General features: G+C 44.6%; 1 protein-coding gene across 1 annotated transcript; it reads left to right on the forward strand.

Annotated features, from left to right (window-relative positions):
• The first annotated feature begins 31,301 nt into the window (after positions 1-31,301).
• BBS2 (Bardet-Biedl syndrome 2) lies at positions 31,302-60,613 on the forward strand. The gene is made up of 17 exons (XM_069549875.1): positions 31,302-31,619; positions 37,565-37,792; positions 39,254-39,379; positions 39,652-39,714; positions 40,520-40,597; positions 47,801-47,905; positions 47,989-48,075; positions 51,018-51,153; positions 51,397-51,536; positions 52,720-52,864; positions 52,956-53,127; positions 53,792-53,921; positions 55,225-55,356; positions 56,166-56,303; positions 57,147-57,259; positions 58,760-58,908; positions 60,141-60,613. Exons 1-17 carry the CDS (start codon positions 31,503-31,505, stop codon positions 60,245-60,247), a joined length of 2,166 nt encoding a protein of 721 aa, XP_069405976.1. The 5' UTR covers positions 31,302-31,502; the 3' UTR covers positions 60,248-60,613.
• The last annotated feature ends 335 nt before the right edge of the window (positions 60,614-60,948 follow it).

Genomic DNA, 60,948 nt, shown 5'->3' on the forward strand with positions numbered 1-60,948 from the left:
TCGGGGCTGCCAGACTTCATTTTTGCCAGTCTGACAGATGTGAAATGGCATTTCCTTGGCTGCTGGTTTGCAGTTCCCTAATGAGGCTGAGCATAATATCATAAGACTCGTGGCCCCTCAGGTCTCCTCTACGTGGTCCACTCTTCTTCCTCAAACGCTGCATTCCACAATCACTCGGTAAGGAGTGCTGAGCCATCTGCTTCGGGATCAGTCTACATATCATTTTCCCAAACACGTGGCAGGTCTGTGTCTTTCCACATTTCTGATTTTGTTTAATGATTCCCCCATTCAGGAGGCTCATGGTGACCTTGGTTGATGAGGAAGATGAACATCCTGATGTACCGCCAGGAAGGATAGACTCAAGTTGGGGAGGTGGGGGCGGGGTGGCTGACGCAGCTGTATCTGCAGGCTTCGAGTCTTCTGTAGGCCCACTGGGGACCCCTCGACAAAGCTCATATCAGGCTCCTGCACTTTATCCTCTTACTTTAGAAACCCTTCATTCCGGCTGAAATTGATTCCTAGCGAGGCATTTTGGGTTTGCTCTGTAATGGTCCTCGAGAAAAGGAGGAAGCAGAATTCCTGGAATGAAGGTCATTCTAGAATGCCAGAGCTGTAAGGGCAATTGTGTGGGCCAGACTTTGTCTCAGTCCCAACCCCATTTACAGATTGGGAGTCTGAGATCCCAAAGGGGAAATGCCCTAGCCACCATTTCATCCACAGTGCAGATCCGCTGGGCCAGATGATGAATTGAGGAGGGAAACTTCCCAGGGCCTTTGACATCTCTTAGGTGTCTGTGGAGTGAGGCCATTTGCAGAACCTCCTGCTTGGGGTAAGCAACTTCTGAAGGCCCCCCACAGTGCCTCCTGCCTCACCCAAGGGTGCAGAGAAGATTTATTGTGTCATTGGCAAGGTGAGGCACCAGGGAAGAAGCCGCTGGTGAGCATCACAGGCCAGCATGGTCAGATGGTGAAGTAAACTTCTCTCACTCTCCGTTTCTCCTGCTTTCCTTTCTCTCCATCTCTTCTCCTGATTTCCTTCCTTCTTTCTCTTCCTCCCTTCTCCTCCTCTTCTCTCACTCCCCGTTTGTCCTCTCACATCTCACCCTTTCTCTTGTTTCTTCTGTTTTTCTCTCTTAGTGCAAGAAGCCAGGAAGTCAGGGCAACTGAGTGTCTCTAAACTCACTCACTGGGATTGCTCACTCACAAGGTCACTTCCCAGCCCTGGGCCACAGGCTACTTGAAACAATGAGGGGGTGGTCATTGCTAGATGACCACTAGTGCCTCTCTCAGCTCTGTTCTAGGTGTGCATAAAGAGACAGTTTTTGATTGGCCCTGCCATGTGGCATGTGGAATCTTAGTCCCTGACCAGGGATCGAACCTGTGTCCCTTGCATTGGAAGCTCGGAGTGGTAACCACTGGACTGCCAGGGAAGTCCTGAGACAGCTTGTTTAGAAGATCTCTGTTTCTTAGATTTCTAGAGGGGAAGTCCCCTCTGCCAACACCCACCCCCCCAACCCCCCCCCCCCAAAGCAGTTTGTATCTACAGCTTTGGGATCAAAGTCACTTTTTGGAGAAATTTCAACAATTATTAATTGTCTGCAGGCACTTGTAGCTGTGCTTTCCCTCCAAAGATGTGGGAGGGAATTCAGCAGCCCAGGCCTTGCAGCCCCAGCGGCATGTTCTCCCAACAGAAGGCTCGCCAGACCAACATTTTCTGCAGTTTCAAAACCCTTCAGGTCTAGGGACTTCTGTTTGAACAGGCCCTTCAGGGAGAGGAACCAAGGCTCAACCCACAGAGCCCTCCCCCACCTAGCAGGGATTTCACTAACAACTCAGAACCATGGTATATACTAGGTATTAACTTTGTTGATTTCTCCAAGATAAATACATAGTTCTCTGAAAATAATCAGATCCTCTCCAATTAATGTCAGGGAGAGAAAACAAAGACCGCAGTTTGAAGGTTGTATAGAGGAGAGCAATTATCCACTGCAGTCATTTCCTGCACAGCAAAGGGGTTGATGATAGAGCCTGTCATCTCCCTCCACACCTGCGGGGCTACTAGTGTCTTGTGAAATTTGGGTCTGGGAAACCCAGCGTGAGAACCAGGAGGGTTGGCCTCGACAGCCCAGCTGGGCAGGAACACCTGGGTGTGCTAGAACGCTGGGCCAGATACAGGTCTGAGTGAGCCTCAGATGGACATCGATGTGTGCTGCCACTGCTCTGACTCCATCTCCGTCTTTCTCTGTCTGGTCTTGGGCAAGCCATTTAACCTCAGTTTCCCTGCCAATAAAATGGGGATAATCACCCACTCTTCTAAGGGTGCCTCTTAAGAATAATTGGCCAGTTTCTGCAGGACACTTTGAAGAAAACTGCTGTGAAGATGTTCCGCTTGCCTGGAATTTTCCATGGTGCCCATATCCAACAGATGGGGATGGCCATTGTTCTGATTTTGGCAGTTGCAGCTGTACCATTTTCCCCAGTTCGGTTGGAAGAGGGGGAGGGGCCGTGATCACAGCCTGGGCCTGCCTGGACTATTAAAGGCACAACTCTGCCTTTGATGTCTGCCTGCAATGCTTGTTAATTTTAATAGGAAGCCAACAGAGACGAGAAGGTTCTGCCTGGCAGAAGAAAAGAGGTCGAGACTGAAGAGGATTAGTGCCAGTTCAGTTTGGATCTTGTTTGGCTTTGAAGTCCTTGGCCCTGGTGCTGGAGTGACAGGACAACTCCTAGATGTCAGCAGGGTGGGAGGCAGGGGGCTGGGGAAGTTTAGACCTGAGGTCCTTCAGGTCCCAGCCTAGCCAAGAGCAGATGGCCCCTGTCCCAACTGGGGAGTCACCGGAGGATCTCCCAAGCTGGTGAATTTCAGGGGAAACCTCAAACAGGGGTCTCCAACTACCTTGACTTCAGGGGCAAGTCAAGGTAAGACTTTGATCTTAATGCATAAGAGCAAAGTAAACTGATTATAGTAATAGACTGCGGTGGTGGTCATTGTTCAATTGCTAAGTCGTGCCCGACTATCTGCAACCCCATGGACTGCAGCATGCCAGGCTTCCCTGTCCTTCTCTATCTCCTGGAGTTTGATCAAACTCATATCTACTCAGTCAGTGATGCCAACCAACTATCTCATCCTCTGTCACCCCCTTCTCTTCCTGCCCTCAATCTTGCCCAGCATCAGGGTCTTTTCCAGTGAGTCAGTCAGTTCTTCGCATCAGGTGGCCAAAGTATTGGAGCTTCAGCATCAGTCTTTCCAATGAATATTCAGGGTTGATTTCCTTTAGGATTGACTGGTTTGATCTCCTTGCAGCCCAAGGGACTCTCAAGAGTCTTCTCTGACTGTGGCTAGTTGTCTAAGCTCCAGTCGAATACTAGGATTTGGGAATGAGGGTCAAATATTGCTCTCTTCTGATTGTGTAGGAGAAATGGGAAACTGGATGTTGTGTATGTGTGTGAATATTCTAATTTTTAAACAGTGATCAAGGTTGTTTCTTTATTATATTAGGGTACTCTCCTCATGAACAATCATATCCATAGCCCAGAGCAGCCTATTGGGTCCTGTTTTGTGACCTCTGGCATAGAATTCTAAAGCTTTAGGAGTGCATGAGGTGAGGTGAGGTGAGGTGAGGTGAGGTGAAGTCGCTCAGTCGTGTCCGACTCTTTGCGACCCCATGGACTGTAACCTACTAGGCTTTTCCGTGCATGGGATTCTCCAGGCAAGAATACTGGAGTGGATTGCCATTTCCTTCTCCAGGGGATCTTCCCGACCCAGGGATCGAACCTGGGTCTCCTGCATTGGAGGCAGACACTTTAACCTCTGAGCCACCAGGGCTAAGACCTTTGCTTACCATTTTCTAGAGATTTCAGACCAGTCTCTGGTTGAGGGTATTAGAATTACAGAGAGGCAATTTTTATTAATAAAAAACACAAGTACTTAGGGATTCTGATGCAATGGGCTTGGAATGGGATCCGAGGAGGGCCTCCTTTTTTTTTTTTTTTTTTTAACTCTTCAGATGTTCAATTGGGCAGCCAGGTTTGAGAAATGATGGACCTCATCAGTTCTTAGTGATTAAAATTTTTCAGTCATAAACACTTTTTAGAAGTTGAAGAAAGTTATGAACATTTTCCTGGGTTGGGGGAGATGCTCATCCAGAAAAAACTTTGCATACAGTGTTAGGCAGTCTGAATACCTCTCTCTGAAGGCCATTGGAGACCACCCAGTGAAGAACATTGGCAATACTTACTACTGGAATCCCATCTACAAGTGCCATGAAAATAGCTTCTGGGGCCTTACTTGTACTCCTCCAGTGATGGGGAGCTCATTACCTTTGGAGAAAGCCCCCCCCCCCCAACTTTTTGCAAGCATTAGTCTTCAGAAAAGTCCTTCTTGTGGTGAGCAGAAACCAGTCACCTCTTCTCACAAGCAGCTTTCTCCAGCACCCCTAGCTTTCACCTGCAAATCCCACATTTGTGCTCTAGCTCATCTTTCTGGTTTTACCGGGGTCCAAAGGGAAGAACTGTAGCAGGAGACCAGGAGAAGCTGAGGGGATGAGGAGTTTGGCCAAGGATGAAGAATGCTTCCTCTTGGGATTTGGGAACTCAGGAGCAGATAATTGATCAGATCCTGGTGAATCCTGTTCCTGCCACCTCATCCCTCTGTCCTCTTTTGAGACCTCACTCCATGAATCCAGCATGAGATGCCAAACCTACTTCATGGTCACCATCCTCTCCCTGCGGCTATCTCTCTAGGAGAGGCTGACCCCCAAGCCTAGAAGATGAACTTTTTCAATGTGGGTCAGGTACAGCTTGGAGATACTAGAAGCGTCAAATAAAGAGTTATTTGAATTCATTTAGCCCAGCTCTCTTGCTTTTTTTTGGGCGGGGGGGCGCTGGGGAGGGGCACACCATGTGGCTTGAGGGATCTTAGTTCCCCGACCAGGAGCTAAATCTGGGCCCTTGGCAATGAAAGCCCAGAGTCCAAACCACTGGACCACCAGGGAATTCCTGAGAGCACTTTTGCTTTGATCAGCTCTGGCGGGCACTTGCAGGAGAGGAATGCTGCTGTGCTTTCATGTCATCCCTTTCATCCAGAATTGGCTGAACATTGACCACACATTTGTAAAAGGCCCCTCAGCCCAGCCTCAGCCCTGCCACCTTCATAACATCCTTCTGAGCAAAGTAGCTTGGGGAGTGTGTGTGCCTTTTCTTTGCCTTAAACTCTTTTAAACTTAAAGGGGGAGGCTCTCCTTCCAATAGTTGAGGTTGGGTGTCCATCATCCCTTACCTCCACATCCACTCTGGGAATTTATAGATTTAATTCCAGTCTCCTTTTCTCCATCTAGAAGAAGCCGCACTTTGAGGCTCTGTCATCTCATCATCCCTTTGATCCCTTTAGTCATTGTTTACTTGCCTGACTAATGTACCCAGGTTTTGAATGCAAATGCCCCCAAGTGCTCTCACTCACCTCTCATCCCAGAGCTTCTAGAACAAGGGAACATATGGGCCTGCTCATCATGGGCTTGAGTGAATCCCATGGAGAGGCTAGGAAAATGATATCCTCTTACTAACCCTAAACAGGGTAACAGGGAAGATTGGCCCCTGAATGGACACTGAATGGACACCCCCAAGCCTGGCAGAATCTCACTCATGCATTCCAGCATTCATTTATACCACAAAAATTTACCAATTTCCTAAGATGGGTCAGGTTCTGGGATGCAAACTGCAAATGCTGCAATCTGTAACACCAAACTATCCTTGCCCTCCCTGGACCTCTATTTTAGGAGGGGAGACAGAGACAAATAAATAAGCATACATATGAATAATTGTAAGTTGTGATTTGTGACATGAGAGATAACTACAGGTACATTAAGGGGAACCCAACTCAGACCCTTGTGGAGGGAAATGTGTTCCAGGCAGACAGAACAGCATGTGCAAAGGCCCTGTGGCTGGAAGAGCTTGACTCTTTTGAAAGACCCAGAGAAGTCCAGGGCAACTAGCAGCTGTGACTGAAGAGGAGGAGATACTTCAAGAACTGTGATTCAGATGTACACAGGGTTCAGCAAGTTTCGTGGTTGAAAGAAGTGAGCCAAATGGGAGACAAGAGGGAGTAGTGGAGACTGGCAAACTGGCGACCACACACCTGTGTAAAGGAGGCAGTCATGAGGCTTCCCTGACGATCCAGTGGTTAAGACTCCGGGCTTCACTGCAGTGGATTCAGTGCCTGGTTGGTGAACTAAGATCCCATATGCCAAGTGGTGTGCCAAAAAAAAAAAAGTTTTTAATTTAAAATTTTTTCAATTAAAAAAAAGGCAGTTACTGCTTAGCTCCAACCAGCCTTGCACATGTGAAAAAGAAATCTTGGCCAGTATTGCCAGACCTTTGTGTTTTGAAGAGAACTCTCAATTCTAGATTTTTATTTAAAAATCTTTTTTTAAAAAGAAACAAAACAAAACATTGAGGTCTCCACAACACATAAGTTCATAAGTTCAATTTGAGGACTGAACTTATCCTCCCTGGTGCTGCCTCTTGGAGGCCCCAGTTCAGTTCAGTTCAGTCGCTCAGTCGTGTCTGATTCTTTGCAACCCCATGAATTGTAGCACGCCAGGCCTCCCTGTCCATCACCAACTCCCAGAGTTCACTCAGATTCACGTCCATCGAGTCAGTGATGCCATCCAGCCATCTCATCCTCTGTCGTCCCCTTCTCCTCCTGCCCCCAATCCCTCCCAGCATCAGAGTCTTTTTCAATGAGTCAACTCTTCCCATGAGGTGGTAAAAGTACTGGAGTTTCAGCTTCAGCATCATTCCTTCCAAAGAAATCCCAGGGCTGATCTCCTTTAGAATGGACTGGTTGGATCTCCTTGCAGTCCAAGGGACTCTCAAGAGTCTTTTCCAACACCACAGTTCAAAAGCATCAGTTCTTCGGCGCTGAGCTTTCTTCACAGTCCAACTCTCACATCCCTACATGACCACTGGAAAAACCATAGCCTTGACTAGATGGACCTTTGTTGGCAAAGTAATGTTTCTGCTTTTCAATATGTTATCTAGATTGGTCATAACTTTTCTTCCAAGGAGTAAGCGTCTTTTAATTTCATGGCTGCAGTCACCATCTGCAATGATTTTGGAGCCCAAAAAAACAAAGTCTGACACTGTTTCCACTGTTTCCCCATCTATTTCCCATGAAGTGATGGGACCAGATGCCATGATCTTTGTTTTCTGAATGTTGAGCTTTAAGCCAACTTTTTCACTCTCCTCTTTCACTTTCACCAAGAGGCTTTTTAGTTCCTCTTCACTTTCTGCCATAAAGGTAGTGTCATCTGCATATCTGAGGTGATTGATATTTCTCCCAGCAATCTTGATTCCAGCTTGTGCTTCTTCCAGCCCAGCGTTTCTCATGATGTACTCTGCATAGCAGTTAAATAAGCAGGGTGACAGTATACAGCCTTGATGTACTCCTTTTCCTATCTGGAACCAGTCTGTTGTTCCATGTCCAGTTCTAACTGTTGCTTCCTGACCTGCATATAGGTTTCTCAAGAGGCAGGTTAGGTGGTCTGGTATTCCCATCTCTTTCAGAATTTTCCACAGTTTATTGTGATCCACACAGTCAAAGGCTTTGGCATAGTCAATAAAGCAGAAATAGATGTTTTTCTGGAACTCTCTTGCTTTTTCGATGATCCAACGGATGTTGGTATTTGATCTCTCGTTCCTCTGCCTTTTCTAAAACCAGCTTGAACATCTGGAAGTTCACGGTTCACATATTGCTGAAGCCTGGCTTGGAGAATTTTGAGCATTACTTTACTAGCATGTGAGATGAGTGCAATTGTGCGGTAGTTTGAGCATTCTTTGGCATTGCCTTTCTTTGGAAGTGGAATGAAAACTGACCTTTTCCAGTCCTGTGGCCACTGCTGAGTTTTCCAAATTTGCTGGCATCTTGAGTGCAGCACTTTCACAGCATCATCTTTCAGGATTTGAAAGAGCTCAACTGGGATTCCATCACCTCCACTAGCTTTGTTCATAGTGATGCTTTCTAAGGCCCACTTGACTTTGCATTCCACAATGTCTGGCTCTAGGTGAGTGATCACACCATCGTGATTATCTGGGTCATGAAGCTCTCTTTTGTACAGTTCTTCTGTGTATTCTTGCCACCTCTTCTTAATATCTTCTGCTTCTGTTAGGTCCAGACCATTTCTGTCCTTTATCGAGCCCATCTTTGCATGAAATGTTCCCTTGGTATCTCTAATTTTCTTGAAGAGATCTCTAGTCTTCCCCATTCTGTTGTTTTCCTCGATTTCTTTGCATTGATCACCGAGGAAGGCTTTCTTATCTCTTCTTACTATTCTTTGGAACTCTGCATTCAGATGCTTATATCTTTCCTTTTCTCCTTTGCTTTTCTCTTCTCTTCTTTTCACAGCTCAGCTATTTGTAAGGCCTCCCCAGACAGCCATTTTGCTTTTTTGCAGTTCTTTTCCATGGGGATGGTCTTGATCCCTGTCTCCTATACAATGTCATGAACCTCCATCCATAGTTCTTCAGGCACTCTGTCTATCAGATCTAGTCCCTTAAATCTATTTCTCACCCCCACTGTATAATCATAAGGGATTTGATTTAGGTCATACCGGCATGGTCTAGCAGTTTTCCCTACTTTCTTCAATTTAAGTCTGAATTTGGCAATAAGGAGTTCATGATCTGAGCCACAGTCAGCTCCTGGTCTTGTTTTGTTGACTGCATAGAGCTTCTCCATCTTTGGCTGCAAAGAATATAATCAATCTGATTTTGGTGTTGACCATCTGGTGATGTCCATGTGTAGAGTTTTCTCTTGCGTTGTTGGAAGAGGGTATTTGCTATGACCAGTGCATTTTCTTGGCAAAACTCTATTAGTCTTTGCCCTGCTTCATTCCATACTCCAAGGCCAAATTTGCCTGTTACTCCAGGTGTTTCTTGACGTCCTACTTTTGCATTCCAATCCCCTATAATGAAAAGGACACCTTTTTTAGGTGTTAGTTGTAAAAGGTCTTGTAGGTCTTCATAGAATCATTTAACTTCAGCTTCTTCAGCGTTGCTGAGTATATCCACAGTAGAGATTTAAGGAATTATAGAATGGGTGGTGTTCCCTCGCCCTGGGAGGTGAACTGAGGCCCCAAGTCCTCTCTGCTTCCAGTTCTTGCTCCACCCTGTGGTTTCTTGAGGAATGGGCAGCCTTTTAGGCTGATTTCTTTTTTGCCTTCAGGCATGCTTTTAACTGGAAGACTCAGTTTCTCTAATTTGCAAATGGGAGGGTTGAGGCCAAGTTTAGTGGCTCCCTGGGGCTCTAATATATGGGGTAGTTACGGTTTGTAAATGACTTTGAAGCTTCCAAGAGTAAAGCACCCACCAAAGTTCAGAGGGAGACACCAGTTTGATCCCTGGGTTGGAAAGATCCCCTGAAGGAGGGCATGGCAACCCACTATAGTATTCTTGCCTGGAGAATCCCATGAACAGAGGAGCCTAGCAGGCTACAGTCCATGGGGTCGCAAAAGTGTCGTACAGGACTTAGCAGCTAAATAACAAAGTTCAGAAGGGGGTTGCTTCTTAAAGTGCCACCAAGTTATATATCCACCCTCCTCAATCTCCAGGGGGTCTTCCCTAGGTAGAAATGCTGTGAGATTCCAGGGAGCCCCTGGTCCTTTCCCTCCTTCCCCTTCTGTTCCCTTTCTGTCTTTGCCCAGAAACACAGTGGGTCCCTTCTAGAAGCCAGTCACAGGCAGTTGCAGTGTTGGCTCTAGAAAGTCACCGTTGTGGAACTTGCAGCTTCGCAAGGAAAACATGGAGTCAAACATAAGCAATGCTTGTTACAAGATGGAACTTGAAGGGGGTCATAGGAGCCAGTAATCCACCCCTAGTTTCAGGAACCCACACCTAACTCCAAAATAGTGATGCTTCAGTTGAAAGCTGAGTATTGGAGCAAGGGTTAGCGAGAGTGGGGGAATATTCCAGGTTGAGGGAGCTTCTAGTGGAGGCGGAGAAGGGTGGGTGTACTCTTAAGTGTTCCTAGACTTGAATTTGGGCCCACACTTCTGGGACCTCAGAGCCCACGGCCTTGTGGTGGTTTGGTGGTTAGGAGTGTACAGATCCAGCTTTCGTGGGTCCTAGGAGCCAGGGAAATTTTTTCTTTTTTTTTTTTTAACTTTGAGAATAATAAGGTAATAGGAAGTTGATGAGTTGCAACCCAAAAAGAAATGTTAGGATTTGCTTGCATTATTCTGGACTCAATGGTTGCTCCGAGGAAAGCCTGGCCAATAAATACATCTTCTGTGATCTCCAAATGTCCTTTCTGCATCCTTTCTTTATCTCAAGACACCAGCATTTCACCTGCAAAGTAGGTGCTATTGTGGATCCAAATGGTGATGAAACACTGGCTCAGAGAGGTCATCTGCCAAGATCATCCAGCCAGGAAGGGACAGAGCAAGGATTTGAGCCCTGGTATATCTGTTTGGAAGCTTGGGCTTTGTCCACCATGGGTGCATGGTCAGGATAACTATGCGCACTTGGAAATACCATCCTCAGCCACGTTTTCAGGTAGAAAAAGCCCTGTTCTGTGGAGCTCTTCTTCCAAGTGCTGGAGAGAAAAAAAACCTGCCTCTAAAATTAACATCAAGACAGAGCTGGGTCACGAGGGAGCTTGAGGAGCAGAAGCTCTGCTCACATACTGAGGAGGCAAAGATGCCAGGGGCTAATTAACAAGGACCTGGCCTCCAAGGATCTTAAGATGCCCGCTTTTGTCCCAAGTCTTTTCTCTTCCAGAGAATACTGAGCTGGTTCCTGGAATTGATGCATCACAGAAGGGCCATTCAAGACTTCCTTTGAATGAAGTGTTCTGTTCCCAGCACACAGCTTTTTACAGACATGGGGAGAAAACAGAAACCCAGAGGACCGAGAAGTTCTGTTCCTCAGGGTGGGTAGGCAGGAGCGCTACAAAGTTCAAGGACAGGCCTGCAGTGGGGCAGGCCCCTGCAGCCTGCTGCTGGGGGCACTGGGGGCTGCCCTGGGCCTGGGCTGAGTCACCTTCCTGCTTGTTGCTGTTCAGTCCTGGGTCATGTGCGACTCTTTGAGACCCCAAGAATTGCAGCACACTAAATCCCACGGACAGAGGAGCCTGGTGGGCTGTAGTCCATGGGGTCGTGAAGAGTCGGACACGACTGAGCGACTTCACTTTTCACTTTCATGCACTGGAGAAGGAAATGGCAACCCACTCCGGTGTTCTTGCCTGGAGAATCCCAGGGACGGGGGAACCTGGTGGGCTGCCATCTATGGGGTCACACAGAGTCGGACACGACTGAAGTGACTTAGCAGCAGCAGCAGGCTTTCCTGTCCTTCACTATCTCCCTAAGTTTCTCAAACTCATGTCAGTGATGACATCCAACCATCTCATCCTCTGTCATCCCCTTTACTCCTGCCCTCAATCTTTCCTAGGGTCTTTTCCAGTAAGTCAGCTCTTCGCATCAGGTGGCCAAAGTATTAAAACTTCAGTTTCAGCATTACTCCTTCCAGTGATTATTCAGGGTTGAATTCCTTTAGGATTGGTTTGATCTCCTTGCAGTCCAAGGGACTCTCAGGAATCTTCTCCAGCACCACAATTTGAAAGCATCAATTCTTCAGTGCTCAGCCTTCTTTATGGTCCAACTATCATAAATTATTGCCCTTAACTTACAGCTAGAAAACCCAAAATGATACTTGAGTCATTGGGCATGGTTGTGATCTGGATGCACCAGGCGATATGGACCCTGTTCTTTTCAGTCCTCAGAGGGCTCCAAAGAGGGCTCAGCCTGAGATGGGCACCATGGGTTTCCCTGTGGAAGGGCTGGGTCTGTGGCAGAAAATTTAGACCATTCATGTGTGTGCAGGGAGAGATGATAGAAATAAATAATGGAAATGGCTCTTATAGCCAAGTGATATACACTCATCTACACTTCTACTAGTAGAAATGCAAATTCAAGCTACAACTATATATCATTTTTATAGAATGTATCTGATTGGCAGGGATCTCAAAATGTGAAATACGCTGTGTGGGTGAGCTGTGGGGAAACAGACGAGCTCAGTCATAGACGGTGATGTCCAAACTGCAGGATAACCACTATAGCTCCCCCAATTTAAAAGGTGCGTGTGTGTCTAGGTGCTTGGGAATACATCAGTGAACAAAACTGGTGACTATTCCAGCTCTCATGGAATTTATGTTCTTAGAGAAGAGCAGGGGGGAAAAAATAAACATACTCAAGCAACCAATCATATAGTTTGTTAGGAGGTAATAGCTGCCATGGAGTAAAGGACAAGTAGAGAAGCGTAAAGAGGGGTCAGAAGTTGCCGGGGGCAGGGGACACGTGGAGTGTACAATCGGGCAGTCAGGGGAGGCTCCTTAGAGAAGGGCCTGCAACAGTCCTGTGAAGTTGTCCCCATTTCACAGATAGTGCAGCTGAGGCGGAGGTGAGTTTTGTGACTGGCCTGGAGTCACACTGCCAAGAAAGGGAAGGCAGGAATTCTGATCCAGGCTGAATGACTTGAATCTGTACATTTCACCACCACATTATGTAAGAGCTGTAAGGAATCTGGAGATGGGGAAACTGAGGCCCAAAGAAATAAAAGGGACTTTCTCAAAGTCCTAAGCAAGAGGAAGAGTGGCATTAGTGAATCCTCTGCTTACCAGGGAGACAGGTGCTGTAGCCTGGGTTTCCCAGAGGGAGAGGCTTTAAGATGATATATGGAAAAGCATTGTTATTTTAGTTATTTTAATTGACTTTAATGCATATTAGAAAAAAATGCAACTAACATGGCATTTATAATCGCCCAAGATTTGTGCTTAGGATGAATCATTTTTAACTGAATTAATGTAATGAAAAGACTGGGTAAATTACAACACAGGCAGAATGCAGTTATGGCAAAATTTAGGGCGAGTATTCACAGAAGACTGACATTTGGGCAACTCTGCTGTCAATTGTGGGCACCTCTGGGGCCAGGGAAGGAAATATTTGGAATGGCCTGGAAGTTCAGCCTCCTGGCTCAAGGCTCCTCTGCCCAGGAATCTCGACCCTGTTCCTGCATTGTCATCACTGAAGCCTCCCCGCAAACTGTCCCTGCCTTAAAAGCCTGCACCTGTGGGAACCAGCCCTTTTTTACTGGCAATGTCATCTTCAAAGTGCTTTTGGCTTATTAGTTGGTTACGATTCGCACCAAGCTGACTCAAGATCCCACAGCCTGACAGAGGAGAGCTGATGTCATTGGCATGGGGAGCGCTATGCCAGGCCGGTGGCCGGGCCCCACCCTGGAGACCAGCCTGGGAGCGGATCCTGGCTTCACCCCTTTAAAGCATCTCTGGGAGCGTCAGTCTTTTTCATGTATGAAGTGCAGGTGATAATATGGTTGTTGGGAGCAGTTCACATGTCAAGTGGCTGGTGTGGGATAGCTGCTCCATAAACATTGCTTCCCTTCATCTTCAGATGCTACTTCCTCCTCGGGGCATTTTGGGGTTCCTTGTCTTTCCTCCCTAACTTCTAGAACATTCCATATACTCCTCTCTCTTTTTTTTTTCCTTCTTTTTGGCTACACTGGGTCTTCGTGGCTGCACACCGGCTTTCTCTAGTTGTGGTGAGTGGGGCTCCTCTCTAGTTACAGTGTGCGAGCTTCTCATTGTGGTGGGTTCTCGTGGCCTCCAGGCACTCGGGCTGCAGTAGTTGGGAACACACGGGCTTAGTTGCTCCACAGCATGTGGAATCTTCCCAGATCAGGGATCGAAGCCATGTCCCCTGCATTGGCAGGCGGATCCTCAACCACCGGACCACGAAGGAAGTCCTGTTCTTCTCTTTTAACGTGATCAGTTCTCTGTTTTGCAGGAGGGCGAACTGTGTGCCTGTTGCAGTCGTTAACTTATGAGCTTGAGGCTTTTGTCGAAAGCGTCATTCTTCCTCTGGGGAGGAAGCCCTGGTCCTGGTGTGCAATTCCATAAATGTTTGTGTGCTCGAGAGGCAGCAGGGCCGTGGTGATGTAGTGAACACGAACGAGGGTCCTGAAGCCCCAGCCTGCGGGTGCAGTCCCTTTTCTGTCATTCGTTAGCTCTGTAATCTTGGGCCAGTCACTTACTACTTCATGCCTGGGAGTCCTGACCTGTAAAATGGAAATAATTGATAATAGCACCTACATCATAAGGTTGTTGTGAGGGTTAAATATGTTAATATGTGTAAGACAGAAATTGTCACATGGTCGGAGTTTTATAGGTGTTGACTATTATTATACCAACATTTTTCAAAGGACCTTTTTCCTGATGTGGCCTCTATAAATCTTTGTTTTCTGTTTTGGCTGTGCTGTGTGGTGTGTGGGATCTTAGATCCTCAACTAGGGATTGAACACGGGCCCTTGGCAGTGAAAGCATGGAGTCCTAACCACTGGACAACAAGGGAATTCCCCATAAATATTTGTTAAGCTGAACCAAAAAAGACTATATCCTCACTTCTTTATTATATGCTTGGCAGATTTCTGAAATTCTCTCATTTCTAATTCACTCTCTAGAGTGAAGACATTGTACCTTAGTAAAATGCTAATGTTATCATCTTCAAGTGTTACTTAGACACTTTCTGTGTAAAAAGCTTTGTGCAAGAATACCCTCTGTGGCCTTAAAAGGAAAATAAAGGTGCTTTCCAAAGCATATTGTTAAGTGCAAAAGGCAAAATATAAAACCCTGTGTCTAGTATGCTACCATTTATGGAGGAAACAAAAGTTAGGGAGAAGGGTATATGTAGGAGGAGAGGGCTTACCTGTGCAGTCACAGATTGTTTTCAGGAGACCTAGGAAATTGGTCTTCAGGGAAGGGATCTTAGTGGCAAGGGTTGTGGTGATAGGTAGACTTCCTTTTCACTGTTTTGGGTTAGCCAGAAAGTTTGTTAGGGTTTTCCATGACATCTTATGGAAAAACTTTCTGCTAACCCAATATAATTTTTTTTCTTTAAAAAAAATTATTAATTTTAATTGGAGGTCCAATATAACTATTTCATGTGTGTGTGTGTGTGTGTGTGTGTGTGTACACACATATATATGGGCTTTATAACTTTTATATGTGTGTGTGTGTGTGTGTGTGTACACATATATATATGGGCTTCCCTGGTAGCTCAGCTGGTGAAGAACCCGCCTACAATGCAGGAGACCCTGGTTCGATTCCTGGGTTGGGACAATCCCCTGGAGAGGGGATCGGCTACCCACTCCAGTATTCTTGGGATTCCTTGGTGGGTCAGATGGTAAAGAATCCGCCTGCAATGTGAGAGACCTGGGTTTGATCCCTGGGTTGGGAAGATCCCCTGGAAAAGGGCATGGAAACCCACTCCAGTATTCTTTTTTTTTTAATTTTATTTTTTTTTAATTTTAAAATCTTTAATTCTTACATGCGTTCCCAAACATGACCCCCCCTCCCACCTCCCTCCCCACAACATCTCTCTGGGTCATCCCCATGCACCAGCCCCAAGCATGCTGCACCCTACGTCAGACATGGACTGGCGATTCAATTCTTACATGATAGTATACATGTTAGAATTCCCATTCTCCCAAATCATCCCACCCTCTCCCTCTCCCTCTGAGTCCAAAAGTCCATTATACACATCTGTGTCTTTTTTCCTGTCTTGCATACAGGGTCGTCATTGCCATCTTCTTATATTCCATATATATGTGTTAGTATACTGTATTGGTGTTTTTCTTTCTGGCTTACTTCACTCTGTATAATCGGCTCCAGTTTCATCCATCTCATCAGAACTGATTCAAATGAATTCTTTTTAACGGCTGAGTAATACTCCATTGTGTATATGTACCACAGCTTTCTTATCCATTCATCTGCTGATGGACATCTAGGTTGTTTCCATGTCCTGGCTATTATAAACAGTGCTGCGATGAACATTGGGGTACATGTGTCTCTTTCAATTCTGGTTTCCTCGGTGTGTATGCCCAGCAGTGGGATTGCTGGGTCATAAGGTAGTTCTATTTGCAATTTTTTCAGGAATCTCCACACTGTTCTCCATAGTGGCTGTACTAGTTTGCATTCCCACCAACAGTGTAGGAGGGTTCCCTTTTCTCCACACCCTCTCCAGCATTTATTGCTTGCAGATTTTTGGATCGCAGCCATTCTGACCGGTGTGAAGTGGTACCTCATTGTGGTTTTGATTTGCATTTCTCTAATAATGCCACTCCAGTATTCTTAACTGGAGAATCCCCACGGACACAGGAGCCTGGCAGGCTGCAGTCCATGGAGTCACAAAGCAACTATGCACAGCCTATATATATATAGAAAATGGTAAAATATGCATAACATAAATGTTATAATTTTTAGCATGTAATTCAGTATCATTAAGCACATTTACAACGTTATGTAATTGTCACCACTACTTATTTTAAGAACTTTTTTTATCATCCCAAAGAGAAACTATACCCGTTAAATACTAACTCCCTATTCTTTTCTCCCCTCCAGCCCCTGGTAGCCTTTATTTTCTCTCTTTATGAATTTGTCTATGCAAGTACCTTATGTAAGTGGAATCATATATACTTGTCCTTTTGTGTCTGGCTTATTTCACTTAGCATAATGTCTTCAAGGTTCATCCATGCTGTACGATAGCATGTTTTGGTACTTTACTCTGTTATATGGCTGAATAATGCTCAATCATATATATTTTTTTAAAAACAAGCTTTATTTTTAAAAGTTTTGGCCACACCCTACAGCATGTGGAATCTTAGTTCCCCAGCCAGAGACTGAAGCCACACCCCTGCATTGGAAGGCAGAGTCTTAATCACTGGACTGCCAGAGAATTCCCTCTTCAGTCACATATTATCAGTGATAGCCGTATATTTCACATATCAATTACCCATTCATCTATGGGCAGATGGTTTGTTGCTGCTTTTGGCTATTGCAAATAATGCTGCTTGAACATTCGTATACAAGTATCTGTTTAAGTAGTACCTGTTTCCAAACCTTTTGGATCTATACCTAGAGGTGGAATTGCTGGGTCATATGATAATCCTATGCTTAGGTTTTTGAAGAATCATCTCACAGTTTTCCCCAGAGGCTACATCATTCTATATTCCCATCAGCAGTGCACAAGGATTCCAATCCCCCCACCTCCTTCTGCATATGCTTTGATAGCTTTTAATGTGATATGCTGTTGGAAAAGAGTCTTGAGAGTCCCTTGGGCTGCGAGGAGATCAAACTAGTCAATCCTAAAGGAAATTAGTCCTGAATATTTATTGGAAGGACTGATGCTGAAGCTGAAACTCCAGTAATTTGGCCACCTGATGAGAAGAACAGACTTCTTGGAAAAGACCTTAATGCTGGGAAAGATTGAAGGCAGGAGGAGAAGGGGACGACAGAGGATGAGATGGTTGGATGGCATCACTGACGTGATGGACATGAGTTTGAGCAAGCTCTAGGAGTTGGTGATGGAGGGGGAAGCCTCGTGTGCTGTGCAGTCCATGGGGTCACAGAGTTGGACACACCTGAGCAACTGAACTGAACTGAATGTGATATGCTGTCAAAGTGTTACCTTTTCAAGTCTCAAATTAAGATTTTTAAGAGACTTTGTGCTAAAGAGGTTAGGATGTGTGAGTCAAAGGGCACGACAACAACAGTAAAACAAAAAACAGCCCTGATGTTCAGAAGGAGTGCATGTCATGACTCAGAATCCAGAATCCCTTGCATTTAATTGGCCACATTGCCACACCCCTCTTTGGGATTTGGTTTCCTCAGGGGTCAGATAAGAGAGTTGGATTTGGTGCTCCTGAGTCCTCTTCCTGCTCTTTCAGCTGAGAATCCCACATCGGTTCCCAAGAAAAATACAGACAATGCTCCCCTCTGAGTATCAGGTTGGCCCCAAAATTTGTTTGGGTTTTTCCATAACTGTGGTCACTCAGTCATATCCAACTCTTTGCAACCCCATAGACGGTAGCCCACCAAGCTCCTCTGTCCATTGGGATTTCCCAGGCAAGAATACTGGAATGGATTGCCATTTCCTCCTCCAGGGGATCTTCCCAACCCAGGGATCAAACCTGGGTCTCTTGCACTGCAGGCAGATTCTTTACTGTCTGAGCCACCAGGGGGTGACTTTTCCATCAGATGCTATGTTAAAACCCAAACAACCTCTTTGGCCAATCCAGTAGATTTCTCTGTGTGTGTCTCCCATTGCCCTTGCCTGCTGGCTCCTATTGGCTGAGGTGTTGTAGGAGGCTGGAGGGTGGGAAGAAAAAGCAAGGGGGTCTTTATTGCTTGGCTCCCTTCTTACATTGCCACCTCAGTGAATACAGCTCCTGTCAGGCTCACCCTCCCTGGGCATCTGAGACATGGCTTCCTTTCCTCGTGTCTTTAGGCCTTCAGTTAATTTCATTTCATTTCATTTCAGTCGCTCAGTCGTGTCCAACTCTTTGCAACCCCATGAACCGCGGCACGCCAGGCCTCCGTGTCCATCACCAACTCCCAGAGTCCACCCTAACCCATGTCCGTTGAGTTGGTGATGCCATCCAACCATCTCATCCTCTGTTGCCCCCTTCTCCTCCTGCCCTCAATCTTTCCCAGCATCAGGGTCTTTTCAGATGAGTCAACTCTTTGTATCAGGTGGCCAAAGTATTGGAGTTTTAGCTTCAGCATCAGTCCTTACAATGAATATTCAGGACTGATTTCCTTTAAGATGGACTGGTCGGATCTCCTTGCAGTCTAAGGGACTCTCAAGAGTCTTCTCCAACACCACAGTTCAAAACCATCAATTCTTCGGCACTCAGCTTGCTTTATAGTCCAACCCTCACATCCATACATGACCACTGGAAAAACCATAGCCTTGACTAGACGGACCATTGTTGACAAAGTAATGTCTCTGCTTTTCAATATGCTGTCTAGGTTGGTCATACCTTTCCTTCCAAGGAGTAAGCGACATTTTAATTTCATGACTACAATCACTATCTGCAGTGATTTTGGAGCCCAGAAAAATAGTCAGCCACTGTTTCCGCTGTTTCCCCATCTATTTGTCATGAAGTGATGGGACCGGATGCCATGATCTTCGTTGACTTTAGGCCTAGAGGTGGTTTATTCATTCCATAGGGCCACCATAATGGAGTACCACAACCTGAAGGACTTAAACAACAGAAACGTATTGTCTCGTAGTTCTGGAGGCTAGAAGTCTGGGATTGAGGTGTCAGCAGGATTGATTCCTTCTGAAGTCTGACAGAGAGAATCTGCTCCATGTCTCTCTCCTAGTTTCTGATGGTCTGCTGGCCATTTTTTATGTACGTTGGCTTGTCGAAGCATCACCCTGATCTCTGCCTTTATCTTCACGTGGAGTTCTCTCTGCGCATGTCTGTGTCCAAATATTCCCCGGTTGTAAGGACCCTAGTCATTGGATTATGATGTCCTAATGACCTCTTCTCTGCTTCCCTGGTGGCTCAGTGGCAAAGAATCCACCTGCCAATGCAGGAGACTTGGGTTCGACCCCTGGATCAGGAAAATCCCCTGAAGAAGGACATGGCAACCCACTCCAATATTCTTATATATATATACATATATTCTTATATATATAATTTTATTATATATATTATTTATATTTTTATTTATTATTATTTATGTATTTATTTATTATTTATATATTATATATTGTTTATTTTTATATATCTTATGTATGTAATTTTATTTATTTATTTATGGTTACACTGGGTGTTCACTGCTATGCAAGCTTTCTCTAGTTGTGGCGAGTGGGGCTTCTCTATATTGTGGTGTGTGGGCTTCTCATTGCAGTGGTTCCTCTCATTACGGTGCACAGCCTCAGTAGTTGTGTCGCACAGGCTTGGTTGCTCTGAGGCATGTGGGATCTTCCTAGACCAGGGATTGCATCCATGTCCCCCGCGTTGACAGGCAGAGAGTCTTAACCACTGGACCACCAGGGAAGTCCCCACTGCAGTATTCTTGCCTAGGAAATGTCATGGGCAGAGGAGCCCTGTGGGCTACAGTCATTGGAGTCTCAAAAGAGTCAGACACGACTCAGAGACTAAACAACAACAACCTCTTTTAACTTGATTATTTTTGTAAAGACCCCGATTCCAAATAAAGTCACATTCTGAGACACTGGGGGTTAGAAATCCATCACCCCTTTTTGTGGGGGATACAGTTCAGGTGCCTCCTTTTCCCATGTTGGTTTCCCAAGTCCTGTCCACACCTTCATTCAGCCCACTGAGCATGTCTTCTCTGTCTTGCAGAAACCCATGAAGCTTGAGCACTTTGGCCATTTGCTTTTGTCTTTCAAAAAATAGCTCTGATCTTTGTCTCCTGGTGTCGCTGTTGGAGAATGTCATGGCGGCCTGACACCCCTGTTCTCTGGGTGGTGCTGTTGTCATTGCCTCTGCTTTATCCCTGGGAGCTTGAGGCAGGTGGAGGGTAAGGACGTCTCTGTGTGTAGGAGGGGAGGACTCATAATACATTATATCTGCTTTAAAGCTCTGTTCCTCAAGGGACTTCCCTGGTGGTCCAGCAGTTAAGACTTTGCCTTCTGATGCAGAGGGTGTGAGTTTGATCCCAGGTTGGGAAGCTAGGATCCCACATGCCTCCTGGCTAAAAAAACCAAAACATGAAACAGAAGCAATATTGTAACAAATTCAATAAAGACTTTAACATGGTCCACAATTAAAAAAAAAAAAAACTTAAAAGTGAGACAAAAGTCTTTCTTTTTTTTTTCTCCTTTTATGACAAAAGTCTTTAAAAATAATTTTGTTTATTTATTTGTGTTTGGCCGTGCTGGGTCTCTGTTGCTGTGTGAGCTTCTCTCTAGTTGTGGTTTGAGGACGTCTCATGCAGTGGCTTCCCTTGTTGCAGAGCGTGGATTCTGTACCTCAGTTTTCTCAACTGTAAAATGGGGATAATAATAGAACCCATGTCATGGGTCTGATCTGAAGGTTTTTTAGTAGTTTATTTTTTGCTGGCTCTTCATTGCTCTGTGACTTCCTCTAGTTGCAGCCAGTTGGGGCTTCTCTCCAGTCGCAGTGAGTGGGCTCCTCATTGCAGTGACTTTTCTTGCTTCGGAGCACGTGCTCTAGGGCTGAGGGCTTCAGCACCTGTGGCTCTCTGGCTCTGGAGCACAGGCTTAGTAGCTGTGGTGCACCGGCTTAGCTGCTCCAAGGCATATGGGATCTTTCTGGACTAGGGCTCAAACCTGTGTCTCCTGTGTTGGTGGGGAGATTCTTTACCACTGAGCCACCAGTGAAGCCTGGAGACAATAGAACAATAGGTTCTATTGTCTTTTAAGTTCTATTCATTTCAAAGCAGCCTCTTTAAGGAAGAAGTAACAGTTCAATGTGTCCAGGTGGGTAAGGAACTAGAGATTTCATCCTCCCAAACTCCCAAACCTGTGAAGGATCCACCTTGGGGTGCTTAGCATAAAAAAAGTCATGGAGGGAAGATGATACATCTTTAAACCCCCAAGGAGCCCACATGGGGAGAGCAATGAAGTCCTTCTGTCTATTTCTACAGAAAGATTGATACGTGGACCAATATAAGAAGAGATTTCTGAGAATCATGTTCAGATGTAATGGCCTCCATGAGACTCATAAGCCCTTAAATCAAGGGACATATTCAAACAGGGTCTGGATGGTGATTCTTGCCTTGGTTAGAAGCTTGGGTTGGCCATCTCTCTGGCCCCTTCCTCCTGGGAAATGACATGACTATGCAAATGAAAGTTGGAGTTGCCTTTAGTATGCTATGTCCCCTGAAGATAAGAGAGCTCAGATCTGCAAAGCTACACACTGCTTTCAGGAGTTCCTACAAAGATAGAAAACTCAAACTTCCCAGACCAGGTGCCCAGAGGTTGACTTTCTATCCAAGTAGGAGGTTACAAAAGCCGAGGCAAGCCTCAGCCAGCGTCCCATGCTGCCCACACCCATGTATGGCCCCAGGGAGCAATAAAGAGCACACTTCTTGGAAACTGGAACAGACTCCAGCCATCAGCTTTGATCTGAACTCGGAGGTGGACTGGGCCAGGAACCTGTTCCGCTGCTCCTTGGATGTTGGACTACTGCCATCCTGTGTTGTTTTGTTGTTTAGTTGCTCAGTTGTGTCCAACTCTTTTTGACTCCATGGACTGTAGCTCGCCAGGCTCCTCTGTCCATGGGATTATCCAGGCAAAAATACTGGAGTGGGTTGCCATTTCCTTTGCCAGGGGATCTTCCCAACCCAGGGATCAAACTTGTGTCTCCTGCATTGGCAGGCAGATTCTTTACCACTGAGCCACCTGGGAGGCCCTCTATCCTGTGTGGGCTCCTCTAATTTTCAAAATCACTTGAAGACTCTTGGGTCTTCATTGCCCTGGCAGAGCCGACTTGTCAGCACATCTCTGGCCACGCCTTCCCATCAATCAATACCTTACCACTGTGGGCTTGGCAGGTGGAGATGACTGTGGAAGGAGTTTTTTATAAATGACAACAACAAAAAGATTAGAGAGTAGATTTTTAGATTAAAAAAAAACAAAACCTCATGTACGTTACATAAGGACTTCAAAATCAAAAGCTTATGCATAAAGCCAGAAAGTATTAGAACAAGAACAAAACTCGATCAAAATATGTATCTTTAAGTGAAATCTTTGGCAGGGCTTTTATAATATTTAAATCCTGCTAGAAAAAAGTCTTTACTTTCCTAAAAAGTCTTTAAATGTAACTTACTAAATCGGTGAGAATGTGATGCATCAAAGTGGTTGCTTTATTGTTGTTTCTATAGAAAGAAACTTGACTCTTGGTCCTCATCTGTGGGCTTCGCTGGTGACTCAGTGGTGAAGAATTCGCCTACCGGTGCAGGGGACACAGGTTTGATACTTGGGGCAGGAAGATCCCCTGGAGAAGGAAATGGCAATCCACTTCAGTATCCTTGCCTAGGAAATCCCATGGACAGAAGAGCCTGGTGGAGTACAGTCCATGCAGTTGCAAAAGGGTCAGATGCGGCTTAGCAGCTAAAATAACAAAACCAATGAGTACCCTCGTGCACAAAGACGGTAATCACTCCCCCATGGTCCCTTCTGCACTTCAGGAGGCTCTGGCTCATCATGAATCATGCTTAGACTATGCCCACAATGTCAAGCATGGTCTTGTGGGTGTCATGGTACAAAAACAAGAAAAACAAAGGGGCATCACTTCTCAATGCTCAGTAGTACAAAACCATAGGATCTATTTTGAATCTTTCAGTGGGGAGAAATTATGAAGGCCTGTCCTACAGGGTGGGGTTAAGAGAAGCAGGGTCATGAGAGAGAAAGATGAGGGCCCTGGGCAGGCCTATTTGAGAAGGAAAGTGTTGAGCTGAAATCTGATGGACACATGGGAGTCAGGCTTGAAATGACCTGCGAGCTGAGCATTCTGGGTGGAGGGAACTGTAAGGTGGTGCAGTAAGTCCTGCCAGTGAGTTATTTAAGTGAATGCTGACTTGTCTGAATCGACCATCATTCATCGACCAAATATCTAAACTGCAGCCATGGACTTGCCTGGTGGTCCATTAGATCGGATGCTGCGCTTCCACCACATGGGGTCTAGGGAACTAGGATCCCACATGGCGCATGGTGCAGCCAGAGAAAAGAAATAATAAAATAATAAAGTGCATTCCCTTTTTGTCAGAAAGTGCTTAAGATGCTTGGATGACATTAGGCTGGAGTATTCTTCACAGAGAGGGCAAGAGCAGGGTGCAGCAGTGCTGGTCCTTGGCTCCCGCTGTTCCGCTCTTACTCCTGGGGTGCGCAGCTCAGCCGCCTCCAGAGAGCTGGCCTGCCTACCTCCAGATGTGCGGTGAGAGAGGCCTGCCCTTAGGACGTGGCGGGTGGCTTTCCAGGGATGAACATATCTCCGGATGCTGGCATTCAGGATTAGCCAGCTCATTTTCTGGCATGTAGAAGTCACATTCTCCATAATCATTTCCTACCAGGGATAAAATAATACATTGACCCCCATCTGCCTGATTTCTCTCGAGGCAGCAGTGTAGGGGTAGTTAGGGACTGGGCTTCCCTACCAAAAGTGGACAAGAGACTTGAATTCTAGCTCAGAGAGACAAAAAAAAAACAAAACCCAAAAAACAGTAAAGAAATAACGGGGGAATTCCCTGGTGGTTCAACGGTTAGGACTCCAAGCTTACCCTTTAGGGGCACAGATTCTACCCCTGGTCAGGGAACTAAGATCCTGCAAGCCGAGTGGCAAAGCCAAAGACAGAAAGAAGGAAATAAAATAGAAATAAATAAATCTTTTTTTTTTTTAAAGGGAGGGTCTTCCCTGGTGGTCTAGTGATTATGAATCCACCTTGCAATGCAAGGGACCCCAGTTTGATCCCTGGTCAGGAAGATTCCACGTGTCTCAGAACAACTAAGCCCGTGCATTATAACTGTGGAGGCCGCACTCTGGAGTCTTCGAGTTACAACTCCAGAGCCCACATGCTGAGAGTCTGCGCTCCGCAATAAGAGAACCCGCCTCAGTGAGAAGCCCGAGCAGCACAGCTAGAGAGCAGCGCCCGCTCGCCGCAACTGGAGAAAGCCCTGGCGCAGCAACGAAGACCCACCGCAGCCAGGATATGAAATAAAAATAAATAGGCGTTTTCTAAAAAAAGAATTAAGGAAGATCAGCTCAGGAAGAGATAAACACTATGAAGAAAATAAAGCAGAAATGCTGTGTGTGAGAGCGAGAGAATGCACTGGGGCACTGGGCACTTGTGAAAATACGAGTGACTAACTGAGAGTCTGCTACACGGGAAGTGTTCCGCAGATGTAGCTCCTATGGTGACGATGATGATGTAGCTTTTTCCTGTCTGCTGACCAGAAAGCAGCTGTTTCTGTTTTGCAAAAGCGACATGCCGTGACGAGGCTTTGAATACGAGTCTTGTACTCATTTCTTGTGAGTGACATGGACTGACAAAGAGCCACGTGAATGGCCTCACCCTCACTGCCCCAGCATCCCACAGTCGGCAGGGAGTCACGTGATGAGAGACGGCTGGATCGGGCATCCAAGGAGGCTGCCTGTGAACCGTTCTCACACAGCCAGGCTCTGTGCGCTGCGCTCTGCCCCAGTGTCCCGGCCCCTGCCCTCCAGGTGTTGTGGAGGGATGCTAATGGCGACTCTCTCAATGTCAGGGAAACTTGAGCCTGGGGTCCTTTACTGGCAGGTTCTGGGGCAACTGGTAGGGAGGGGCTGTGGATCTCCAAAGGGCACAGAGTGCCCTCACCCTCATACTCCTTTATTTTTAAGTCGTGTACACGTTTTATCACAAAAGTAAAGCAAGCTTGCTATAACCACAGCAAACATCACAGTGCGTAAATAAAAAGGCAGAACTCCATCTCCAGCTGATCCTTGCCCCAGTCTACATCCCTGATGTTGACTGGACCAGTGGAGGCCTCGGGTCCTGGGGGCCGTCCACCCCACTTCCCTCTAGGCCTTTAATCCTGAGTCCTAATGTGTGAGAGCCTCCTTTCTTTACACCTGCACACCCTCTAGTGGGGGTGCTTTGCATAGGCGAGGTGAGGGCAGTAGCAGATGTGACCAGAGGCCCCTGTAACTCAGGTTCTAAATTCTCTGTCTCACCTAGTCCCACCAGCCTTTAATTAGTGAGTTTGGTTTTTTGATCCCAGAGCTGAAAGGATATTGGGAATTAAGCCACCTACTCTTAAAAAAAGAGAGAGAGAAAAGATACCAACTATATTACAATATAGTTGGATGGCATCACCGACTCAGGCATGAGTTTGAGCAAGTTGGTGATGGACAGGGAAGCCTGGCGTCCTGCAGGCCATGGGGTCACGAAGAGTCGGCCACAACTGAGCGACTGAACTGAATATTACAATAGCAACCTTAATGATGCTGGGAAAGATTGAGGGCAGGAGGAGGAGAGGGCGACAGAGGATGAGATAGTTGGATGGCATCACCAATTCAATGGACATGAGTTTGAGCAAGCTCCAGGACATGGTGAAGGACAGGGAAGCCTGGCATGCTGCAGTCCATGGGATCACAAGGAGTCAGAAACGACCGAGCGACTGAGCAACAGGTCAAAAGCGACTGTTGCAACAGGTAGCAACAGGTCTACCTTTTCACCTAGAGGTAAAATTAATAACCTTATGATAACAATGATAATAACCATTTATGGGATCTCTTATTAAGGGCCAGGCATTGCTTTAAATGCTTTATTTATATCAGTTGGTCTAATTCCCACAACAATATTCTTCAGAAGTAGTACTATTATTCATCTTTCTCTTTTTTAAAAGAGACACAAGTACTTGGGGTGTTGACTGCAGGAGACTCATGGCTCAGACTCTGGAGCTCGGACCCCCTGGGCTGGCCACCCTGGTTCTGCCATTTACCAGCTGTGTGGTCTTGGGCTTAGGTTATGGGACCTCTCACCACTCAGTTTTCTCTCTTATAAAGCGGGATGATGACAGAATCTCTCTCAGAGGGTGGCTGTGAGGACCCAGTCAGTTAGTGTGTCCAGTGCCTGGCACAGAGAAGGCCCTCAATAAATGTGAGCGGGAGGATTAAATGATGGGCCTCAGTCTCAGCTAGGGATTGACTGAGGAGGAATTTGAACGCAGGTCTGCAAGCTGTCAAGGCTTGTGGGCTTCCCTGCTATGGACTGCTGCCAACCTACAGCCAGCCCCTCCCCTCCAAGTCCTGGGTCCCCAGGAAGGAGCCTCAGATCTCAGAAATGTGAAGATATGCCCTCTCTGAAAAGCCAGTGATTCCTAGTGGGGTATGAGAGGTAGAGAAAGACTGTGGGCCAGCCTCTCCTGGCCCTTGCTGGAAGGCTTCCAAGTCTCCTGCCCTGATCAGGGTTTAGATGAGGATTCTCTGCCCTTCTGTGGATCCATGCTGTTTCTAATTAGGGTTGTGATGTTGTTGCTGTTTAATTGCTAAATCGTGTCCACCTCTGCAACCCCATGGATGCCAGGCTTGCCAGGCTCCTCTGTTCATGGCATTTTCCTGACAAGAATACTGGAGTGGGTAGGGATATGATGCAAAGATTCAAATAGCCCCAATATGGTGGATGATATCGTTGGGGGACTGATGGAAGCACAGAGGAACGGCGGGTACCTCCCAAATGTGACAGCTGTTGTGAGAGAGACCCCCTGCAGTGGTGCCATCCAACCTATGAGATGAGGGTGAGAATGCTTCAGGCAGAGGGCCGGTGTGAGCAAAGGCAGAGAGGCCAAGAAAGCCTGTGAGGAGGGAGTGAGCTTGTGGCAAGAGGCAGTAGAAGAGGAGGCTGCAGAGGCCAGCAGGGGTCAGAACTTGAAGGGCTTTGTGTCATCTCTCAAAGAGCTTGAACTTACTTTGGCTAAAAATGAGGAGCCAGTGAAGAGTTATGAAGGGAGGAGGTGACACTGGTAAGGGTTTGTCATCTGTCATCTGTCAAACCTGCCTCACAGCGTTATTGGAGGATTAAGAAATGATCCATATAAAGTATTTTTTAATCATTTATTTTTCTTAGTTTTTAAAATTAGCTTTATTTATTTTTGGCTCCACTGGGTCTTTGTTGCTGCATGAGGGTTTTCTCCAGTTGTGGGGAGCAGGGGCTACTTTCTAGTTGTGGTGTGCCAGCTTCTCACTGCGGTGGCTTCTCTTGTTGTGGAGCACGGGCTCAGTAGTTGTGGCCCATGGGCTTAGTTGCCCTGCAGCATGTGGAATGTTCCCAGACCAGGGATCGAACCTGTGTCTTCTGCATTGGCAGGCAGATTCTTAACCACTGGACCACCAGGGAAGGCCCATATAAAGTGCTTGGAGTGGCACCTAGAAAGTGCTTATTAAATGTTCAGTGCTGCTGCTGCTGGTGTTGGTACTGTCCTGCAGTGAAGAGTGAAAGCAACTCTTGCAGACCACCCAGGCAGTACAGAGTGAGTGAGGCTCAGCACAGTGGACAGAGTCTAAGACCACCCTTACATGGATAACCAGCAGGCCATGGATATCTGCTGTCTGCCTGCTAAAGACCAACAAGCAAGCTTCCTGGTGTGGCCCCTCCTGGCCTCTTTCTCACTCACTAGGCTCCAGCCACCTTACTGTGTTTCTGATCTTCAAGCATGCCCATCCCTGGGCCTTGGACCCAGCTGTTCCCTCTGTTTGGAACGACCTTCCCCCACACCTTCTCTTGGCTGCCACTGTCTTGTCACGGAGCTCTTGGTTCAAATGTCATTTCCTCTGAAAAGCCTTTTCTGAGCCTTGGCGTATCAGCTTTATCTCCAGAAAAAGCAATCGTACTTGCTTTCATGTTTAATGTCTGTTGCTCCCTGTCCCCTTGTTACAGACTGAATTGTGTCCCCCTCAATTCATTTGTTGAAGTCCTGACCCCTATACCCCAGAATGTGACTGTATCTGGAGATGGGACCTTTAAAGAGGTGATTACGTTAAAATGAGATCCTTAGGGCAGGCCCTGATCCAATATGACTGCTGTCCTCAGAAGAAGAGGAAATTTGGGCACACAAAGAAGGGTGAATGCACAGAGGTACTGTAGGAAGAGGCAGCAAGAGGGTGGCCATTTGCAAGCCGAGGATAGAGGCTCCAGGAGAAATCACCTGTTTTGGCATCTTGGACTTCCAGCCTTTAGAACTGTGATCACACAAATTTTTGTTGTTGAAGCTACCCAGTTCGTAGTATTTTGTTATGGTAGTGTATTAGCAAACAAATATACTTCTAGGTGTAACTTCTATAAGGGCACAGAGTATGTCTTTCTGGATTGCCACAGTGTCCCTAATGTCCCTAATTCATTGAACACTGACTTAGCATATGGAGACCTTCAGTAAATGTGAGATGACCTCTATTAGAGATTTATTCTTTTCAAGCTGTTCTAGGAGAGATGGCCTGTCAGCCTGTGCTCAGCTATTAGCAAAGTGGATTCAGTGAGATGATGCCTTCCTGGAGACAGAGTCTAGGGGTTGAGGGGAGGAAAAGAAAGAAAAGAAAGTGAAGTCGCTCAGTTGTGTCTGACTCTTTGTAATCCCATGGACTGTAGTCAACCAGGCTCCTCCATCCATGGGACTTTCCAGGCAAGGGTACTGGAATGAGTTGCCATTTCCTTCTCCAGGATATCTTCCCAACCCAGGGATTGAACCCAGGTCTCCTGCATTGCAGGCGGATTCTTCACCAGTTGAGACACCAGGGAAGCCCAAGAATACTGGAGTGGGTAGCCTATCACTTCTCCAGGGGATCTACCTGACTCAGGAATCGAATTGGGGTCTCCTGCATTGCAGGCGGATTCTTTACCAACTGAGCTATGAGGAAGGCCCTACATTCCATCAAGGCCCTCAAATTTAGTCTTTAGACATTATCTCCCAAAGAGATTACAACTAGTCATGGACATCCCCCATAGGCTTGAAAAAAGATGCTCATTTGAACAGCTATAATTGCAAAATGCAAATATCAAGAATATTCTAGAGCCCATCTTTCAAGACCTACCTTCAACATCTGACACAGTGATATTCCTCCTCCTGGCAACATTCTCTTCACTTAGCTTCCTTCTCAGTCTCCTCTGTTGGTTCCCACTCATCTCATCCCTCAGCCTTAAATGTTTATTTTCAGAAGTCAGCCAGAGCGATCCCTTAGTGTCTTTGCACCTGAATTTCCTCTGTTGAAACACACTTCCTCAAAACCGATTCCCTTTTAGATTCTTGCCTGAATGTCACTTTCTCAGTGAGGTCTCTTCCCTACCACCATATTTTAAAAAATTATTTATTTTGGCTGGCTGGGTCCTTGTTGTGGTGCATGGGCTTTCTCTAGTTGCAGTGATTGTGGGTTACTCTCTGCTACTCTCTGTTGCTTTCTTGGTGGCTCAGATGGTATAGAACCCACCTGCAATAAGGGAGACCTGGGTTCAATCCCTGGGTTGGGAAGAACCCCTGGAGAAGGGAATGGCTGCCCACTCCAGTACTCTGGCCTGGAGAATTCCATGGGCATGGGAAGCTGGCAGGCTACAGTCCATGAGATCGCAAAGAGTGGGACATGACTGAGCAACTTTCACTTTCCCTAGTTGCAGTTCACAGGCTTCTCATTCCGATGGCTTCTGTCGTTGCAGGGCGTGGGCTCTAGGTGTGCAGGCTCAGTAGTCGTGGCACACAGGCTTAGTCGCCCCATGGCATGTGGAATCTTCCTGGACCAGGAATAGAACCCATGTTCCCTGCACTGGCAGGCAAATTCTTAACCACTAAACTACCAGGGAAGTCTCCCTACTACCTTACTTAAAATTGCACTTTCTCCAAACTTCCATCTCTCTTTCCTCTTTACCACTTACCACCAAAAGACTTCCCACATGTATTTCTCATTTAGTGTTTGTCTCCTCTGACTTGTATGTCAGCTTCAGGAGACGGGAGGTTTGTCTTATGTTTACTGCCATATCTCTACTTCTAGAATAGGGCCTGACACATAGTTCAGTTCAGTCGCTCAATCTTGTCCAACTTTTTGCGACCCCATGGATTGCAGCACACCAGGCCTCCCTGTCTATCACCAACTCCCAGAGTTTACTCAAACTCTTGTCCATTGAATCGGTGATGCCATCCAACCATCTCATCCTCTGTAAACATAGTAAAGTCTCAAAAAATAAATGTCTGAATGAATGCTAAGAAATTGATAAAGAACTACTTAAAGATGAGAGTTTAAAGTATGATTTTCCCCCCCAGAGGATTGATATATTAAGTAATTACTGTGGGCATCAACATAACAGCTAAAGTAAGAAGTGTAGATATTCAAGGCATTTTTGTCGTCCAGTCACTAAATCATGTCCAACTCTTTGTGACCCCAAGGACTGCAGTGAGCCAGGCTTGCCTGTCCTTCACTGTCTCCCGGAGTTTGCTCAAACTCCTGTTCATTGAGTCGGTGATGCTAGTCGCCCCCTTGGACTTCCCGGGTGGCTCAGAAGGTAATCTGCCTGCAATGCAAGAGATGCGGATTCGATCCCTGGCTGGGGAAGATCCCCTGGAGAAGCGAATGGCTACCCACTCCAGTATTTCTTGCCTAGAGAATTTCATGGACAGAGGAGCTTGGCGGGCTACAGTCCATAGGGTCGCAAGGAGTCGGACACGCCTGAGCGACTAACACACACATTCAAGGTACATTTATTGAATAAGCCCTTGGAATGGAGTGGATAGAAATAAATGTAGGCTGCAACAGTTGGGCAGCTTGGTTGTGGTGCTGCTAGAATAAGAAGCCCCAGGGGTGCGATGGATCAAACACCGCCACGGTAGGCCCGTAGTTGAGTGGAACCCAACGCTGGTAAACTACCGCAGGAAAATGGCAAGACCCCACCCGCGAGACCCAAGTCCAGCCTCAGCAGCGCTTGAGGCCCGACCGCGCAGCGGCAGAACTCGGTGGGCGGGCCTGCGCAGCCGCAGAAAGAGCTCGCGGCCTGAGGTCCGAGTCAAGATCGCATCAGTTTCCCGCCTCGCCTGATGTAGCCAGACCGGTCCGGTCCGGTCTCCGCGCCTCTCAACGCCTCGCTGAGGCCGGGTCCGCAGCGCCGGTCTCGGGCCACTAGCCCTCTTCTCTTGAACCGCCGCCAACATGCTGCAGCCCGTGTTCACCCTGAAACTGCGCCACAAAATCAGCCCCCGCATGGTGGCCGTAGGGCGCTACGACGGGACTCACCCGTGCCTGGCGGCCGCTACCCAAGCGGGCAAGGTAACCGCTCCCACCCATTCCCACCCGCACGGGGCCCGGGCCCCGGGAGTCCCCGCGACTTCCGCGGGCCGAGTCCTGGCAATCCCACAGCTCATTCTCAGACCCCGCCCCCAGCCAGGGTTGCCAGGCAACGGGTCGGTAGTCTAGCCAGCTCTCGGTTCTGAGCAGAAATCCTGAATAACAAAGCGGAACGGCCCTTCTGAACAGTTAACTTGTCTTCAGGCTCTTAGACTCGGATGATGTTGCAGTCTCTTTACAGATAGGGAGCATAGAGAAGAGAAGTCCCCTGCAGGGAAGGCCTTGGTCAGGGTTAGCAGTAATGGAGGACCCCAGATTCAAGCCCAGAGCCTCTGCCCTTCGCTGGGAACGTCCTACCATCTCAGACTGCCTCTTAGAGGCAAACAACTCTACGGCAGGAAAAAAAAGAATAGATATCTCTGACTTAAATGATTCAAATTGCTCCTTTGATCTTTATCCATGTACATTCATGTCTCTTCCTGTAATTTATTCACTAAGTACCTATTAGGGGCTTACTGTGTACCCTGTGCTGTGCAAAGTGTGGGCGTCGCGGAGACGAAAAAGATACGGTCATTCAACATCTCACCAGACTTACTGAACACCTTCTTTGTACTAGATCTTGGGGATTCAGAGATAAAGCTGGAGTCCGTATTTTCAGAAAGCTTCTGGTCCAGAGGGACAACAGACAGGGCAAATCAGGGCACTATGTGCTGATGGAGGAATGCCCGAAAAACATGGAATACAGTGACGCCAAGCTTAATGACTGCTAACAGTTACAAAGCCTTATTACATTAATTATCTCAGCGTCCTTGCTAAATTGCCAACTGATGTAGCATAGCACAGGTGTGGTAGATCCTGGCTTTGGTACCTACTGATTTCATGACCTTGGGCAAGGTGCTTAATAGTATCTACCACATAGAGTTGTTAAGAGGATTAAGTAAGTTACTATGTGTTATGCTCTTGGCATATAGGCAGTAGTCACTAATTGTTAGCTGTTATTTTCTTTTTATTACTCCCACTTTACTGATTAGAAATAATGGTTCAGAGAGGTTCAAAGCAATGTTTGAGGTTGCTCAACTGGAAAGTGGTAGAAATGAGATTAGAGCGCCTGTTCTCTGACCCAGCTTGGATTTAACAAGTTGACATTTATATAATGATTTATAGTTTTCAAGACACTTCCACCTCCAATATGTGTTTTCTCATTTGCTCCGCCTTGGGATACATCAATTAAAACGTAGTGATTCATTTCAATTAAGTTGTATAATGGAGGAAAGCACTTAGCATAGAGCCTTGCACTAATGTTAGCTGTGATAATGTGAGGAGACACTGACAAATACCAGAAAGAAATTCCTATTGGTTTTTCTGTAGGTACACAGCAGCTACATAAATGGGCTGAAAAGTTCCCATTGACATTAGCTCAGCCCTGAGTTTACTGAGGGCTTGCTGTGTGCTGGGCACTGTTCTTAACTCTGCAGCTACAAGGGTGAAAGTGACAGACAAGTCTTACTGGCTTTATTCCCAGGTGGCGCTAGTGGTAAAGAACCCGCCGCCCAGTGCAGGAGACACAGGAGACATGAGTTCGATTCCAGGGTCAGGAAGAGCCACTGGAGAAGGAAGTGGGAACCCACTCCAGTATTCTTGCCTGGGAAATCCCATGGACAGAGGAGCCTGGCCGGCTATGGTCCATGGGGCTGCAAAGAGTTGGACACGACTGAGCCGTTAACACTTCTGTCCATTCCCTTGGAGGTTACATTTGAGAGAACAAGCCAGATAGTTAACAGATACACACAGTCTGCAGAGGGGTAATGGCTGTTCTAGACAGGGTGATCAGGTAGGCTTCTGATATGATAACTGTGGAGCAGAGGTTTGAAGGAAATGAAACAAGCCCCTGCAGAGAGGTGGAGTTAAGTGTATCAGCAAGTACACACGGGCTTTGAGGTAGAGGGTATACTTGGTGTGTTCCAGAAACACAGGAAGGCTTCTGGGACTGGAATGGATTGAGGGAGGCAGTGAGGTGGCCGGTAGCTGGATCATATAGGGCCTCATAGGCCACAGCAGAGACCTTGGTTTTTGATAAAGTGGGTGACTGGGATTTGGCTTATGTCTTCGATGAAGGATTACTGGGGTGGTGCTGCAACAGAGATGCAGGGAGTAGAAGCAGGCTTCTCTGGAAACCCTTTCATTAGAATGTGGCCTAGAGAGGGAGGCAGGGGCACCTTAATCTAGGTCAGCTTCTGAAGACGGGGGAGAAAGGGAGAGATGGGCGTTCCTGTGGTCTCTAATCAGATACTTTATATTCAGAACTTCAAAAACAGATCTGAGAAGTTCTGACCTGATCTTTAGACTTAAAAAAACACAAATTGGCACCATTTTATGATCCAAACAACACACAAAAATATAATTTCCTTTAAAAACAAATGTCTCCGGTAAGACTGAAGCCTTCCTTGACTGTGGGGGCCCATGTCTTTAGAAACAGGATTTTGTCATTTTCTGTGGGACTCTGTTGTGAAGGTGGGGCTGACTTATTGAGATCTGGTCTCTGCACCTGAGCAAGGATATTTTGAAAAGGGGTTTCTTGCAGGATGAACATAGTTCATCTGGGGACATGTTTCCTCTCACCATAGAATATATATTGCAGCAGCACCCCCTCAGCTAGAACAAACGTGTAAACTACAGCCAGTTCTTTGGCTTGAAGGCACTGTGTGTGTGTGTGTGCGCGCGTGCGTGTGTGTGTGCGTGTGTGCTCAGTTGTGTCTGACTCTTGGTGACCTCATGGACCCCATCAGGCACGTCTGTCCATGGAATTTTCTAAGCAAGAATACAGGAGTGGGTTGGCATTTCCTCCTCCAGGGGATCTTCCCAACCCAGGGATCAAACTCGAGTCTCGTGGGTCTCTGGTATTGGCAGGCAGATTCTTTGCCCCTGGGCCACCAGGGGAGCCCTGCATAAAGGCCCTGGCAGTGACTGAGCCTGTGGCCAGATGAGTCTCCTGGGCACTGATTTCCGCGGGAGGGGACTAGGGAGGAACCAGACGCCTGGGACTCTGGCAGCAAAGCTCAAACTCCTTTCATCCCAATAACAATGAACGTGAAGTCCACAGGTTATTTTTCTTGCTATTCTTTTTCAGCCTTTCTAATTACTAGAAGACTCAGTAAGAATTCTTTTGTTCCGAACTATTATGAAAGGAAGTAAGATATGGCTGGAGATGACTGGAGCCTGACACCAGGCTTGTGTCTCCTGTCACTTATCGGTGGTGAGACCTTGGGAAAGGAAAGGCCGTAACCCCTCTGACCTCTTCTGCCTATCCAGAGGACTAAAGGCAGTAATGTTGATAAAAGCATGTTGTGAAGTATTACACAAATGAGAATGTGAACACAGTAGTCAGTAGCTACACACCTTTTCTGTAGGTTTCTCATCAGTCTTTTTTTTAAATTTATTTTTAATCGGAGGATAATTGCTTTCCAAGGTTGTGTTTGTTTCTGCTGCAAACAACGTGAATCAGCCATATGTATACATATATCCCCTCCCTCTTGAACCTCCCTTCCACTCCCCGCCTCACCCATCCCACCCCTCTAGGTTGTCACAGAGCCTCAGGTTCAGCTTGCTGTGTTACACAGCGACTTCCCCCAGCTGTCTGTTTTACATATGGTGATGTATATGTCTCAATGCTGCTGTCTCAGTTCCTGCCACCTCCTCCTTCCCCCACTGTGTTCTCTATGTCTGCGTCTCTATTCCTGCCCTGCAAATAGGTTCATCAGTTCCATTTTTTAGTTTCCATAAGTATGCTTTTATATATGATATATGTTTTTCTCTTTCTGACTTACTTCACCCTGTATGACAGACTCTAGGTTCATCCACCTTTGTTCAGCTGACTTAAAATTTGTTCCTTTTTACGGCTGAGTAGTATTCCATTGTATATATGCACCGCAACTTCTTTATCCAGTTGTCTGTCAATGAACATCTAAATCTAATAAGCCTTGTAAAAATTATCTTTTGTTGAACAGGTTACCTTGCTTAGATAATAATTTAAAATTAATCCTGCTTGGATGTAAAACCGAGTCCCCTAAAACTGAGTTCCTCTACTGAGTTTATGATTAGCTTCTCTATCCAGAACTCTTATTTCCTTTCTTGTTCCACACCCTCAGGCTTGAGGAGTATCAGAGGAAAGGGGAGACTGTAACCAAGCTGGACCCTAGTGGGCCTTCCTGGGACAGCCCCCTCCCAACCAGCCTTGTCCTCTACTTCTTGTTTGTTGAAAAGCTTTAGTCTCCCAGGCCTCCCTTGAGTCTCAGAAGGCTGGCTCAAGTGTTAATGTTTAGGAATGTGAAGGTGTAGAAACAAGCTTTTGAGCTGGGACACTGGCAACAGTTTGGACGATAGAATTACCAAACTCCCAGTTCCCTGAAAGCTGTGAGGGTCTGGCACACATTCCTAAGTTGTTTATACAGGGAGCAGACCCCTACCAGTTGGAAACTGCTGATCATGAGCATATAGACCCCAGACTGGGTTGAAACTAGAAGACAGGTGAGGCTTAAAACCTCCCCTTGATGCCAACCAGTCCAGGAGTTGTGTGCAAGCTGCTCAGATGCCCTGCGGCCCCCTCCTGCCCACATTGCCTTTAAAACTTTTCTCTCCTATCTGGCAACTTGAAGATGGTCTTAGGATGTTAGTCCACCTTCTTCCCAGGTTGCTGGCGTCTTGAATAAAGCAAAATTTCCTTTCCCACCAACACTTGTCTCTTGGGTATTAGCCTTTTGAGTGGCGAGCAACCAAACCAGCCTCTCTGGGTTACAGATTTACACCGAAGAGTTGAAATGCTCATTTAAAATTAGAAAATTTTCTCAGAGCAACTAAGCCCGTGAACCACAACTGTTGAGCCTGTGCTCTCAAGCCTGGGGGCCACAGCTGCCGAAGGCCACGAACCATAGTTCCCGTGCTCCGCAACAAGAGAAGCCGCCACAAGGAGAAGCCTGCGCCCTGCTGCGAGAGAGCAGCCCCTGTTCACGGCAACTGGGGGAAAAGCCTGCTCGCAGCAACAGAGACTTGGCACAGCCAAAAATAAATAAGTAAAATGAAATTAGCAAGTTTTAGAACTACATGGGGGCTTAAGGGATCTCTAGTTTCTCATCTTTTTTTTTTTTTTTTTTTCAGAAAATGAAAATTTCCCTAATGAAATTTCTATACTGTATATCTGTGGCCTAATGTCTCAGATCCCCCCCACCCCAAACCCAGTTACCCATCTTGGGAGCAACATTGCCCCTCTTGAGAATGTTTCTTCTAGTCTAAACCTCCTTTTACATACGAAGCCTAGGGAAATTTAAAGATTTGTAGGGACACTCAGATGATTATATTTGTGATAGTTGAAACTGCTAGATTAATTAACTTTGACTTAATTAATTCTGTCTACTTGTATAGACTATGAAAGCCTTCAAGAAGCTTGCTTTGTGTGACCCTTAGGATTATAAGATTTACTAGTGATCAGTTTTAAGGGTTAGGAAGTGAATTTGTTAGGTGTTGGGATGAAAGATAATGAAGTGTTTATTACTCAGTTTTCTCTAATCTTTGTGTGTGTGCGCAATCTCATTGTAACTGATAGCAACTTCCTATAGGAAAAGGCTGATTTGTAAGAGTGCTTGAACGTCCTGCCGATTGGTTGTATGTAAGCTGCCCTGGGAAGTGACAACTAGATCTTGGCCATTATTTTGGTCTTTACAAGGCTGAGAGCCATTGGATTTCCACAGTTTGAAGTGATTGAAAGCCAGCCATGCACAGAACTGTGTATGGGTGTTTTTAAGTTTGGTGGATGATTAAATCCCTTCTTGTTAACATTGGTAATCTGTTAATAACCTGAGCCTTTTAATAAAAATATATGTTAATTTTGCATTTTTTTTAATGTTAAGGGGATGTAATTAACTTTCTTCTTGTAGGTTTTTATTCACAACCCTCATTCACGGAGCCAGCATCTCGGTGCACCCAGGGTCCTCCAGAGCCCCCTGGAGTCAGATGTTTCACTTCTTAACATTAACCAGACAGTCAGCTGCCTGACCGCAGGAGTACTGAACCCTGAACTTGGCTATGATGCTCTTTTAGTGGGAACACAGACCAATCTGTTGGCTTATGATGTCTACAATAATTCAGATTTGTTCTACAGAGAGGCAAGTATATCCCTTTATGACCATAAAACTCCCACTTCCCGTTAACGTCCACTGGTTTTTTATTTTTTTTAACGCTTGAAAGAGATCAGACATTTATTTGGGTTTATTATGTGGCTTTTGTAGTGTAGTTAAAAATGCACGTTTTGCTATTTACATCTTCTTGACACTTACTTATTTGGTCATGGTTGGTAATCATTTGGTGATTCTCCAGATTATCTTTCAGGAGGTATTATCTGTTGATAGCTTCCCTGGTGGCTCAGTGGTAAGGAACCCACCTGCCAACGCTGGAGGTGCGGGTTCGATCCCTGGGTCGGGAAGATCCCTCGGAGAAGGATATGGCAACCCACCCCAGTATTCTTGCCTGGGAAATCCCATGGACAGAGAAGCCTGGCAGGTTACAGTCCGTGGGGTTGCCAAAGAGTTGGAAACGACTTAGCGACTGAAAAACAACAGAGTTATCTGTCGATACGTTCATCTGTCAAGATTCATCATTAAAAATTCAGCCAGCAGCCAGAAAGCCAGCAAACAGGTCTCCTGGCAGCTTTGCATTGAAGTTTAGTCTAGCCGTTTCCAGAAGCACTCACATAGCCTGCCATCCTCAGCCTGCTGCAACTTTAATACTCAGTACAGTCTTATACACAGGATAGTCCATATTCATTATATAAAAATAATCACCCATAATGTCTTCATTTGGAAATAACACTTAACTCTTGATGGATTTATCCTGACTTTTTACTTAGTATTTGTGAGTGAATTCTTTGTTTACAAAATGGGATCATGGTATAGACATGTAATCTTTTACCTTTTTTCTATAACAGATTGATTAAGATATAATTCACATACCGTACGGTTCACCTATTTAAAGCATACAGTCCAGCAGTTTTCAGTTTATTCAGAGAATTGTGTAACCTTCACCACAATCAGTTTTAAAACATTTTCATCAAATTGTGCTTATGTACTTTATTCAAGAAGTCTGAGACATGTACTAGTTCGGAATGGTGGGTCTATAGGTGCTTGTAGTTTTAGTACTTACAAGTGAAAATGAGCAGTAGTAAGAGAACTGATTAATCAGTATTACTAGATTTCCATCTAAAGTGGTTAAAATAGATTACAAAAGTTTGGGTGTTTTAATGGCATAAGTCTGATTCTCTGAGAATTTGGCCTCTAGAACTCGGTGGTCCAAGAGAGCCTGGGGTCTTAGAGTAGGTTTTCATAGCAGGTTAGTGTGAGAGACCAAGGGCCTGAGTTTGTCCTGAGTCAGTGCTCATCCTTGCGTAAGCCATGTTAGCCACAGACACTGTCCTCGATGGGCAGCTCTGGCTTGCTTCTCAGGAGACCTGGTGGCTTCTCAGAAATGATGACAGAAGCCTTTGAATTTCCAGATAAAAAGGATGTACTTACCTCCAGTGTGCCTGTGCAGCATTGTGTCTGAGGGTTTGTCTCTTCTGTTTTTCTTCTTAGGTAGCAGATGGGGCCAATGCAATTGTGCTGGGGATGTTGGGAGACATTACCTCCCCTCTTGCAATTATTGGTGGAAATTGTGCTCTGCAGGGTTTCAATCATGAAGGAAATGATGTCTTCTGGACGGTATGAAGAACGAAATACTCTCTTTAGTACTCTTAAACATTTTTACCTTTTTAATGCTCTTTAGGTCTTGTTTGCTTGTTTGTTTAACCACGGACAGTAATGAATAATGGAAACAAAATAAAACAGTATTTATAATTTTATACATCAAAAAAAGGATGTGAGTAACGTGAATTTTGAATTCATGGTTTATTTTGTCCTGTCTTTCATGTAGCTCCTATGTTTGGATTAAGTGAAAAGAAATGGCGTAGTAATGACTTGGGTTTTATTTTCAGGTGACTGGAGATAATGTTCACTCCTTGGCCTTGTGTGACTTTGATGGTGATGGGAAGAAAGAGGTATGTGGGGGAGGAGACCCTTCTCTTGTGTGTACGGCTTAGCTGAGTACATACATTTCCCCAGGACAGTGAGCTTAGCTTTGAGAGAAGTGTTAGCTTCTCATGGTTGATTTTGCTGTTCTGTTGCCTGAATGATGAACTAATTGGCCTCATTTGTCTTTCTCGTCTCTTTTGAACAGTAATTCATTTATGTTTGTCAAATACAGAGATCAAGACCATATTTCAAAGACCCCTGATGGGGGAGAGGGCAGAAGAGTTGTTGGGAGCACAGTCTCATTCACAGTCTTATAACTTAATTCCAATGTTTTAAAATCATATTAGTACGTACTTGTCAGTTTTGGCCAACTTTTTCAGGAATCTGGACGTTTTAGAGATTGGCTTTTAGCTTTTTAAATTACTCTAGTGGTTTCTCTAGAAGTTAACCTCTTGAGCAGCCAGTGAAGCACTGTGTTGGACATTGACTTAACCTCCGACTGTCTGCAGATACTGGGCTCTGGCTTTTGAAGCAGGGCTTCCACCTGCAGGCAGACAGATGCTGAACCAGGTGCCTGGTGAAAGAACTTGTTCTGGTGGGAGGTGCCCACGTGGCAGGACCAATGTAGTAACCACTGTTTCTTCACTGACCAACTCGTGACCTTCTCATTGGAAGGATCCTTTCTGAACATCTATCACCGAGAAGTTGGAATTCCTGGGTGCCTCTAGTAGCATACAGAGTATCATGCAATTTTTTTGTTTTATTTATGGAAATTTTGCTGTCTTCACTTACTGAACTAAATATGCCTGATTTTTTTTTTTCCCCTTTCAGCTTCTTGTTGGATCTGAGGATTTTGATATCCGAGTTTTCAAAGAAGATGAGATTGTGGCAGAAATGTCAGAAACAGAGGTAAGCACCACCTCAGAATCGTGATAACCTTGACAGATTAGCATAGTTAAATGTAGCATAAAATGAGAGTGCTGGGACATTTCACTACCCAGTTTTATGGTAAAGACTGTGGGGATTAAATAGAGCAGTACGTTACAGAGAAAGAAGCCTTTAAATATCCTATATCAAGATATATTTTGACTCAGTGCTCTCTAATGACCCAGAGGGATGGGGAGGTGGGAGGGAGGCTCTAGAGGGAGAGCATATATGTATATATCCAGCTCAGTCACATTGTTGTACAGCAGAGACTAATTATAAAGCAGTTGTACTCCAATGAAAAAATTAGATATATTTTGAAAACACTGATTAGACAAAAATTATGCAGCACAAAAAGGTATTTCTTTTAGTGAGCTATTGTATAATAATAACAACAATGGCAACCATTTATTGTGTACCTGATGTATGCTAGACACTGTTCTAAGTTATTTACATGAGCTACTCATTTAATCCAACAGCAGCACAATTATGAAGGAATCAGTAGTTCTCCTTTTACAGATGAGGGAACATGTTACATTTCTTTGTGAAGTTACTCTCAAAAGCTCATGGCTATTAAGTGGCATGGTCAGGTCCTCCTGCTTCTTATCATGTGTATTAAATGGGATTGAATATTGAATGAACTGTGTATATGAGGGTTTTAGAGTTTTTCTCTTCATTCAGATTAAGTACTTCTTAGGCACATTTCTGTTGGTAGACTTAAAAACTAGATGTCAGAGAACTTGACTAGTTTCTTTGTGATTAGAATTACTCATGTAATTCAAACGGAAATGTTTCTGAAAGAATTATCTAAACAGTGTCTAAAGACTGCCCTTATCCCTATGGTTTGGTATTCTTAGGATATTTATTTTTGCTGGTTTTCCAGGATTGGGCAAGATGGAAACCAAAAAGATAATTAGGATATTCTAAATTAAGGAGAAATATCAATAACCTCAGGCAGATGACACCACCTTTATGGCAGAAAGTGAAGAGGAACTAAAAAGCCTCTTGATGAAAGTGAAAGAGGAGAGTGAAAAAGTTGGCTTAAAGCTCAATGTTCAGAAAACAAAGATCATGGCATCTGGTCCCATCACTTCATGGGAAGTAGATGGGGAAACAGTGGAAACAGTGTCAGACTTTATTTTTTGGGGCTCCATAATCACTGCAGATGGTGACTGCAGCCATGAAATTAAAAGACGCTTACTCCTTGGAAGGAAAGTTATGACCAACTTAGATAGCATATTCAAAAGCAGAGACATTACTTTGCCAACAAAGGTCTGTCTAGTCAAGGCTATGGTTTTTCCAGTGGTCATGGATGGATGTGAGAGTTGGACTGTGAAGAAAGCTGAGCGCCGAAGAATTGATGCTTTTGAACTGTGGTGTTGGAGAAGACTCTTGAGAGTCCCTTGGACTGCAGGGAGATCCAACCAGTCCATTCTAAAGGAGATCAGCCCTGGGATTTCTTTGGAAGGAATGATGCTAAAGCTGAAACTCCAGTACTTTGACCACCTCATGCAAAGAATTGACTCATTGGAAAAGACTGATGCTGGGAGGGATTAGGGGCAGGAGGAGAAGGGGACGACAGAGGATGAGATGGCTGGATGGCATCACTGACTCAATGGACATGAGTTTGGGTGAATTCCGGGAGCTGGTGATGGACAGGGAGGCCTGGCGTGCTGCGATTCATGGGGTCGCAAAGAGTCGGACACGACTGAGCGACTAAACTGAACTGAACTGAAATTAAGGAAGGAGACGGAAATAAAGGAGCATTGGCTTGGGAACCCTGTAAATGGACAGAAAAGAAAAACAACAGAAGAAAGTCTTAGAGATCGAAATGGTGGTATTGTGCAGAAATCAATCAGCCGTTGTTTGGGAGGCTGTATCGGAAAAGATTGAAGGCAACAGCCTGAGAGCTCCCCTTGGGAGGAGAACTCATCCTTGGTTCTCTTTGCCTACAAAAGCTGTTTAGGAACATCAGGCTTCTGTTCCCCTGCCTGCAAAAGGAAGACCAAAAAGCAAAACGTGTATATTCATATGTAAAGTGTTATCCGTGATTCTGAAGGGTTTACCTTTACTGTGGACTTCCCTTGTGGCTCAGATGGTAAAGCGTCTGCCTACAATGTGGGAGACCCAGATTTGATCCCTGGGTCGGGAAGATCCGCTGGAGAAGGAAATGGCAACCTGCTCCAGTACCTTGCCTGGAAAATCCCATGGACAGAGGAGTGTCGTAGGCTACAGTCCATGAGGCTGCAAAGAGTCGGACACGACTGAATGACTTCACTTCTTCACTTTTACTGTAGCTTTTTCCTTAATCTGACTCTACTTCTTATGTACTCACATTTTTTATGCTTGTAAGCTGACGGTTGTGGTAGAGGAAAATGGAGGGGAGAAGTGAGTGCCCAAAGCAGAGCGTGGCTGAAGGTGTGTGTCCATCTGGCAATTTTGTGTACCTGGCTGCGTTTCATGCCTGCTTTTCTAGAGAGATGGTCCTTCGCTTTCATTAGATTGTTGAAGGGGATTGCCAGCTTGAGAATTGCCTGTAGGTGCTGGGTTCTGCACTACCGTTTCCCTTTCATTTAAATTCATAGTAAATCTTTTCCCATTTTAGGAATCGCTGAGGTTTTGTTGGATTTCTGTTGATTGTCAATACTAGATGCGAGAGGAGTACATTCTGTGAAACACTTTTTTCCTAAATCCTAGAAAAGGGCAGGAGAACATGAAATAATGGCGAGGAATTTGACATGCCTGTTGATCCTCTAGTCCACAAAAGAAGAAACTAGTGACCTTATAAAGGACTAAGGGATCTAGGGAAACTGGGGCTAAATTTAGGAAAATGGGGACTGTATAAGATTGTTCATTTCAGGGCCATTTTCTTGTCCTCTTGGTTTGATTTTGCTCTGAGTTCACATCTGTTTTTGCACATCAGCGAAATTGTGAAGAGTACTGCCAAAAGAATGCCTTGAGCTAAATAATTCTGGAGTCCCACATGGCACTTTGTATTCAGAGTTGAGTGAAGTGGGTGGCTTTATAGAAAAGCTGTAGGTGTAGAAGAAATTACATAGCTATTCTCTACTTTATACAGTTTACTTTTTATTATCTCTTACATTAGTCAGAATTAGAAAGTAGATCTGCAGGGTCATAGATATCTTTAAACTGTGGCTTTAACTTTTAAGGACAATTTTGTTCAGTATCTAAAACTGTAGATTTTGTAAATTGTAATTGTAAATTCTCTTAACTGTGTTAAATCCTCTTCACAGTCCTGTTAATACTCCAGTATAACATATGCACTCTGTATATTGTTAGATATGTACAAATCCATGGTATTCTGGGATTTTGCTTTTTAAAGGATTATGTTTTCTTCTCAGTTCACTTCAGCCGCTCAGTCATGTCCGACTCTTTGCAACCCAATGAATCATAGCACGCCAGGCCTCCCTGTTCATCACCAACTCCTGGAGTTCACTCAGACTCATGTTCATTGAGTCAGTGATGCCATCCAGCCATCTCATCCTCTGTCGTCCCCTTCTCCTACCCCTAATCCCTCCCAGCATCAGAGTCTTTTCCAATAAGTCAATTCTTTGCATGACGTGTCCAAAGTACTGGAGCTTCAGCTTTAGCATCATTCCTTCCAAAGAAATCCCAGGGCTGATCTCCTTCAGAATGGACTGCTTGGATCTCCTTGCAGTCCAAGGGACTCTCAAGAGTCTTCTCCAATACCACAGTTCAAAAGCATCAGTTCTTTGGTGCTCAGCTTTCTTCACAGTCCAACTCTCACATCCATACATGACCACTGGAAAAACCATAGCCTTGACTAGACAGACCTTTGTTGGCAAAGTAATGTCTCTGCTTTTGAATATGCTATCTACGTTGGTCATAACTTTCCTTCCAAGGAGTAAGCATGTTTTAATTTCATGGCTGCAGTCACCATCTGCAGTGATTTTGGAGCCCCCCAAAATAAAGTCTGACACTGTTTCCCCATCTATTTCCCATGAAGTGATGGGACCAGATGCCATGATCTTCGTTTTCTGAATGTTGAGCTTTAAGCCAACTTTTTCACTCTCCTCTTTCACTTTCATCAAGAGGCTTTTTAGTTCCTCTTCACTTTTTGCCATAAGGGTGGTCTCATCTGCCTATCTGAGGTGATTGATATTTCTCCCGGCAATCTTGATTCCACCTTGTGCTTCTTCCAGCCCAGCATTTCTCATGATGAACTCTGCATGTAAGTTAAATGAGCAGGGTGACAATATATAGCCTTGACGTACTCCTTTTCCTATTTGGAACCAGTCTGTTGTTCCATGTTCAGTTCTAACTGTTGCTTCCTGACCTGCATACAGATTTCTCAAGAGGCAGGTTAGGTGGTCTGGTATTCCCATCTCTTTCAGAATTTTCCACAGTTTATTGTGATCCACACAGTCAAAGGCTTTGGCATAGTCAATAAAGCAGAAATAGATGTTTTTCTGGAACTCTCTTGCTTTTTTCCATGATCCAGAGGATGTTGGCAGTTTGATCTCTGGTTCCTCTGCTTTTTCTAAAACCAGCTTGAACATCTGGAATTCATGGTTCACGTATTGCTGAAGCCTGGCTTGGAGAATTTTGAGCATTACTTTACTAGCATGTGAGATGAGTGCAATTGTGCGGTAGTTTGAGCATTCTTTGGCATTGCCTTTCTTTGGAATTGGAATGAAAACTGACCTTTTCCAGTCCTGTGGCCACTGTTGAGTTTTCCAAATTTGCTGGCATCTTGAGTGCAGCACTTTCACAGCATCATCTTTCAGGATTTGAAAGAGCTCAACTGGGATTCCATCACCTCCACTAGCTTTGTTCGTAGTGATGCTTTCCAAGGCCCACTTGACTTCACTTCCAGGATGTCTGGCTCTAGGTGAGTGATTATACCATCATGATTATCTGGGTCATGAAGCTCTTTTTTGTATAGTTCTGTGTATTCTTGCCACCTCTTCTTAGTATCTTCTGCTTCTGTTAGGTCTAGACCATTTCTGTCCTTTATCAAGCCCATCTTTGCATGAAATGTTCCCTTGGTATCTCTGATTTTCTTGAAGAGATCTCTAGTCTTTCCCATTCTGTTGTTTTCCTCCATTTCTTTGCATTGATCGCTGAGGAAGGCTTTCTTATCTCTTCTTGCTATTCTTTGGAACTCTGCATTCAGATGCTTATATCTTTCCTTTTCTCCTTTGCTTTTTACCTCTCTTCTTTTCACAGCTATTTGTAAGGCCTCCCCAGACAGCCATTTTGCTTTTTTGCATTTCTTTTCCAGGGATGGTCTTGATCCCTGTCTCCTGTACAATGTCACGAACCTCCGTCCATAGTTCATCAGGCACTCTATCAGATCTAGTCCCTTAAATCTATTTCTCACTTCCTCTGTGTAATCATAAGGGATTTGATTTAGGTCATACCTGAATGGTCTAGTGGTTTCCCCCAGTTTCTTCAATTTAAGTCTGAATTTGACAATAAGGAGTTCATAATCTGAGCCACAGTCAGCTCCCGGTCTTGTTTTTGCTGACTGTATAGAACTTCTCCATCTTTGGCTGCAAAGAATGTAATCAGTCTGATTTCGGTGTTGACCCTCTGGTGATGTCCATGTGTAGAGTCTTCTCTTGTGTTGATGGAAGAGGGTGTTTGCTATGACCAGTGTGTTCTCTTGGCAAAACTCTATCAGTCTTTGCCCTGCTTCATTCTGTACTCCAAAGCCAAATTTGCCTGTTACTCCAGGTGTTTCTTGACTTCCTACTTTTGCATTCCAGTCCCCTATAATGAAAAGGACATCTTTTTTGGGCGTTAGTTCTAAAAGGTCTTGTAGGTCTTCATAGAATCATTCAACTTCAGCTTCTTCAGCATTACTGGTTGGGGCATAGACTTGGATTACTGTGATATTGAATGGTTTGCCTTGGAAATGAACAGAGGTCATTCTGTCGTTTTGAGATTGCATCCTAGTACTGCATTTCGGACTCTTTTGTTGACCATGATGGCTACTCCATTTCTTCTGAGGGATTCCTGCCCACAGTTTTAGATATAGTGGTCATCTGAGTTAAAGTCACCCATTCCAGTCCATTTTAGTTCACTGATTCCTAGAATGTCGACGTTCACTCCTGCCATCTCTTGTTTGACCACTTCCAATTTGCCTTGATTCATGGACCTAACATTCCAGGTTCCTATGCAATATTGCTCTTTACAGCATCAGACCTTGTTTCTATCACCATTCACATCCACAGCTGGGTATTGTTTTTGCTTTGGCTCCATCCCTTCATTCTTTCTGGAGTTATTTCTCCATTGATCTCCAGTAGCATATTGGGCACCTACTGACCTGGGGAGTTCCTCTTTCAGTATCGTATCATTTTGCCTTTTCCTACTGTTCATGGGGTTCTCAAGGCAAGAATACTGAAGTGGTTTGCCATTCCCTTCCCCAGTGGGCCACATTCTGTCAGACCTCTCCACCATGACCCGTCTGTCTCGGGTGGCCCCACACAGCATGGCTTAGTTTCATTGAGTTAGACAAGGCTGTGGTCCGTGTGATCAGATTGACTAGTTTTCTGTGATTATGGTTTCATTGTGTCTGCTCTCTGATGCCCTCTTGCAACACCTACCGTCTTACTTGGGTTTCTCTTACCTTGGACGTGGGGTATCTTCACGGTTGCTCCAGCAAAGCACAGCCGCTATTCCTTACCTTGGACGAGGTGTATCTCCTCACCTCTCCTCATGTTTTCTTCTAGTAAACAGTAAATTGTACCTTGGAAAAGTATACTCTTAAAAGATAATTAATTGTGGATTTTATACGTCCTTTTAAAATTTAGATTGTAGGATATTGTAAGGTAAGGAAATTGAAATAATCATTAAAATATTTGATCTAGTGTGTATAACATCAATTTTACATATTCCAGATCTTGTGTACGTGGTCTGTTTCCTCCTTAATTTTTCGATTTTATTATTTAAAAAAATAATTTGTTGAAATTTGCTACATATGCTTCATCTAAAACAGTAAACTTTGTGACTTTAATTCTTATGATCCAAATCTGAAATAGAGGACATGGATCATAGAGAAGAACACATTCCCCACTAATGGATTGGAAGTGCATTTAAACCTAATTTTAACACACTTGTAGCAAGGTATGCAGTTTTATAAAGTCACTTTGCACTAAATTGAGCCTTAATGAACTTTATCTTTTTCATTCTTTTTTGCAGATCATCACCTCTCTTTGCCCCATGTATGGCAGTCGATTTGGTTATGCCCTTTCCAATGGCACCGTTGGAGTGTATGACAAAACAGCCCGATACTGGAGAATTAAAGTTTGTATGATATAGCCTCTGATATTCAAGCATTTTATACTTATTGAGAGACTTCTATACTAATTATTGAAATTCCTTTTCAGTCCAAAAATCATGCCATGAGTATTCATGCTTTTGACCTTAACTCTGATGGAGTGTGTGAACTGATAACTGGTTGGTCCAATGGGAAGGTAAGTTTATTTTTTTTTTTATTTTTATTTTTTTGGGGGAAGGTAAGTTTAAATAGTAGTGTTCAAGTATAATTTAAAGTAATAACTATCTGAGCTATATTGGCTGTATGACTCCAAACTGTAACACGAAAATATGCACTTGAGTTCCTTGGCTGTGCTTTCAAATTTAACTTCATAATCTTCCTAGATTTTTCCTTCCTGCTCTGGTAATCAGCACTGCAGAGTGAGTGAGTGTCCTTTCGGTTTATAAGCCCTATTTGAGGGAAGATCTCCAGGGAACGTCTAACTCCCTTACTTAAAGGGATGGGAATCAATCAAGTTGATCATAGGCCTAGGCAAGTAAAATAAAGGATTTTTAGTAAGCTAGTAGTGAACGGTGTATGTAGCTCTTTTCTGGTAAATCTTCAAGTTTGACTAAAATCTTGGAATTAGTGGAAAGAGTTATGTTATTGTTTTCCAAGCTATAACTTCAAACTAGGATTTTTTTTTTTTTTTTTTTTGCTTCTTTCCTTTTTTAACTTCAAACCAGAACTTTGTACAGTCTCTTGGCAAGTCAGGATTGTCTTGTTAGAAACTGCTGAAGGAGCTGCCAGATCTCCGTGGATACCATTTGCCCTAGCTCTTTCATCTGTCAGTGCTGATTGCCTGAAGGAGATCAGCTAGTTCTAGCTTTTCTTCTTTGATTTTTCTTCACTTTTGGCCAGTGTCTTGTAACCTTCTTTTGGTGCTGTGTGAAGAACAGATTCTAAAAAACTGTTACGTTGGTTCCTACTTCTCCACTTGGTTTTGTTTTTGGTATAGGTGTTAAAAATTACAGAGGAAGACTGTGTAGTTGCTTATTAAGAAACGGGGACCCTATTCTGGGGGAATATAAATTATTATGATTGATTCAAGAATTAGAAAACTACTTAAGAAGTTATCTAAAGTAACCTTCAGATATGACTCTAAACCTTGAAGTCTGTCTAGTTAAATGCTTTCAAAATTTTAAGAAATTTCTATTACATAGTCATAATTTGTATGTTCTAAGCCATACAAAAGATAAGCAAACTATACAGTTCATTATATAAGTGGAACACTTGTTGTCTGCACTCAACAGAAACAACATTAAAAGGAATATAGATCCACCGGGTGAACATAGGTGCAAAATTACTTAATTTAAATGCAACTAGCCAACTAACTTTTTCTTTAGTAGGTCATTTGTTGAGTTGGAGGGTCATTTTTTCCATGGCAAAACTTTCATGTTGATAAAGCAAAAGAATAGAAAATCCACAGAAAAACAGATTTGTAGCCCTGTTTCTTAGTTAGCAAGTTAACCCACTTATTTGCTAGAAATTACAGAAGCACAGTGCTGAAGGCCATGGAGAAGTTAGAATGAAGCAAGTTCAGTTCAGTCTGAGTTCAAGGCTTCTGTTAATGTGTGAAGAACTCTGGTCAGTACAGGCTATTCATCGCATCCATATGGTATTCTCCAGCCAAGGGGTAGGAGCTGGTAGTAAGCTATGACCTAAATTAGTGTGTTTTTCACTGCAAAATTGTGCCCAAAAGGCTGTTTATGAAAAGACAGAAGTAGTGGTCTCTGAGATGCTTGCTCTGTTAGATTTTCTGTAGCTAGCCTTTTATCATGGAGAAGCAATGGCAACCCACTCCAGTACTGTTGCCTGGAGAATCTCATAGATGGAGGAGCCTGGTAGGCTGCAGTCTGTGGGGTTGCACAGAGTCGGACACGGCTGAAGCGACTTAGCAGCAGCAGCCTTTCATCAATAATGCATGTGTTCTTGATTAGAATGAAAGCTCACTTTAGGTGGTTACCCTTCCCTGTTGTTTTGTGGTGCACTCGTTTCTGAAGGGTCCGTGATGCATTTATCTGACTCCTCTGGGAAGCGATGTGGATGATTGTAGGGCTCTCTGCAGCATCTCAGTAGCTCACGTGGCAAAGGGACCTTGAACAGGGCTATTCCAGAAGCGTGGATGGTGGGAGACTGGGCTTGCTTGGCATTTCTCAACCTTTAGATATAAATGGGGACTTCCCTGGTGGAACAGTGATTAAGACTCCACACTCCCAATGCAGGGAGCCAGGTTTGATCCCTGGTCAGGGAACTAGATCCCATGCTGCAGCTAAGACACAGCGCAGCCAAATAAATAAAAATTTTAGGTGTAATGTATTTTATATATTTATATATAATAAAGGTGAAATTTGTATTTAGAGCTAATACGTCTTGTATACCTCTATGTGCCAGTCCCTGTTCTACCTGCTTAACACGTTAACCCTTTTAGACCTTGTTACAACCCTGACGTGTAGATACAGTTATTTTCCTCATGTTCTTATTGTTGATCTCCAAATGAGGAAGCTAAGTCCAGAATGGTTAAAGAGGTTTGCCCAAGATCCCACAGGTAGTGAGTGGCAAAGCTGGAATTCGAACCTGGGAAGTTTGGACTTTCACACTGTGTTATATATTTTCTAAAAGTACTGTCTCTCAGCCAACCCACTTCTCCAAATGAAATACTAGGCCAGTATGTAAAACAGCTTTTAAGGAAAAACAGAGCTGAGTGAGGTCCCTTGGCCCCTTGGTTATAGGTATGTATTGAGAAGACACAGAGGGAGCCCCTTGGAGTACTCATTAAAAAAAATTTTTTTTTTAATTTGGGTGCATCTGGTCTTAGTTGCAGCTTGAGGAATCCTTCGCTGCCGTGTGCAGGCTCTCTAGTTGTGGCGAGAGGGCTTAGTTGCCCAGTGGCATGTAGGATCTTAGTTCCCTGACCAGGGATCAAACTCTCATCCCCTGCACTGGAAGGTGGATTCCTAACCACTAGGCCACCAGGGAAGTCCCCTCCTTGGAGCCCTCTTAAAAACTTCTAGACTAAAGCTGATTGTACTTGAAATTTTTGTGTCATTTTAAGAACCTAGAGCAGAAGCTATTTTCAAGTTCTTGTTCTATTTTTAGGTCGATGCTCGAAGTGACCGGACTGGGGAGGTCATCTTTAAGGACAACTTTTCATCTGCGATTGCTGGTGTGGTGGAGGGAGATTACCGGATGGATGGCTGCGAACAGTTAATCTGCTGCTCGGTGGATGGAGAAAGTAAATTGGGATAGGAGAGATCTTTGAGAATTCAGATTTCTCAGTCTGATTGGGTCAGAATCCCGGGAGATTTCACCATAAAGTGTTTGTGTTGATACCCTTTTGTCCTAAAGAATTCACCTGAGTTGGGGAAATGAGAACTTAGGTTTTAAGACTAGGTCACTGATGACTTAAAAGTAAGACCTGGCTGTGCCTGGGCTGTCCCTCAGTCCTGTGGGTTTTTTTTTTTTTCCCTCCTGTCAGTCCGGGGCTACCTGCCGGGCACGGCTGAGATGAGAGGCAACCTCATGGACATCAGCGTAGAGCAGGACCTGATCCGAGAGCTGAGTCAGAAGAAACAGAACCTGTTGCTGGAGCTCCGCAACTATGAGGAAAACGCCAAGGTCGGACCTGATGGGACGGGCACGAGGGAGGCTGAGAGGCTGAGAGTGACCAGGAGGATGGGCAGTTGGGAAAGGAGGGTCTCCGCATCTGGCGGGGCGTGGTCTCCCCCTCCCCGCTGGTGCACGGGCAGATGGCCTGGCCCTTCTGCCAGTGTCAGAATGAAGAGGGCACGTATCCTTTAACCCAGAAATCCCTCTGCTGGGGAGCTCAGCCAGAGAGAGATTTGCACGAGTGTTCAAACACACTGAAGTGCTGTTTGTAGCAGGGAACGATGATAAATTTTGGTCAGTCATAGGGAGGGTGGGCTGGGGAATATTAAGCAGCTCAAAAGAATGATGTATATACCTGTGGACTAACGTGGAAGGATGTCTGGTATTATGGAGTGAAGGGAAGCAAGAATAGTGTGTTTAGAGTATCTTTTTCAACCACAAATAACAAACGTGGACACCTGCAGAGACTCTGGGTCTGCTGTTGTGTGTGTGTGTGTACGTGTGTACGTGTACTTACCTGACTAGCTGGAGGGTGAGCTGGGGAGTAGGATTTTAATTTGTCGCATCATGTATAACTATTTGAATTTGCTACACTCAGTGAGTTTCTTTAGTCATTTAAAACAGAACAATACAGAACAATGTAAAAGGTGGGTGGCTTCCCTGGTGGCTCAGTGGTAAGGACTCTGCCTGCCTATGCAGGAGACATGGGTTTGATCTGTCGTCAGGAAGATGCTTAGTGTCTCAGGGCACTTAAGCCTGTGCGCCACAACTACTGAGCCTGTGCTCTAGAGCCTGGGAGCTGCAAGTACTGAACCCGAGCACCCTAGAGCCCACGCTCTGCAACAAGAGAAGCCACTGCAGTGAGAAACCCACGTGCCACAGCTACAGAGAAAGCCCACACAGCAACGAAGACCCAGCTTAGCCAGTAAATAAATAAGTTTTTTAGGGTGTAAACGGCGTGCTGGGCGGCAGTGGTCCCTAACCACAGGAAGGGATGAGGGTATTTTCCTTTGGGAAAAGGCCAGGTTACAGCGAGAGCACTAATGAGGTGAGTTCTCTGACATTTAAAGACTCAGATGAATATAAGATACAGGGGATGTATCTTCTGAAGCCAGATAGCTGTTTTTAAAATTGACATGAGTTCACTGTTCCGGGGACTGAGTTGGAAGTGGGGGGGTTGCATGTTTTGCAGGCTGAGCTGAGCAGTCCACTGAACGAGGCTGATGGGCATCGGGGCGTGATCCCTGCCAACACCAAACTCCACACCGCCCTCTCCGTCAACCTGGGGAGCGAGGCACAGGCCGCCCATGCTGAGTTGTGCATTTCCACCTCTAATGGTAAGGCGTTACTGACACACGGCTGGTGGTCATTGGCGCCTGTGTCGTCTGGGAGCGGCTCTTGAACTGCTGTCTTCTCTCTTCCCTGCAGACACCATCATCCGAGCAGTGTTGATTTTCGCGGAGGGCATTTTTGCGGGTGAAAGCCACGTGGTGCACCCCAGTGTCCACCACCTCTCCAGCTCCGTCCGCATCCCCATCACACCTCCCAAGGACATCCCCGTGGACCTGCACTTGAAAACCTTCGTGGGCTACAGGAGCAGGTGACCCTTCGCACATTGCGGGTCATGTCCAGGCAGCACTGAGAGGACAGTACAAAGTGTAGATTTCCCCTCTTGCCATGGATTCTCCGGGGCCAGAGAAGCCACTTATTGGCTCTTTCCACCCAGGCAAGGTTTCCCATGGCTTCTTATTTCTCTAATTTGAAATCTTTCCAAAAAATAAATTAAAAGTATTTAAGTTTGAAATGATTATTTCTGGGTTTAGTCAGATGATTTCATATTCACAGCAATTCCAAAAGTACACTTAATGGATAGTTTTGGCCACCAAGACTACAGGGGTTTAGGTTCTGTTATATGACAGTCATATGTAACCTTAGCCAGTGAAGAAGAGCACTAGATTTGTGGAAGATAGAAACCTTTTCACATTCCTTTTTGGGTGTTGTAAACCCTGGGTGTGTGCATATGTATACACAGACTCACGCCTCTAAATCCCAAACCCCGTTACTGTGGGACTTGAACTCTCAATTTTTTTTTTTTTTTTTTTTTTTGAGGCAGGGTTGCGGGGAGGAGAGTAGACAGTTTCTTTAGTGAAACCCATAAGTAACAGCTTGACTCAGTAGTGACCTTATGTTTATCTGGGGCGCCTTTCCCTTTGAAATAACATTCAACACAAACAGTTCTCTTCTATTATGTTGGTTGGCCGTAGCACCCAGTTTCACGTGTTTGAGCTGACAAGACAGCTACCCCGATTCTCCATGTATGTGCTCACCAGCCCGGACCCCGCCAGTGAGCCCCTCAGTTACGTCAACTTTATCATCGCAGAACGGGCCCAGAGGGTGAGTGTCTGGCTTTTCTCTTTGCAACCTGTTTGCACTTTAGACTCTTTGACATTATTTCACAGAAAAGGGGAAATTACATGAGTGTGTTATTTGGTTTTAGTAAATATGACATGAAGGAGTTAGGTTGGAGTTGGATAGTTTACAACAAGTACCAAAAATGTTGCTAAAATATCTTCTTCCATTTTGAAAAAATTATTCAAAAATATTTATCTTGGCTAATCAATTCAGAAATATTTATTTTGAGTCATTAATTGGAAGTTACTTACCTAAGCAATCCTTAGTCACAGGTGAATTCCTCTGTTTCTTACTCCTCTTTTTTTTGTTAGTCTTAGTGGGATTGTCCAGATCTAGTGTTTTAAGAGGAGCCTGCATCAGAATGGAAAGAGAGTGGCCCTTGGAAATGGGAATACCGTGGGGGTTCAAGTGCTACCTTAACTAAGTAAATTCTTAGGGGTCTTGTGGAATTCCCCTCATTGAGCATAATATTACCTCACAGGGGGCCCCTGAGGATTACAGAATTGGTATAACAGCACTTTGTAAAGTTTAAAGAACTAGTAATACCTGTGGATTTTAACCTTGACTGGACTTTAGAATTCTCAGTGAGGATTTTTAATCATGGAAATTCTCAGGCCCCTTACTGGTCTGTGAAACTTGAAACTCTACAGGTGGCCCCTTCCAAAATGCCTCACAAGTGGATCTTATGTGGAACCTGTGTTATAAACCACTGTAAAGTATTACTATTATTTATATTAAGATTTATTCTTATAATGTGGATGTTATCTCTGTGTCTGTGCGTGCAAACGTTTTAAAGGGTGGAGTGGAATGATTTTAAGCAGGCTAGAGCCACAGAATAGCTCTCATTGAAACAGAATTAGCATCATACTTGAATCGTGTCTACATTGCATATAAGGTTATGTCTAAGTAGGGGACTTCCCTGCTGATCCAGTGGTTAAGACTCTATGCTTCACTACAGGGGCTTGGGTTCAATCTGTGGTTGAGGAACTAAGGTCCCAAATACCACACAGTGCACCCAAAAAGTAAAACTAAATAAATAAATTAAAAAATTTTAAAATACATGTCTGAGTACAAAACGCATGCTATGGGACCAGATATAATTGTGCATGTTACTTATTACACGTATCAGGTGGGAAAAAGAAGTGTGAGTAGTGTTTTCTTGGTGGGGGAAGAGCTGTAATTATTGTTGTTTTTTTTAAACCCAGTAGTAAAACTAGAAAGAAGGGTAACTCTTAATGACTGTACTTAAAAAATGGAAATTCATTTCACACTCTTCGTCTTTAAGGTTGTTATGTGGCTCAACCAGAACTTTCTGTTACCAGAGGATACTAACATGCAGAACGCTCCATTTCAAGTGTGTTTCACCTCCCTACGGAACGGTGGCCAGCTGTATATAAAGATAAAACTTAGTGGAGAGGTAATTTTTACTGTCATGGACACAGATTTCTCATGTAAACGTTTACAACACTCAGTGTTAAGCAAGGCGGGTGACACCAGTCTCAAGGTCGTAAAACCACGTGTCTCAACCTAGACTGTTATCACCTCTGACACAGGCGTTTAATGTAGATCAGCAGTTTTTCTACCTCTATCCCCCACTTCCCTTCACCTGTTTGTCACCTAGTTTGGACTTCCCTGGTGGCTCAGACGGTAAAGCATCTGTCTACAATGCGGGAGACCCGGGTTCGATCCCTGGGTTGGGAAGATCCTCTGGAGAAGGAAATGGCAATCCACTCCAGTACTATTGCCTGGAAAATCCTATGGACAGAGGAGCTTGGTAGGCTACAGTCCATGGGGTCAAAAAGAGTCGGATATGACTGAGCTACTTCACTTTCACTTTGGGATGGTTTAGGAATACAGAGGAGAACAAAAGGTTTTCATTGTTTGAATGACTTTGTTGTTCCATTTATAAGGCAAAAGGATTGATTCTTTTTTTGTTTTTGGCCTGTTGCTAGAAATAATGTTATTTTCTTGAGGGCTGGACCTAATTTTTATTTATCACTGCATATAAATTTATGTTTCAATAAATGTGTTGAATATGGGGAAGTTCAGGTGCTGTTCCAGCTATCTGAGGATGTTACCTAATTTTTATTAGGTAAAGGGCTGGACCTAATTTTTATTTATCACTGCATATAAATTTATGTTTCAATAAATGTGTTGAATATGGGTAAGTTCAGGTGCTGTTCCAGCTATCTGAGGATGTTAACTTGTCTTTTTTCCTGTTGATAGATCACTGTAAATACTGATGATATCGATTTGGCTGGAGATATAATCCAGTCGATGGCATCGTTTTTTGCTATCGAAGACCTCCAGGTTGAAGCTGATTTCCCTGTCTACTTTGAAGAATTACGAAAGGTGCTAGTTAAGGTGAGGGCACCTGGTGGATGAATTTGTGAGACCACGGTGTTCTAATAATGTTTGCAATATTTCTGTTACATTAATGAAACTACAAATGTACATATATTACATGATAGTCATGTCTTAAAGAACTTTGGAAAATTCTTAAACTAAAAATTGAGCTAGTATTAGAGAATTCATGAGTTAAAGGATTTCTTTTATAAAAGTGAGTGGTTAGCTTAAGCACTTGCTTTCTGTGCTTGGTTTGGAAGGATACTTGAAAAATATATATATTAACAGTTTCCTTTGCTAGCCTTTCATCTTATCTGTTGTATATACTTTGCATTCTGTCTTAGTGCTTTCCCACGTGGCTCAGTGGTAAAGAATCTGCCTGACAATACAGGAGACACGAATTTGATTCCTGGGTCAGGGAGATCCCCTGGAGAAGGAAATGGCAACCCACTCCAGTATTCTTGCCTGAAAAACCTCATGGACAGAAGAGCCTGGCGGGCTACAGTCCATGGGGTTGCAAAGAGTCAGATGTGACTTATCGACTAAACAACAACAAAGAACCCAAAATCAAAAGTAAGGCTTGTGATGGGTCCCCACTTACAACATCCCCACCCCAAACCTCTAAAATGTTAGTGTTTGTGTGGCTTGGGCTCACAATGCTAAGATGTGGAAGAGCTTGACACAGAATGTCATTTTAAGTATTTCACTGAAGAGAAGGTGAAACAACAGAGGATAGTTAAGATAGAACAAGTGAATGGCAGAAAAAACAGGGCCTCGGTATAGAGAAGACAGTTCCTTGTCTATTTAGTTTTCAGGAAGTTGGTGAGGCCTTTTAAATTCCTGGGTGTTTATGGTTTCCAGGTGGATGAATACCACTCAGCGCATCAGAAGCTCAGTGCTGACATGGCTGATAACTCTAATCTGATCCGTAGTTTGCTGGTCCAAGCTGAAGATGCCCGTCTGATGAGGGACATGTGAGTATGTACCATGGCCAGGACAGGTGCTTTTTCTTGCCACCTTTATCTCTAGGGCTCCCCATTTTTTCCTCTCTCTGGCTATTTTTTTTTTTTTTTAAGGCAAAGAGATGTTGTTGGCCTTAGGCATTTGACTGTGCTTCCCTGGTGGCTCAGACAGTAAAGAATCTGCCTGCAGTGCAGGAGACCCAGATTCAATTCCTGGGTCGGGAAGATCCCCTGGAGAAGGGAATGGCTACCCACTCCAGTATTCTTGCCTGGATAATTCCTGGCTATCTTCCTGCTAGAGGAACCTGGCAGGCTGCAGTTACAGGGTCACAAAGAGTTGGACATGACTGAGCGACAAAAAAAAAACACTAGAGGGAAGTGACCAACCCCTAAAATTCCTTTTTTCTTGATTTATATTTCGTTTAGAAACTGTCAGATGCACACGGTTTTTATTTTTTAAAGCCAAGTTGGTTGATATGTAATTTATAATATACATGTAGAAAATTTACCCTTTTAGGTTTGGGCTTCCCTAGTGGCTCAAATGGTAAAGCGTCTGCCCGCAATGTGGGAGACCTGGGTTCGATTCCTGGGTCGGGAAGATCCCCTGGAGAAGGAAATGGCAATCCACTCCAGCACTCTTGCCTGGAAAATCCCATGGACGAAGGAGCCTGATAGTCTACAGTCCATGGGGTCGCGAAGAGTCGTGTCACTTCAATAAATTTGGGGAAATTTATACAATTGTGTTGCTACTACCGAAATCAAGTATTTCTCAGTTTCTCTTACTATAGTTTTATCTTTCCCAAACTGTCACATAAATGGAATCAGACAATATAAATGGAATCCATATACGTGGCATCAACCTTTTGAGTCTGGCTTCTTTCAGGTTCCATAATGCCGTTGAGGTTCATTCATGTTGTAAGTTACCAGTAGTTCATTCCATTTTATTGCTGACTATTCTGTTGTATTGATACCCATACTTGGTCAATATCCCACCGATTAATTGAGATTTGGGTTGCTTCCAGACTTTGGTGATTGAGAATAAGGCTGCTATAAATATTTGCATACAGGTTTTTTACAGACATGTTTCCATTCTTTCGGGTGAAATGTGTCATAATGTGATTGCTGGGTTGTATAGTAAGTGTATATTTAGCTTGATAAGAAACTGTCAGTATTAGTCTGAAGCTTGGAATATAGCCTGTCACCTTGCTGACTTTTCCCCACCCCTTATATCATGGGCATGATAATTCTTGGTTCCTAAATTCAAACAAACCATGGATTAATAACCAAGGAAGGCCACTTGTCTTCATTTGGAAGAAACAGAATAGTTCATAGAATATGCTCAAGTGTTTTCAAAGCAGACTTTAGCAGTTACCCTGTTTTTACCGTTTTAATGACAGTACAGCTAAAAATCTGGTTTGATCCTTTATTAAATATGTCTAAGAAGTTTGCAAATCTTTTCATTTAAGCCTGCCATACTGAGGTCTAGTCATGTTAACCTATTGATGTACACAGGAAAACAATGAAGAATCGCTATATGGAACTCTATGACCTTAATAAAGACTTGCTCAATGGATATAAAATTCGCTGTAACAATCACACAGAACTGTTGGGAAGCCTCAAAGCAGTAAATCAAGCCATTCAAAGAGCAGGTCGTCTGCGTGGTAAGTCTCTTTTTGTAGCACTGCAGTTCTTCTTTAATTTCTGGGCAAGAACCATTAAAGATGGTGGTAGCTTCAAGAATTCCTATCAGGGCTTGTATCTATAAAGATACCTTTCATATTCGAGTTGGTACCATTCACTTGAGTTTAGCCAGCCTACTGTTTGGCTTTAGTTTGCCAACTTCAGACGGTAAAAAACTTTCAGTTCCTTTTTTTTTAAAGATTTGTTTATTTTTGGCTATATAGGGTCTTCATTATTGGAGAAGGAAATGGCAACCCACTCCAGTTTTCTTGCCTGGAGAATCCCAGGGACGGGGGAGCCTGGTGGGCTGCTGTCTGTGGGGTCGCATAGAGTCGGACACAACTGAAGTGACTTAGCAGCAGCAGCAGGGTCTTCTTTGCTGTGTTTGGGCCTTCTTCAGCTGTGGCTAGCAGAAACCAGCACTGGTCCTAGGCGCAGGGAGCCCAGGAGTTGCAGCACATGGGCTCTAGAGCACAGGCTCAGTGTTGGGGTGCACGGGCTTAGTTGTCCCAAGGCATGTGGGATCTTCCCGAACTTGCTGCATCCTCAGAAGAAAAACTGAGTGACATATTCCCAAGAGGAAAGCCTTAAGTACTCCTATTGGAATCTGCTGTTTTGGGTCAGTGCTTTGACTTCCTTTTAGAAACAATCTTTGCTAAGTGGATATAAGGTTTGATCCTTTTCTGTAAAACTGACTCTTAAGTTTCTAGGTATAAAATGGTCTCTAAGCTCGGTTTGTGATTAAAGCTCCGCATGAGAATATCTTTTCTAGGGAATGGTAAGATAAGATAAATTTGTACTATCTAGGACTTCCTGGTCCAGTGGTTGAGCATCCGCCTGCCAGTGTGGGGTACATGGGTTCCATCCCTGGTCAGGGAAGATTCCACCGGCCGTGGAACAGTTAAGCCCGTGCACCACAGCTACTGAGCCCCAGCACCCTAGAGCCTGTGCTCTGCAGCATCAGAAGCCACTGCAGCAAGAGACCCATGCACTGCGACTGGAGAGCAGCCCCGCTCCTCACAGCTCGAAAAGCTGGAGTGCTGCAACAGAGGCCCAGTGTAGCCAAAAATAAGCACTTTTTAAAAATTAAACACTGTATATCTCTAACTCTTCTCTACCCTGGTTTTATGTTGTTTTAAAGATGGCTTCTGGTTGATAATTTCACTTTAATCATCCTTTGGCTCACGTGGATATGGTATTTCTTCTCTGACAGTTGGAAAACCAAAGAACCAGGTGATCACTGCTTGTCGGGACGCGATCCGAAGCAACAACATCAACATGCTGTTCCGAATCATGCGGGTGGGGACAGCTTCTTCATAGGAGGGGAGAGACAGGGAACCAGGTTCCTAGAAAAGGTTTCCTTAAACTTCAAGGCTGGTTTGCTTTGGATCACATCCTGGTGAACCCAGGGTGCTGGGGGCAAAAACAACCTTGGTGAGTTGTACCAATGAAGAGACAAAGCATTGCCTCTTAGAAGTGTATTCACTTTCTATTTTTTTAAAATCAGTTGTACTGTTGCTGAGTAATACTGGTTTGTATGGAGGGAAATGAACACTTTTGAAACATTAGGGCTTCAAAGTCCAGTTTTTCTGTATGTATGTAAAGTCAGTGTATAGATACATCTTTTCTTAAAATTGTAATTAAAAATTATTATCTACTTTTCCATTAAAACATAAAGGTGTTGCACTTTGTGTTGACTGTATGAATCACATCAGGACTGCATAAAACCATTTGTATTGCGTGGAGAAAAACAAAAATTGGATATTCATTTTGTGCACCTTTTTGTAAAACCTCCCATCAACTTATTGAGTATATTTATTTTTCAGTTATTTACTTGGCTGCATAGGGTCTTAATTGTGGCACATGGACTCTCTAGCTGTTGGGCCTGGGCACAGGCTTAGCTGCCTCATGGCAAGTGGGATCCTTAATCCCCCAATCAGGGATCAAACCCATGTCCCCTGGCAGATTCTTAACGACTGGACCACCAGGGAAGTCCCAAATATGGATCTATTAAGAACTTA

Source organism: Ovis canadensis, chromosome 14 (assembly GCF_042477335.2).
Source record: "Ovis canadensis isolate MfBH-ARS-UI-01 breed Bighorn chromosome 14, ARS-UI_OviCan_v2, whole genome shotgun sequence".
Classification (NCBI taxonomy): domain Eukaryota; kingdom Metazoa; phylum Chordata; class Mammalia; order Artiodactyla; family Bovidae; genus Ovis; species Ovis canadensis.

Bases quoted from the DNA above. Each gene is read 5' to 3' on its own strand.
- BBS2 (XM_069549875.1), top strand. From the start codon at position 31,503: ATGCTGCAGCCCGTGTTCACCCTGAAACTGCGCCACAAAATCAGCCCC. The intron at 47,906-47,988 runs GTTTGTATGATA...ATTCCTTTTCAG, and splicing joins CCCGATACTGGAGAATTAAA to TCCAAAAATCATGCCATGAG. The intron at 56,304-57,146 runs GTGAGGGCACCT...TATGGTTTCCAG, and splicing joins TACGAAAGGTGCTAGTTAAG to GTGGATGAATACCACTCAGC.